This window comes from Primulina huaijiensis, chromosome 13, assembly GCF_012295235.1.
Source record: "Primulina huaijiensis isolate GDHJ02 chromosome 13, ASM1229523v2, whole genome shotgun sequence".
NCBI classification, from domain to species: Eukaryota; Viridiplantae; Streptophyta; class Magnoliopsida; order Lamiales; family Gesneriaceae; genus Primulina; species Primulina huaijiensis.
In genome coordinates, this window is record NC_133318.1 from 12,201,624 (window position 1) to 12,267,075 (window position 65,452).

Genomic DNA, 65,452 nt, shown 5'->3' on the forward strand with positions numbered 1-65,452 from the left:
TTCCCATATGAGGTCAATATGAGTTTGAATAGCATTTGAGGGCCTTGGTTCTTTGATCATCTTGCCCTTTCCTTTCTCATCAGTAAGAATATGTGGAATGTTTAGTCCAGAGTGAGTAGAGTCCACTCTTTCCTGAATAACAATTCCCTTAGATCGAGCAGGAGCAAGAATTGAAGGTCGTTTGATTTGAGTCAAGGGAGCTGAAGCTTTTGCTGGTTTTTTCTCTTTATCAGCAGGAACTGCTGTCAAGGGAACATCCTGAATAGGCTGTTAAGTATCTGATGCCTTTGGTTTCTCAGGAACAGCTGTCAGCGAAGCCACTGGCTTTGTTTTCTGAGTCCTTTGCATCTTGGTGATCAACTGAAAAGGTCAGAATCTGATCCACTGACAATCAGTTTCCTCTTGGTAGATTTCAGTTGGGCCTGAGACCTAGCCTTTTTAACTGATTTGGGAGCAGCCTGCTGCGTCCTAATCTCTTTCTTGATCTTCACGAATTGATCAGAAGACAGTTCCAGTTTGGTTTTTGGTGGCAATATGTTCTTGGCAGAGAATACCTTAAACTTGGATAGCTTTTCAGCATTGTCAGCCAATAAACCTTTTGTTTTCAGTAAATAACTGATTTGAACTGCATAACCTCTGGACTGCTTGGTAGATTGAAGCATATTTCGCAAAATACTGAAAATAATATGCCTCCAGTTCATTTTCTTCTCTGCCATTATCACGGTCATGGCTTGAATTTTTTCAAGAGTAAAGGCTGCAAATGAACCAGCCTTAGCCAGAATGCCCTTGGCAACAATATCAGCCAGCAATTGAATTTCTGGCTTCAGTTCTTTCTTAGGATCGGAGACTTTGATTTTCCGTCCATCAGCAGATAACTGAGATTGCATTTCTTCAATATCAGCAGTTTGTACCTCAGAGAAGCTGATAATTCCTTCAGTTGGTAGAGAGAAGATTTCCCCGAAAGTTTCTTCAGATATGATCATTAGCTGATTATTGATAGTAATAGAGATATTTCCATCAATAGTAACAAAACCCTTTGTATAGAAATCATTGATTTCCTTTGGATAGATGGTTTGTGAAGATTGCCCTAGAAACGTCTTCAGCCCAGCTGATTCTAGTTTCAGAAAAACATTCTTCACCTCAGCCTAAGTTACTGATAAAACTGAATCGAAATCAATGGCCATAGCATTTATAACGTGCGCGGGGATTTGGTTTGCCATTTCAGATAATGAAGAAACCTGTAATTTTCAAGAAATAAGCTTTGAGAAGGTATTTGCTCTGAGAAAATCTTTGTGCGTGTAAAAGAGAGAACTGAATCGAGGCAGTGAGAAATACACATGTGTGTGACTGTTCAAATTTTTGGACACGTGTCAGCCCATTTTTTTTTAAAAGTAAAAACGTGTGTACATGTGCAAGAGTCGTGTATATAAGTTTAATGGCCCAAGTGAGTCCACGTAGTAAAATTCTATTTGTTATAATATCAGTCACATCACTTTGATTTAGGATATAATCATTCTTAATTAGTTAACGTATGTGAGAAGATTTGTAAAATAACCAACTGAACGATCAGTTGTGAAACTGATCCGTTTCAGTTGAGAATTTACAAACAATTGTCTTCTCAGTTAACCTCTTAAAAACTAATATTCCCCCTTAATGGGTGCGTAAAATAATTAAAAATGACGATAAAAATAAATTTAAAGTTTAAGTAATTTATTGTTTGCTGGAACGTGCACGGCCATTCAGCTTCCATAACTCTCGGCTATAAATAGAAGTAACACAGTTAGTTTCAGTCATATTAGTGAAATATTTAAGATAAAAGAAATGGCTGGTGCGAGTAGCTCGAGTGCTTCGCCGTTTTCTCTGGAGGCCAGGAAGGCTGAGATAGAAGATGAAGTCTTCTATGAGAATCTTCAGTATTGGGAGAAGTTACAAGAAGTTGAGTTCTTGTATAACACTGGAGAGGCTACCACTCCTGAATGGGTGGCAGAGCTGAGGAAGGTGCGGGAGCACTTGCACATAACTGAGTGGATTGACGTCTTTAAGGATGGTCATAGTCATCAGCTGATGCTCCGGAAGGAATTGAAGATCCTGAGGCGCATAGCTTATTCACACAGCTTTGCCAAGACGTCCACTCCACCTTTATCCACTTGGTTGAAGATGTGGATAATTGATGTAGAGGAAAAATATTATGCTGTAATGCGAGCTAATGTTTATGCTTGAATAAAATATTTATCTGAGTTAATTTTGTCTTTTTCTTTCCTGCAAATTGGCAGTTTCATTAGTTGTTGTAAATGAATTACTAACTGAACAAATGAACTGTTAAAGAACTAATATTAGTTGACTGTAAACTGAAATCAGTTAAGATTTAAAAACCAGACTGATATCAGTTGAAAAAATGAATCAACTGGTAATTAACAAACTGATATCAAATAAGCAACTGATAGATAAGAAGCCTGGGTAATTGAGAAAAAGCTTTGTTGGCTTGAGACTCTTCAACTTCTTTGACATTAAATGTCACCTGTCTATAAATAAGATAATAGCAGTGAGTTGTGAGATAATATCATTTAAACATGGCAGATTCAGATATTTCCGATGCTTGTAGTAGTACGCATGTTCACGTTACTGAAGAAACAAGTGCTTATTTAGAAGAGTTGAAGAAGAAGATGGAAGAATATGTCTTGAAAAAGGTGATGTCAACATGGTTCAAAATTCATGAGTTGCAGAGAATAAGTAGTAGTGGTGCGACTCCTTCTCGAGTTCAAGCAGCAACAGCCAGAAGATACTTGGAACAATTTGAAGTCAGACATGTTACAGAGCTTGTCGATGACAAGGTTCTATTACAAGCAATGCTGTGGAATGAGTGGTATGTGATTAAGAAGATTTCTATAACTAAATCATTCTCTAGAATCCGAATTTATGAATTGAACAATTTTATTACAGAATGGCAGGATTCAGTTGGTTCTGAATTGTCTACTGTAAGATGAAATCGTTTTTATTCTTAATAACATATCATTTTCAGTTTATTGTTGTGTCCTTATTTTCTGCAGACAATTTCATTAGTAAAGTAGTATTAACAATTTTCTTATGATAAATCAATTAAACCAAGAATATTGCGAAAGTAAGAAAACTTAGTCTCGGGTAATGGTTTGGTGAAGATGTCAGCTGCTTGTTGCTCAGTTGATTTATACTCCAGTCGAATGTCCTTCTTCAAAGCATGATCTCTAATGAAGTGGTGTCTGACATCTATATGCTTTGTCCTTGAGTGAAGAACTGGATTATAGGTAATGGCAATTGTGCTCGTATTGTCACAAAATATGGGCGATTCATTTGTAATTACTCCATAATCTCTCAGTTGTTGCTGGATCCAGATCAGTTGTGCACAGCAACTACCAGCAGCTAGATATTCTGCTTCAGTTGTTGAGGTAGCTATAGATGTCTGCTTCTTGCTGAACCAAGAAATCAGTCGGTCTCCAAGAAACTGACATGATCCACTTGTGCTTTTACGATCTAGCTTTCATCATGCATAATCTGCATCTGAATATCCAACTAAATTGAAAGAAGAGTCTTTAGGATACCATAATCCGACATTTTGTGTGCCCTTAAGATATTTCAAAATTCTTTTGGCAGCTGAGAAATGTAATTGCTTAGGATTTGCTTGAAATCTGGTACACATACAAACTGCAAAAACAATATCAGGACGACTAGCAGTTAGGTATAATAATGAACCTATTAAACCTCGGTACAGCGTCGCCTCAACTGATATTCCCCCTTGATCAGTGTCCATTTTAACTGATGAGCTCATGGGAGTGGTTGCAGCTGAACATGATTCCATTCCAAATTTCTTTAGCAATTCCTTTGTATATTTAGTCTGACTGATGAATATACCAGTCTCCAGTTGCTTCACTTGCAGTCCAAGAAAGAATGTCAGTTCACCCATCATGCTCATTTCAAACTTGTCCTGCATTAACTTAGCAAACTTTTCGCACAATTTGGGTTTAGTTGACCCAAATATAATGTCATCAACATAAATTTGAACAAGTAAGATATGATTATTTTTAGAAAATTTAAACAAAGTCTTATCAACTGATCCTACGGAAAAATCATGATCAGTTAGAAATTTTGAAAGGGTTTCATACCAAGCTCTGGGAGCTTGTTTAAGACCATACAGGGCTTTGTTCAAATGATAAACATAATCTGGTAAAGTATGATTTACAAAACCCGGAGGTTGTTCAACATATATTTCTTCCTGTAGCTGACCATTTAAGAAAGCACTCTTCACATCCATCTGGTATACTTTGAAGTTCTTGTGTGATGCATAAGCAAGAAAGATTCTTATTGCCTCCAGTCTTGCAACTGGTGCATAAGTTTCATCATAGTCAATTCCTTCTTCTTGCCTATATCCTTGTGCCACAAGTCTTGCTTTGTTGCGTACAATTGAGCAGGCTTCATTCAGTTTGTTCCTGTACACCCATTTTGTACCTATAATAGTTTGTGAAATTGGTCTTGGAACTAAGTTTCAGACATTGTTATGAGTGAACTGATTTGGCTCTTCTTGCATTGCATTTACCCAGTTAGGATCAGCAAGAGCTTCATCAATTTTCTTCGGTTCTAGTTGTGAAACAAAAGCTGAATGGATAAATAAATTTAGCATTTGATTTCGAGTTCTTACTGGATCTGATGGATTTCCTATTACCAATTCAGGTGGGTATGATTTTTTCCATCCGTACTCAGTATTTGTTGTATCAGCAATTTCTTCAGTTGGTAACTGAACACAATTTTCAGTCTCAGTTGGTGCTTCGTCAACTGGTATTTGAGTGTTATCATTATGCTCTATCAACTGATCATCAGCAACGACTTATGTACATCTGATTGGTCCAGTACTTCTGGTTCAGGTGTTTGAAATCTGTTTTGATTGCTGTGACTTTCATTTTGCTATCAACTTCCACACTGATATCTGTAAATCGATCAGCTAGCTCAACTTGATCAGTTGGCTTATCAGTTAGTTCAATTTCATCGAAATTAACATGAGCTGATTCTTCAACATTTAGGGTTTTCTTGTTGAAGACTCTATAAGCTATACTAACTGATGAGTATCCAAGAAATATTCCCTCTGCAAATTTAGCATCAAACGCTTTTAAATAATTTTTACCATTATAAAGGATAAAACATCTGCAGCCGAATATTTTGAAATAAGTAATTATACTTTTTCTTCCATGCCAAATCTCATATGGTGTTTTCATATGATTCTTATTAATCATTGATATGTTCTGAGTATAACACACAGTGTTTACTGCCTTTGCCCAAAACCTTTGAGAAATAAAAGAATCAGCAAGCATTGTTCTAGCAGCTTCTTTAAGGGTTCGATTTCTTCTCTCAGCTACACCATTTTGCTGAGGAGTTCTTGCTGCTGAGAGCTCATGCTTAATTCCAGCATTTTCTAGAAAATTTGAAAGAATTTGATTGATGAATTCAGTTCCTCGATCAGATCTGATTCGATCAATTCCAACTGATTTTTCATTTAAAACTCTTTTGAAGAGCTTTATCAGTTGTGAAGCAGTATGTTCCTTAGATTTGAGAAAAATAACCCAAGTAAATCTTGAAAAGTCATATACGACCACCAAGGTGTATTTCATTCCCCCTAAGCTCATGACTGGTATAGGACCAAAAAGATCCATGTGCAACAGTTCTAAGCATCGGGATGAAGATTTACAACCCTTGTTTTTAAAAGAGGATCGTACTTGTTTACCATACTGACATGCTGAGAAAAGTTTTTCTTTTGAAAAATCTATTTTACGCAAACCAGTTACAAGTTCATGTTTACTCAGATAGGAAATGGTTTTAAAGTTTAAATGATTGAGTCTCTTATGCCACAACCAGTTTTTAGATGACTTGGAAGCAATAAAACAAGCTGGTACATAAGTTTGATCATTCCAACTGACTTTATATGTGTTTTCACAACGTTTGCCAGTTAGTATGGTTTCATCAGTTGAAGTTTTGACTGAACATGAATTTTTGTCAAATTGTACTGAGAATCCACTGTCGCATAACTGACTGATACCATGAATAAGCTTACCCTTACCCACAGTTCTACCTTTGGAATTGTCCCCAAAACTGATGTTTGGACCACTGTATTTGGTCAGTTGAGATAGCACATTTGCATCTCCTGTCATGTGTCGCGAACATCCACTGTCCAAATACCATATTGAGTTCTTGTTTGTACCTGTTATCTGCAACCACACACATAATAAAGCTTGGTACCCATACTTATTTGGGTCCTGAGCTGATTAGTCCCTTAGGAACCCACACTTGGATTAATCTAACAGACTTTCCAGTAGTTGTATTCCAAATTGTTTTTCTCGGCTTTTGTGTGCATGGTGTGTAGTGTAAATATGATACGTTATGTATTTTAGGTTTATTCAACTAATTGTTTAGTCTGTATCTCTTCTGAACTGGCTTGCAATTATAGTAATTGAAGTAGCTATTTGAATAGTTTTTGTGAAACCTCTTTGATGACTGACTTTGTAAATCAGTTAAGGATTTTTGACTATAACCAATCCCATATCTTCTAGCCTTATTCATATTTACAGTAGGTTGCTCAATTAGTTTACTAGGCTCAATTTGTTCTTGTACTACTGCTGATTTAACAAAGTGAATATATTTCCCTTTGTCTATTTTTAGCTTTGGTTGACTGTCATTTGGACACATTTCTCCTTGAGTGTTGAACCCTAAATCAGTTTTATCAGAAACTGATTTTTGTGAATTCTGCATTTCATTTAGTGCAGTAGATGACATGTTCCAAGGTTGAATGAGCTCAGTCTATTTTGAGTTTTCAAGAATGAACTTTTGGATTAATAACTGATCTTTGTTTCTTTCTGCTTTTAACTCAGCAATTTCCCTTTTCAGACTCAACCCGTCAACTGATTCATCAGTTTTGGTTTTATTGTCTGTGGGATCAGTTTGCTTTGCTTTGTTTTTTTCGAATAATGATGCAAGCTTTTGATATTCATTTACCATATCATGTAGTGTTAGAATGAGTTCTTCTCGTGTANATTCTGAAGGACTTCTTATCATCTTTGGGGTTTCTTTTGTTCTCATATGATTTCTTTCTCCTATCAATTGAGCCTTGACTGTCTTTCTTGGGTTTAGGACAGTCAGCAATGAAGTGACCTGATTTGCCACAATTGTAACAAGCGTTTGTTCCATCTTTGGAGTTGTTTCTTTGGTATGACTTCTGAAAGTTTCCTTGATTCTTTCTCATGAACCTTCCAAACTTTTTGATGAATAGTGACATAGCATCATTGCTTAACTGATCAGCAGATTTCTCAACTGAACTAGTTGGTTCTGTTCTGACAGCAGCTAGAGCAGTTGTGGTTGCTGGTGTGGATGGTTTTCTTTCTCTGGTTTGCAGTTCGAACTCATAAGCTTTAAAATCATCAAATAGATCATGAAGTTCAATCTGGTTCATGTCTTTGGATTCTCTCATTGCCATAGTTTTGACATCCCATTCTTTGGGAAGACCTCTTATTACCTTCAGTGCAACCTCTTTGTTTGTATACACTTTTCCAAGTGCATTTAACTCATTGATGATACTGCTTACTCTTTCATCATACTCGTGCATTGATTCTCCTGCTTTCATTTTGATATTATCAAACTTCTGAACTGCAACTGAAAGTTTATTTTTCTTGGTTTGATTATTTCCTTCACAAAGCTGGATCAGCTTTTCCCAAATTTCTTTGGCTGTCTTACACATCTTTATTTTGCTGAAAGTTATTTTGTCCAGCGTCTTGTACAGAATGTCTTTAGCCACATTATCAAGATTGGCTTTTCTTTTACCTTCAGTTGTCCATTCTTCTCTGGGCTTTTCTATTCTTTGTGGTGTCCTTTCTGTTATGGCAACTGCTTTATTAGTTTTCAGAATCTTCATGGGTCCATCAGTTATGACATACCACATGTCATCATCTTGTGCAGCTAAATGAGCCTGCATTCTGATTTTCCAATCATCAAATTCTTCTCTGGAAAACATAGGGATTTTGTTGAATGAATTCATGCTAGCAAGTTTATAGATCAAAAGTATTCAAGAACAAGATTCAACGGCTCTGATACCACTTGATAGGATCGATTAACGTATCAAGAGTGTTTAGAAGGGGGGTTGAATAAACACTCACGATTAAAATGAATCTTTTCGAATTTTGAATTCAGTTTGGTGACAAACTGATTCTCGGAATCTTGTTGGTCAATGACAATCAGTTAAACTAAGAGTAGTTGCGGAAAATAACTGACTGAAAGATAGAATACAAAACTGAAATAAAGTATGCAAGGATTGTTTCTGGATGTTCGGAGATTTCAATCACTCCTATGTCACCCCTTCTATCTCAAGGATAGGATTTCCACTAAAAGACTTTGATCGAATACAAGACTTGTACAGACCCACTTCAGTTTGGACTTAACACTGCCAAAACTGAAACTCTTAGCATACAACAGCTTTTATCAGTTCGTGACTGATCTTAGCACAACTGATATATTCTTGAATGAATTACAAAGTGCTAACACGCTCAAAGTGTAGCTTTAGATGCTACTGATATGTCTGATATACGTGAGATGTGAATTGTGATTTTAGCAGCGTAACAGCAAGCTTCAATAATGCGTTGATGGTTGTTCTTCTCAGCTGCTTTGTTCACTTATTTATATGCTTCCTTTCCAACGGTAACTTGAGATGAATTTGAATCTTTGTATCCGTTGATTTTTTACTTGATTATTCCTTGGATATTGTTTCCTTCATTTATTGTGATGCGGCGTCTTAACTGCTTTCGCCGAAATGCGTTGTTCTAAGCTGTATTGATTTAAGTGCGGCGTTGCAATCTTCTATGTCTCTTTGTCGATTGATCGTTCTTTCCCGAGACATGTTCAGTAGAAGGGTGCTTTAGCATAAATCAGTTTCCAACTGATCAGTTAGCTGATTTCAGTTATTAAGTCCAGTTGTTGAATGTACTTGTGCGTATCAGTTGGTTGATCAGTTTGTCAAACTCCAGAATCGAGAATTTGGTTTTCAACAATATTAAAGGTATGATTGTATGATTAAATGATTATATGACATGATTTCATGAAATTGAGGGATTTTACTAGAATATTTGATAATATGCTGGGAAAGGAGACCGTGGACGACGAAGACAAGAATAAATATTTTTCATTAAATATTTTCAAGACTTCTTAATATGATTAAAAATGGTTAAATTTTTCAAAAATTGATAGAGTTCGAATTATTTTACGAGACGAGCTTGATTTTACCCGGAAGCCAGTTTTGGACAAACGAGAAGTTTTTAAAAGACCAAAAATATTATTTTTGGAAATTAATTTTTATAAACTTTTATTTTGTAATTAAATAAGAGCTATTGAGCCTAAGTTAACTAAATTGAGTAGGCCCAATTGCTCCTATACTTGGAAGCCCAAAACCTAAACCCATTATCATGCAAAATTAAATATATAAAAATGCAATCCTAGGTCTTTTGAGACTTTGTATTAGCCGAAATTTCACACACTTGCACACACAAAGTTCGAAAATCTTCAAGGAAGAAAAGCTAGGGTTCTTCGTCGCCCGTTCGTCCTTAACTTCCTCGCCAACGATCACGTATTCTAGTGTTCTAAAACGCAAAGGCACATTTTCAAAATCTTTTTGACGCATCATTCAAACCATAGTATGCTTGTTTCAATTATTTTTGCATGAGAAATATTTTCATTCAATTATCTTTACGATAAAACAAATATCTTATACGTTTGACGATTTTACGCTTTTTTTATTTGGCGTTACAATTTCTAAGGGACATGCTGCCAATTTAGGATGTTAAAAGACTAAGAAAGCGTCGTTCAAGGGACAACATGGAGGCCATAGTGGAGCTAGGAGGGGCTGTGTGTGGCTGTGGGAAGAAAACATGGGTTTGCTTGCTTGCCATGGGGGTTGCGAGCGACTGAAGGCTCGGCTGGGCATGTAGCTCGACCAGGGCTTGGTTAGGGTCATGATTTGGTCACGGTCTAGGGCTAGGAAGATCCTAGCATGGCTAGGACTCAAGCAAAATGGCTAGGGAAGAGTCCATGGGAGTTAGGAATCTTCCCATGCAACCTTCGGCCTACTGTTGTGTAAAGCAGCGTGGCTCTGTTATGGCTGGACTAGGTGGTCTAGTCGGTGTCTCAGGGTGGTCCAGTGAGGGTCAGGAAGGCTTGGAATCGGTGGTAGCTCGGGCATAGAGTCACACGCGAGAAGGAGATGCGTGCGGCTCTTGTTTCCCGAAGCATGGCTCGCGGCGCTGGTTCAAGGGCTTGGGCAGGGTGAGGTTGAGTCTGAGCATGGTCCAGGGTTGTTGAAGGTCAGGTGTGCTCGGTGGTGGCTCGAGTATGAGAGTCTTATTTGGGTAGGATTCCTAGGCGTGTAGAAGCAACCTCGCGCAGCTTTGGGTCTATTTTCAGGTGATTTGTATGAGTTAGGGGCTGGGTCCTTGGGCCAGGGCTGATCAAGATGGTCCCTAGGTGGGTTGGTCAGGGTTTGGCTTGAGGTGGCTCGAGCGTGGTTTGATAAAATTGAGAGATGGCTCGGTGGGTTCATGCAAGAGTCAAAAATCGAGTTTAATAGAAAATGGTTGGAACCGTTGGTCCACGGAGGTGGCTTACGACTCACAAGGGTAGCTTATGTAATAAAAGTTCTATGTTTAAAATTTGGAAAGAAAATATTAAAGTTTGAATTAATTCGAGAATTAAATGCTTTTCGAATTAGTAATTATGAAATAAAATAAGTCTCGAATATAAGCTAAATAAAAATATCTAAAATTAGATTTAAGTTTAAATAATTATTTGGAATAATCCCATGTCAATAAAAGTAAGAAAAAGTCAAAAATCGAGAAATTTTACGTCTAGGGGCAAAACAGTCACTTTATACTTGGGTAATACGTTAAAGGTTGACAGCGTCCCGAAGGGTCATAACTCATGTTAAATGATTTATTTTGATGATTTTGAAGAAAATATGATATTTTATGATTTATGGTAAAGCTGTGCAATTTTTACTGTAAAAATGCAATTTTTGAAAGTAATGATATTTTATGCTTTTAAAAGAAAAAGAAAAATATTTTGAGGAATGTGAATTGATGGTGACAAAGAATAGAAGATATGTGGGAGATCTGTTTTAAGAAGTAACGGTGAACTTACAATTTTATGGGAATGTCGTGAAGGAGAAGGCCCCAGAGGGAGACCGTTTACGGGAAAAAGCCCTAGAGGGAGCCCGACGATCGTATTTCCACGGCGGTGCCTAGTGCCCGTCCCCATGGGCCATGTGAAGCTGAAGACTGATTAGTCGATCAGAGGATAAAAGCTGAAGGATCGTGTGCTAGCACCTTCGAAGATGTTTCAAACACAATATTCTCTAATGAGCTGCAATAGCTCATGTTCTAAGAATGTTAACATCGATGAATCAAATCGAGTTTTGTTTTAAGAATGTTAACACCGATGAATTAAATCGAGTTTGGTTTTAAGACCAAGCAGAAGAAACTCGAAGTAATCCTTCGTGAAGAAAATTGTTATATTAGAGAACGTTTAAACTTGTGTAATCTGAATAACTGAAAAGTAGGAGATCAGTTGTCGCATATATCAATTCAGTTATGGTAAGAATTGAACTGAAAGATTCTCTAACTAATCAAGTCAGTTTGAAAAAACAGTTAATCAGTTAAGTACACAAGATATGTTTATGGATGTTCGGAGACTTCAACTGCTCCTACGTCACCCATTCTACCACCTCGGGTAGGATCCACTAGAAGACTTTGATTTATACAACTACTTGTATAAATCCACCCAACTTAGGACTTACCCACTGCCTAACTGAACTCCTAGTCTAGACTAAATACATCACCTTCCAGCCAACACATCTTTAACGTCTATGTGTCAAAGACTGCATACACAATTTTAACGTCTTTGTGCAACACTGTATTTGAGTGGTGGTGTGTGTTCGTGCGCGACAACTGAACAATGAATACACCAGAAAGGTGTTCTCACAAACTGAGGGAAGTGAGCTTCTAAACTAAGCTGATTATACGTTGAAGTATCCCTCTAGGCTGAGTGCTTCTTGAAAGCTGATAAGCAAATAAGCGTGCCCTTTCATTTTACCACACTCTCTCTTGTTGTTGTTCTTCTTATATTTTCGTCTCCTCTGATCTTCTATATATATAGTCGGAAAGCTGATCGTACAGTGAGACTCAATTATTGTATCCGTTGCATCTTGAATTTGTTCCTTGGACTTTGTGTCTCGACTTTTCGACTGCCTTTCTGGAACATTTATCTTTACTGCTCTGATTCTACGTTCATTATTGTCCTTTGACTGGACAAATGTTTTGTACCTTTGTGTATAGCTGGAATCCACTTGAATGAGCTTGTCTTGATCTACAACTGAAAGATTCTAATTGATGCTCCGGACTAGTCAGCTGAACTGATCTTCAGTTAGACTTGCGAAATCAGTTGACTCATCAGTTGAACGGATTTCGCTCTTGTTAAGTTGAACTGGTCAGCTGGGCTCTTCATCAGTCGAACACTCCTTCGGCTGGCCAGGCTTCTGAGGTTCTCCTGCTGAATCACCTATCAGCTGAACAATCAGCTGAACCGCTCGTTTGACATATCAGTTCGTCTGATTCAGTTTGTGCGATCAGTTGGGTCTTCAGTTTGTGATTTAGACAACTCGTAACTGATCCTAACTTCTGCACACTAAGGTAAATCATTAGTAACAAAATAACAAGTTTTGTTAACATTAAAATCAAGATTGCGAACTTGAAAAGTTCTAACAATCTTCTCCTTTTTTATGATCACAAAACTTGAGCAATTAAAGCGGCAATAACAAATTAAAACACTTTAAAAACTTTTAAAGTTCGAGGGTTAGTAAATTTAAACTACGTTAAAAGCTCCCCCTCAAGAACTGAATTAAATAAGAGTTAAAGAAACAACTTTTCAGTTTGATGGTAAATGAAAACTCTCCCTCAAAAACTGAATTTAAAAACTCGTATTTGAAATGTAATTATCTAAACATCCATTCGAAACTTATAATCATTCAAGCAATGTAAACAAGAAATCTTGAAATATCCATTCAGTCACAACGAAACACAACTGGATAAATATGATGTTTATTTAATCAAATAAACTTCCTTATATTTTACATTTGAGTATATACATCAGTTGTAAGGAAAATTGCTACTACAATAGCATATTTTAGATAACATCAGATATCAGTCGGTTTGTGTATGACAGAACTGGATATACAGACAACTGGTTGCCTTGACTGCTTGAAATGTTGCACCGGTCGTGAGTTCAATTTGCTAGAGAAACGAGCTAATTTGCCTTGAACTTGATCTCTTTGCTGGCTAACTGGTCCAGCAGACTCAAATTAACTCAACTGATGCTGAACCGCACTGATCTGATATATCAATGAAGCGGTGGTATACTGATGGTGATTAATCTCCACTTTAATCATCCAACATCCCAGCATGGCTAAGCTTCGTTTGTTTGTCAGCTGAACTGGTAGGCTTGCAACTGAAATTTTGTTCACTGAACAATTTAGCTGTGCATCTTGACTGATGAAGCTCAGAACCCTGCAGGCTGATTAAAACCCCAAAGCTTAGAGTCTAGAGAAGTGGCGACAACTTTAGTTGTAGAAACAATCCTCTCAACCCTTCGCAATGAACGATAGATAAACATTTTAAAATAATTTTGAAAATAATATGAAATACTTTTAAACTTTTCTTAACACTATTTTAAAGTAACAAATTTTAAAATACAGTTTTTTTCAAATGTTTTTCTTAGAACCACTACCTCTGATACCAATTGAAAGATCGTGTGCTAGCACCTTCAAAGATGCTTCAAACACAATATTCTCCAATGAGCTGCAATAGCTCGTGTTCTAAGAATGTTAACACCGATGAATTAAATCAAGTTTGGTTTTAAGACCAAGCGGAAGAAACTCGAAGTAGTCCTTCGTGAAGAAAACTGTTATAATAGAAAATATTTTAACTTATGTAAACTGAATAACTGAAAATCAGGAGATCAGTTTTCGCACATATTAGTTCAGTTATGGTAAGAATTGAACTGAAAGATTCTCTAACTGATCAAGTCAGTTTGAAATCAACATTTAATCAGTTAAGTACCCAAGATATGTTTAAGGATGTTCAGAGACTTCCACTGCTCCTACGTCGCCCCTTCTACCACCTCGGGTAGGATCCACTAGAAGACTTTGATTTATACAACTATTTGTAGAAACCCACCCAACTTAGGACTTACCCACTGCCTAACTGAACTCCTAGTGTAGACTGAAGGCAGCACCTTCCAGCCAACACTTCTTTAACGTCTATGTGTCAAAGTCTGCATACACAATTTTAACGTCTTTGTGCAAGACTATATTTGAGTGGTGGTGTGTGTTTGTGCGCGAGAACTGAACAATGAATACACTAGAAAGGTGTTCTCACAAACTGAGGGAAGTGAGCTTCTAAACTAAGCTGATAATACGTTGAAGTATCCCTCTAGGCTAAATGCTTCTTGAAAGTTGATAAGCAAATAAGCGTGCCCTTTAATTTTACCACACTCTCTCTTGTTGTTGTTCTTCTTATATTTTCGTCTCCACTGATCTTCTATATATATAGGCGGAAACTGATCGTACAGTGAGACTCAATTATTGTATCCGTTGCATCTTGAATTCGTTCCTTGGACTTTGTGTCTTGACTTTTCGACTGCCCTTCTGGAACATTTATCTTTAATGTTCTGATGCTACGTTCATTATTTTCCTTTGACTGGAAAAATGTTTTGTACCTTTGTGTATATGTGTAATCCACTTGAATGAGCTTGTCTTTATCTACAACTGAAAGATTCTAATTGATGCTCCGAACTAGTCAGCTGAACTGATATTCAGTTGGACTGGCGAAATCAATTGACTCGTCAGTTGAACAGATTTCGCTCTTGTTCAGTTGAACTGGTCAGCTGGGATTTTCATCAGTTGAACACTCCTTCGGCTTGCCAGGCTTTTGAGGTTCTCCTGCTGAACCACCTATCAGCTGGACAATCAGCTAAACTGCTCGTTTGACATATCAGTTCGTCTGATTCAGTTTGTGCGATCAGTTGGGTCTTCAGTTTGCGATATAGACAACTCGTAACTAATCCTATCTTCCGCACACTAAGGTAAATCATTAGTAACAAAATAACAAGTTTTGTTAACATTAAAATCAAGATTTCGAACTTGAAAAGTTCCAACAAAAAGCTAGTCACTTTCAAGGATCAAACTTCACCCAAAATGATAAAGGATTAAAAGCTTTACGATTAAATGATTTTACGATTTACACTTTATTTATGCTTATTTTAAATAAAAGTATGATTTTAATTCTTGTGTTTGTATATGTATTATTTGCTACTCATATTTAAAACGTGATGAGCCATTAGATTCATTAGGTTTTAATGTTGCATGATTTGATGATATGAAGAGGCGCTGACGCTTGAGTGGATCGAATACGGCATTTCACTCCCCAGGGACATTTATTTTTCGTACTAGCTTGATAGATAAAAGATTTAAAAGATTATTGTTAATGAAATTATTAGAGCTTTTTATGCTTTATTTTGTTGTTAGTTGATCTTTTTAAAGGACGACATAGGATTTTTGCTTAGCTGAGGATTTATGGATTAATTTTATGCACTTCATATTGCAAATGTTAACTTATTATAACTTATGGGAATTTTAAGTTATTTTTAATTAGCGATTTTCGAGTTTATGAAGAAAAAAAGTAGAGGACCTTTCAACAGAAGATGATATCTGATCCATCATTAAACTGTCAACATTTTTCTAAGCGAGAAACATAGTGCCGAACAGGGTCTCTGTCCGAACACTAATTAATTAAAAAAAATCTAAGTGAGAAACATAGTGCAAAAAAAAGGTCTCTGCCCGAACACTGATTTAAGTGAGAAACATAGTGTCGAATAAGATCTCTTCCCGAAAACTGATTTAATAAAAAAAAAATTCTGAGTGAGAGATATAGTGCCGAACAAGTCTCTACCCGAACAATAATTAATCTAAAAAATTTCTAAGTGAGAGACATAATACCGAATAGGGTCTTTTCCCGAACACTAATTGACCAAAATTTTGTTAAGTGGCTCTGCCCGAACACACATGGGGTGAGCATTTATAATGTTAGCTTAATCACTATTCATTGGTTATCATGGAATATGTTTGTAACAATAAGTGTTGAATTTGAGGTCGGTATTTTATATGTGCCGAGCGCGAGGTTAGTCTTTTGAATGTTTCGAGAGCAAGATCGATCTTTTATTGTTTATTATCAAGCATAACACATCATTCAACAGTGGAGAATAATTCTTCGTAACAATCATGAAAAATAATTATTATTCAACCAATATTTTGAAATACAATCAGAACAAAAAATTATTAGGGGGTCGGTACATACCACCTTGCCGTGTCAACCCGTCCTCATCCTTGGGTCCCATTGGATGATTCGCTCTATTTAATGATCCAAGTGGTGACATTTACTTGTGGTGTGGTCATAATCCTTGTGAAAATCACAATATCTATCTGACCTGAGATTTTGACGTCCTTTATCACTTCCATAGGACATCTATTCAATTTGTCGTTCATTACAAATTTCTATGGCTCGAAATTTGCTATCCTTTAAGGTATGTGTAAGTAGCAAATTGTCAGAGCAGTTGGTGGTGAGGGGGTTTGGACTACTCAAACCTGGAGCTGGGCTGATGAGTCGGGCCTCCCGAGCAGCTCTAGGCGGAATTTTCTATTCTTTTATCCGAGCCATTTGTACTTCTTCCACATTTACGTATTTTTCTACCCAAGCCAATAATCCATCGAAACTAATCGGCTCTTTTTTCACCAAGGTGTTGAGGAAATCTCCCCCTCTCAAACCCTAGGTAAAGTCGTTGATAAGAAGTTTAGTTGTGGCAGTAGGGACTTCAATAACCATTTTGTTGAACTCTTGTCGTATTTGTGCAGACTCTCCTGAACTTCTTCCACATTTACGTATTTTTTTACCCAAGCCAATAACCCATCAAAACTATTCGGCTCTTTTTTCACCAAGGTGTTGAGGAAATCTCCCCCTCTCAAACCCTAGGTAAAGTCGTTGATAAGAAGTTTAGTTGTGGCAGTAGGGACTTCAATAACCATTTTGTTGAACCTCTTGTCGTATTTGTGCAGACTCTCCTGATCTCGCTGCTTAACACATAAAAGACTCATAGTTGTCAGCGCATGCTTCTTACTCCTCGGTAACTGGTGGAGGAAGTCTTTGTTGAAATCTTGGAATATTTTAATGTCACCAAGTCGGAGCAGGTTGAACCACTGTAGTGCCGACCTGACCAAAGTGGTGAGGAAGACTCGACAAAGTGCTCTTCAGGGTCTCCAATTCCATCATAGTTTCCCATGATTTGAAATATGAAATTCTAAGGCAGTTTTGTCGCCAATATTTCAGTAAATAAATGGTTGGTTTGGGAAGAACCACGTTCTGTGCCTCCCTCAGACGCACCATCTCTTCTCTAAATCTTCTCATTTTCTTTACTTGTGTTTCTTGATTTCCCCAGGAGGAGGGGGAGGATGGTTAACTTTCCTTTGGGTGAGGCCCTGCTCTATAGTAAAAGTGGTCGATTGGGTAATCTCCGCATTGTTAAAGCCCAGATTACGTACTCGCTCATTATTCTCTTCATAATTTTTGTTTTCAATTTCGTGATTCTCCTATTCATGATTATCCCCATGGATTTTTCTTGTAGTCATCTTATCTCTTATTCTTCAATTTCTCACAAATGACGCCAATTAATGTAACAAAGAATTACCTCGGGTTCGGTATGATGAGCAAAACCTTCGATAACTCTAGGCTTGGTGATCTCCAGGGCTCATGTTTGCAAAGAGGTGAACCTGCACAGACAAACATGGTTAGGTGGCATGGGAGATGTCCCTCCGATGCTTAATTCATTACTCTGAAAAAACTTAAGATTGCAATAGATTAGTGCTAAGTAATTGTTGGAATGAGAAAATAGTTTAGACGGGGTGAATAATCTTATTAAAATATTTTGCAAACTTGAGCTACAACAGCTTATTTTTTAATGTTAAAAAATGAATCGAGAAATTATATTGAATTCGGTTCAAAATCGAGATGAAGAAACTCAACATAACCCACTAAAAACAGATTAAACATTTTAAAAAGTATTAAAAAATATGCAGATTAAATGTATAAAATCAGTTTGATTAAAGAATTTTATCAAACACTTTTTTTGGCAATATTTTTGCATTTTAAATAACAGATAAAATAATTTAACAATGCCTATCAAAATAACAACAATAATTAAATGCGATAAATAAAAACGCACAAATTTGTCTACGGATATTTGAAAATTAACAACTCTTATGTCACATCTTTTTTCACTTAGGAAGGTATCCACTAGATGAATTATATTTGAAAGATTATTCTTCTTTCTGTTCCTCACATCTACTTTCTTGGGCTTGCTATCATTCTATTTTTTATTTCTCGTATAATATGTTCATGCTTTTGATCCTCATCAAAATGTTTTTTATCTTCAAAGTGGTCTATTTATAGTCTCCAAGAATGATATGAACATTTGAAACAAGAATATGACTATTTGAAAAGGTTTTGCATGGTTTGTGACATTAAAACTGTCATATTCAAGTTCATGGAAGCTTTTTAATATTGGGTTGGTTTCTAGCTGGTGCGGCTGGAGTGTCTGGCTAGTCCAGCTAGAGATGTTTAGATGGTCATGCTAGATGGATGTCTTGCTGGATCAAGTCTAGCTGTACCAAGTTGAGTTTATCTATTATCTTAATTATAACTCTTGATTCGTCAATTTTGTAGCAAATTGATAACATAAAAGTTGTAGCTCTTTCTCTTCTCTATACATAGAATCAAGAATCACTAATTCTGAATTTTTATGTGAGATATATACTCAAAATACTAGAAATATACAAGTTTTAACTTGTTTTTCATTCAATGTGGAATCAATGCAGAACCAACACATTCATCACGGTTTATCAGTTTCATAAAATCCAATCTGGACGTTGACTTTGGAAGATGATTTTTAGATTTTGTGTTATCTTTGTAACACATATTGAATAATTCTATTTTGATAATTGAGCTGAGAGATATGATCAAAATACCAAAAATGCTCAAAATATGTGAGATATAAACAATTAATAATCTACGCCTGATTTCTAACTCTAAATTTGAGTTCTAGCTTCTCAAATCTTGTGACATGACATCTATCAACTACACACTTCATTAAATATATTAGAAGCTTGATAAGATCGCTTGCATTTTCGAAATCCAACGGTGATAGTAATGAGTTAATGGATCAACTATCAGAACATACCTCAACATTTATAGAGGTTGGGATGGGCTAATTACCTTGTTGGAATAGGATTCCGGGTGAGGAAGATTTCATTAGAGTGAAGTTTTGTTATCCAATTCATACTGATCCATATCAGATTATGGTAGATTTGAGTGTATCCCGAGACCTTCGGAATTTTTCCCTGATTTTTAGAAGATTCATAGACGTATTCCTTGTTTACAATTATTAGATTATTTTAATTTTTAATTTTTTAAAATCTGTTATTATTGCTCAGGTAGAGACTGAGTAATGGGGTCAAGAGAGTAATTTTTCTGCTTATGCCTACCAAAAGATATTTCCTGACTACTGGGCCTACTTTTTCCTGGCCGAACACCAAACACATCTGAGCACTGTACTTGGATGGGTAGGGCTTGGGTATGGCACAAAAACTCCTATGAACATGTTTTACAGTAAATTTTGTGAGACAGATCTCCTACCAACTACACCAATAAAAAATATTATTTTTTATGTCAAAAGTAATATTGATACCCCATGGATTGGCCCATTACCCCTGGCACATCCCTAGCCCAAATGGAAGACAGACCTATCAAGGGCTCATGTATTATCCTATAAATATCAGGTTTGAGTGTTTAATTCATTCATTCACTATACCGTTTTCAGCAGCACCCTTAGCTGCTCTTCCCTCATATCCTCAGTCTATGACTTGAGCGTCGGAGGGACTACGCTGGGACACCCTACCGACCCCCTTATGACGGTCTTCTTTGTGATTTCAGGCTCAGATCAAATTTGAAGCCTGCGTTTGGACTAGTGACACGTGCTGAAACCGGACCCTAAATTTTCTGTGAGTATCACTTGATGCCGTCTGTGGGAACTGGAGTTGAGATGTAGAGATGGTAGGCAGGAGAGGGAGTTGAAGAACTAACTCAGCATCATCGCGTCCTCATATGGGACCCGAACAACCTCGTCTTGAGACGAGACAGGAACCACCTTGTCATGAGGTAGGAGCTGAACAATCCCTTCACGAGACAAAGGCCGAGCAACCCTGTCCCAGTGAGAATGTGGTGAACTTGACCCTGGAACAGTTGCGCTAATTTATCACCCGGACAGTGGATGAGGCCATGAAGAGGAACCAAGAGTCTATGTTTGCTCAGGAACAGGCCACTCACCAGGAGCGAGAGGAAAATGCTGAGGGACAACAGAGCAGGGTTGAAGCGACACAGCGCCTCCCAAATGAGGGGAATATGGAGATGGGAGAGATGTGGAAGGAAATACGGATGTTGAGGTAGCAGTTGGGAAGCAGAGTGTCGTCACCCAAGAGAGGAAGTCATTTTTCACTTGCCATTTTGGAAGGACTTCCTCCAAATTTCCGACAAACAAATGTGAGAGAGCACGATGGATGTATTGACCCAGAAAAACATTTGGGAAGGTTTGAGAACGCAGCTCTGTTGCATCAGTATTCAGATGGAGTTAATTGTAAGGTGTTTCTGAGCACATTGGTGAGGTCAGCCCAGCAATGGTTTAACACCTTGCAGCCCAACTCTCTACGATCTTTCGAGGATTTTTCTGCTGCTTTTTTGCACAGATTCGCTAGCAGCAAGAGGCACCAAAGAAATTATTTGAGCTTGTTTGTGATGAAGCAGCAAGAAATTGAAACTCTGCGAGAATTTATCCGACGTTTCAATGATGCAGTACTGGATATACCAGATGCTTCCCCTGACATCATGATAAGTGTCTTTACCCAAGGACTGAGGGGAGGAGAGTTCTTTAAATCATTGGTCAAGAAACCTCCATCAAGTTATGATGATCTGTTATCTCAGACGAGAAAATATGTAAATCTAGAAGATGCCCAACGGCATAAGAGGATGGAGCAGCGGTCTGGAGAAGTAGGGTTGAGGGAGCGGAAAGAGGAGGTAGGAAGAGAGGTGCGGGCGAGAGGGAGGGGGATAAAGCTAGGGGCAGAGGACAATTATCATCCCATGTTCCTCTGGATAGGAGTCGTGACAAGGTGATGGAGGTGAGGGAGCCCGATGGGAGGTGGGAGAAGTCGCAAAGGGTTGAGAGCAGTACTAGATTGCCTTCGCGGGATAGACGAGAAGGATCCTCATCCGAGAGTCGACAGAGGTCTCGCCCATCCCCTAGGTGTGGTCAAGGCCCTTCGTGGATAAATCAGAGGGTCGGGAATCAGAGAGGGGAAGGTCGAGGTCAAGATATCCCTCAGGAGCCCGTCGAACCGAGGATGAGAATGAATGAGGATAACCACCCTACGAGAGGAATGATTCATATGATCTCGGGAGGTGCTACGGATGGAGACTCTGGGCGAGCTCGGAAGGCACATGGGAGAAGGTTGGAGAACTTTGAGATATCTAGGGGTGCAGACTCACCACGAGACCCCGTCATCAGCTTTGGGCCGGAAGACCTCCAAGGCCTTGTGACTCCACATAACGATGCCTTGGTGGTCACGGCCACCATTGTCAATTATGATGTGACGAGGATATTTATTGATAATGGAAGCTCCGTAAACGTCTTGTTCAAGAGCACGTTGGATCAAATGAAGGTGAAAGGATTTGAATTTTAGCCGATCTCAACCCTGCTGTTTGGGTTTGCAGGACACGCCACCCACATTAGGGTCAGATTGTTTTTCCCCTATCCTTTGGGACTGATCCTCGGTTGGTAACAAAAATGATAGTCTTCACTGTGGTTGATACCCCGTCAACATATATTTGAATTCTAGGACGGCCAGCCCTGAAAGATTTTAGAGCTGTAGCTTCCACTTATCATCAGAAGCTTAAGTTTCCTGTGGGAAAATGAGTTGGAGTCTTGTGCGGGGACCAAAAAGTTGCGCGTCGGTGTTATGAAGGGTTAGTGAGGGAGGGGGGAAAAAGAGCGCGTGTGGAGGTTAACATGATTAGGAAAGGAAAAAGAGCTGGTCCTGTTAAAGATACAAGAATAGTAGAGGGGAAAGTTGGATCCAGAGTAGGAGGTACTTTTCAGAGTGACTGAGAAATTTAATTCTGGAGCTTATTACTTGGAGAATGCTCGAGGTAAGGCTTTAAAGAAGCTCGGGTATTCTTACCACTTTATAAATATCATTCTGGATTTTATCGTTGATGTATTTCATCTTTGAATCATCCCACGTAAACAGTTGGAATTCAATAAAATTAAGTTCTTCTTTTCAGTTCATAAATATTGTTGTATTATGAAAGTGAGAAAACTTTATTTTTCCTACTAAGGTATCGTCTAGTGGAGGAGAAGACTTGGGAAGGAGAAATTAAAATTTTCCTACTAAGACATTACTTAGTAGAGGAGCAGAGTGGAGTAGAGACATCTTAAAATTTTCCTACTAAGGCATCGCCTAGTAGAGGAGCAGAATTTGGAAGGAGAAAAATAAAATTTTCCTACTAAGGCATCGTCTAGTAGAGAAGCAGAGTTGGGAAGGAGAAAAATAAAATTTTACTACTAAGACATCACCTAGTAGAGGAACAGAGTTGGGAAGGAGAAAATTAAAATTTTCCTACTAAGGCATCGCCTAATAGAGGAGTAGAGTAGTGGAGAAAAATAAAATTTTTCAACTAAGACATCGTCTAGTAGAGGAGCAGAGTTGGGAAGGACAAAATTAAAATTTTCCTACTAAGGCATCGCCTATTAGAGGAGAATAGTAGAGGAGAAAAATTAAATTTTCCTACTAAGGCATCGCCTAGTAGAGGAGCAGAGTAGAGACGAAAAATTAAATTTACCTACTTGGACTGTGCCTAGTAGAGGAGAAGAGTTGATGACGAGAAATTAAATTTTACCTACTTAAGCTGAGCCTAGTAGAAGAGTCAGGGGTGAGGAGGTGAACCTTTATTTTCCGTCTAAGACATCGCCTAGCAGAAGAGATTGGGGTGAGGAGGTTAAACTTTTATTTTCCTACTAAGGAATCGCCTAGTAGAGGAGAAGAGTTAGAGAAAAGAAAAAATTAAATTTTTCCTGCTGAGCCATCGCCTAGCAGAGGTTGAGGAGGTGGAAGTTTTTATTTTTCCTGCTCAGACATCGCCTAGCAGAGGAGTCAAAGGGTGAGGAGGTTGAATTTTGATTCTTCCTGCTAAGGCCCGGCTTAGCAGAGGAGTTACGAGATGATGAGGTAAAAGTTTTATTTTCCTAATAAGGCCCGGCTTAGCAGAGAAGTTACGAGATGATGATGTGAGAGTTTTATTTTCCTGCTAAGGCATCACTAATAAGAGGAGTTAGAGGGTGAAGAGGTTGAAGTTTGATTCTTCCTGCTAAGGCTCAGCTTAGTAGAGGAGTTACGAGATGATGAGGTAAAGGTTTTATTTTCCTACTATGACCCGGCCTAGTAGAGAAATTACAAGATGATGACGTGAGTTTTATTTTCCTGCTAAGGCATAGCCTAGAAGAAGAGTTAGGTGGTAAGAAGGTTGAAGTTTTATTTTTCCTGTTAAGGAATATTTTAGCAAAGGAGTCAAGGGCACGGGGAAGTGGAAATTATTTTCCTTCAAAAGCTTAGTAGAGGACCTTGAAAATGGGGTCGACGAGGGCATACCGTGTTAGAAAAATTTATTTGGTTTGTCGATAACGAACGATGTTTGCCGCTTCAGAAACCACACAATCATTCGTAAGGGACGGAGGGTGAGGCTTTGCAGGGCGAGCGCTCGACGTGCTGGGCGAGGGTGTAGTGGGTTAAAGCTTGGCGCGCTAAGGCGAGGCGAGATGCGAGTAGGCGAGAGCTCGACAGGGGCGAGGGCGAGTACAGCAGGGTGAGTGGGCGAGAACTCGGCAGGGGCGAGGGCGAGCGCTCAGGCGAAGGGCCTTGCGGGCATTGTGCAGGCGAGGCGCGCGAGGTAGGCGAGGGCAAGGGCGCCGGTGGGCGAGGCTGCTATTGGCGCGAAGAGGGCAGGAGTGTAGGGCGAGGCAGGGGCGGGGCGCTCTGGCGCTGGGCGCGGGCGCGCAAGGCGAAGAGAGAGCGTGCAGGTGGCTTGGGCGAGGCGAGCGTACAGGGCTTTAGGCGAGGCGATGGCGGGCGAAGGGCGAGCAGAAGAGGGCGAGCGGGCGAGCGTGCTGGTAAGGGCAAGCAGACGAAGGCAGTGTTCAGGTGACAGGGCGGGGTGCGTTCGGGCTAGCAGGTGAGGGTTCACGTGGTGCCAGGCGTGCGTAAGGGTGTATTCGAGCGAGTGGGCAAGGGCTCGCGCAGGGCGGTGACTCGGGCGAGGCTGGGGCGGTGGCTTCGGCAGGGTGAGGGCTTGCGCGAGGGTGTGGCTATGGCTTGCGCGGGTTACGGCGTGGTGATGATGAAGCGGCTCTAGGGTTAACTCGCAAGTGAGGCGTGGGCGGGGGAGAGCTGGTGAATGAATTAAAGAGGAAATTATGTATGGTTGAAGTGAGAGAGAACCTATATTTATAGGAAATGTCCAGACCAAATCTTTCCTTTCAAAGCAGGATTACGATGTGATTTGTTTCCAAATTTTTGGAGAATGACGAGCGGCAGGGAGAAAATACACAACTCGCGCCCGATGAACTGAGGACAACACAATTAATCGAACTTCAAACCTACGATTCAGTTTGACTCGGAAGGGGATACTGGTGATACTTCATGGATGGGCCCATTACCCCTGGTCTATCTCTAGCCAAAATGGAAGACAGACCCATCAAGAGCCCATGTATTCTCATATAAATATCAGGTTTGAGTGTTTAATTCATTCATTCACTATACTGTTTTCAGCAGCACCCTTAGCTGCTCTCCCCTCATATCCTCAGTCTCTGACTTGAGTGTCGGAGGGGCTACGCCGGGACACCCTACCGACCCCCTTCTAACGGTCTTCTTCGTGATTTCAGGCTCAGAGCAAATTTGAAGCATGCGTCTGGACTAATGACACTTGCTGGAATCGGACCCTAAATTTTCCGTGAGTGTCAAATATTCTTCACTTTAAATATGGATCGAGTTGACATACTTTATGGATATATATCAGTAATATTATCTCACAAAAAATATACTACATATATGACAAAGAGAGCAAGGGACGACAAGGCATATTTTTGGGGCATCAAATATGTCTATACAAAAAAAAGATTCTGAAAATGATTATTTTAATAATTTTATCTAAATTGTTTTTGAAAAGAGAAGATATTGGAATTGACATAAATAGTTATAATGATTGAGTCAAATAAATAATGTTTTGCATGGATTAATTGCATCCAGCTAAGATTCTTTGGTGGGCTCCTATAATGTTTTTCTTTTTAATTAAATCATTTTTCAATATTTTTATTTTTTTATGAATTAAATCTATTATTTATGAGTTAATGAGTGGTAATGGTACGATATCATATATAAAAGTTAGTAAGAGTGAAATGCATATATTATTATTTATTTTAGTTTATTTTTTACATTGATGGCGAGTGAATTCATAAAATAATCTAAAATTGACGTCTTATTATAGTAGAAATATTTTTTAAAATTAAAAAATCTATGTTTCGTATTATAATATATACAATATAATATTTTTTAGAAGTAAAAAATTGATTGGAAAATATTATATCAGAAGATTTTAAAACATTTTTTGTTTCTCGTTAAATTTCAGAGAAGAAATAAGTTTTATTAATAAAACAAGATATTATGTAATACTAAAATAGAATTGTCACTTATCTGTAGATTATCTGATACCAATGTCCAAATTTTGAAATAAAAATTGGAATTTGAAACTCAATTGTAAAAATATCATACATAAAAAAAATAATAATAATTTGAGAGTAAGAGAATGGGCAAGTCATCGTCTTAAAGATTATTGCCACCACGGACGATTGAAGAACAATATTTTATTTGGTCATGACAAATTAGGGTTCCATGACATATACGTAAACATCAACAAATTTAATTCCAAGAATTGGAGATTAAAAAAAACCGAAAAATTGAAACTAAGTGGTGGACTAATATAAACATCTCTCAATAAAAACAGACATAAATTCAATATCCACTTCAAAGAGAAAATCTCCAACCCCATCATAATATATAAAAGAAAAAAAAGTTGAAATTTTGTCTCCATTTTCTACAGTAGTTTTAATTTACGCTCCTCGTTTTTACTACAGTCTGTGTGTATATTTGTTTGTTTGTTTGTTTGTTTGTTTTTTAGAGTTTTATCTAGAGGTGTTCATTAAACGGTTTACACCGAAAAAACCGACTGGACCATAAATTTCGGTCTTTTTGGTTCGGTTTAAACGGTTTTTCGGTCGGTTATGGTTTTGATTTTTTGTACTTTCGGTTTTTCGGTTTGGTTATCGGTTTTTGAAATTTTAAAACTGAAAAAACCGAACCGACCATTTAAAATATAATAAATAATAAAATAATTAATATAAGTAATTTCATTATGTTTACTATTTTGATGCCTTATTGATATATAGTTGTGACTTGCAATCAGGTTTGTTAAGTTGATCTAATTTATATGAACTTATTCTTTTTCATAATAGGTTGACATTTTCATTTCTCAACATATGAGGATTTTTGTTGTAGGAGTTGATGGATCCAATGCTGAAATTATTCACTATCAACAAATCCAAATTCCAAATTGCTTACAATTGTCATAGCTATATTTTTACTATTTTATTTTGATGTTAGTGAGATACTTAACAAATTGGTTAAAAGAATTATAGCTATGTCTGTTTTTTATTACTTTATTTTGATTTTTGTAAGATAATCAAAACCAATTTGATTATGATTTTTATTATATTTTTTTAAAATTTATAACGTACAACTTCATTTATAACTAAATTTATTAAACAAATCGTAATAACCGACCGTAATAACCAAACCGTAATACAAAAAAACCAAACCAGACCGAATTAAAATGGTTTGGTTTAGGATTATGCAATCGAAAAACCGTAAACCGAATAACCAAACCGAATTTTGTTAAAAACCGAACCAAATCGATCGTTGCACACCCCTAGTTTTATCATTGGCATGTGAAAAGAGATTTGGGTAAGATTGGAGAAACATGAGATTGAAAAGAAATTTTATACTTTTAGAAAATATATGTTAACTAAGTTTCTATATTATTATTATTTTTTTTTTTGAAACTCAAACTGCAATTTTATTGAACTTCGTTTGGAAACTTACACTCATCCATAATGATAGAGCTAATAGAGATAGGGACTACATAAGAAATACTGAAACAAGCTTGTTGAATGGCCGTTTTAACTAGTGTATGAGCGGCTCTATTTGCTTGTCTCCTGATGTATTCGATTTTAATCGAACTCTGGTTTCTGCTAAGTGCTCTACAAGCTGTGATACTGAGACCGAATTCGGTAAGGTCTAGTGCATCGGAATGGATAGCATCTACTGATGTCTTGGAGTTCGATTCCACTATTACTTTATCATAGCCCATTCCTTTAATCCAAGACAGAGCCTCGTGGATTGCAAGAGCTTCTGCTTCCTTTACCAGTGCTGTTCCATGGTGCAGGCTAGTTTTGCATATTATAAAGGAGCCATTGGAATCCCTGATTACCATACCCACCGCAAAGGATCTTTTATCGGTGTCAAATCCCGCATCCACATTGCACTTGAGGAAGTTCTCCAAAGGCTTCCTCCAGATAACATTTGAGCCCAAGTTCTATTGCTTGTTTAGTTGGGATTCGACCATTATTTCAGCTAACCATTCTTTAAGCGTGTCGGTGGCGTGAGTTATTGTCCAATTTGCGGAAGGAGAAGTGTTGTTCCACACCCTTTCATTGTGTGAGTGCCATATGCCCCAAAGAATCATGACGAAAATATGTCTCCTCTCCACATCCAGTTTTCCCAATATATGGAAGAACCAATCCGCAAAGTTCTCAATCTCGGAGGGACTTTGGTTGACCTCATTTTTCACAACCGATATCTCCCAGCATGCTTGAGCAAATTGGCATGTATAGAACAAGTGCCATGGTTGTTCTAACATGGAATCACAGTTTGCGCATGTGGACAGGACCATCACTCGCTTGCTCTGAAGTTTATTCTGGTAGGAAGCCAGTTCCGCACTGTTCGGCACCTCACTTTAGAATGTTAATGTGACACCAAAGTTTCTTTACTGTTTTACTATTCATAATATTTTTAGCTAACTCCGACGATATGAGTTTATTTGTAATTTTTGTACATCTCTATATTTTTTTCTGATTTTTGCTCATATTTATCTTTAATTTATATAAAAGTTCAAAATATCTCAATAAATTTTATATAATATATGTTAGGATCGGTGATGATGCTTTAAATGGGGGTGAATAGAACACTACAAATTTTGAACTTTCTTTTCTTCATGTGACATTTATTGGTATTAACAACAGAAAACTGATTTTAATATTCAAATGTCAGTAGGCAACTGATGAGTAATGTAGAATGAGAATACTGAAATCTATGAACAATAACAGAAATAATGGACAATAATAGAAGTGATGAAAAGACACAATGATTCTTTCTGAAAGTTAGAAGGATAAAAGCTTTACATGCCTCCCTTTCTTCTGTTTCCAGAAGATATTTACTAAAAGACTTTGATATTTAGAGTTTCTGTAAACATACACTTCAATAAGACTTAACACTATCTATTGAAATTCTAGTATCAACTTCTTTGCAACTTACGCACTGACTTTTGATCAGAAAAATTTTTCTTATCAGTTACAAAGATCTACTCATAATGCTAATTTAATAATGAGATTACAAAGACTAGAAGATGACACAAGATGATATCTTAGAAGATCTGATAAGGCTTGTATGAGTATGCTTCTGATTTATTTTCAACAGTGCTTCCAGAAGGTATTTACTAAAAGACTTTTATATTTAGAGTTTCTGTAAACACACATTTCAATAGGACTTAACACTGCCTACTGAAAGTCCTAGTATCAACTTCCTTGCAACTTACGCACTTAATTTTGACAAGGAAAATTTTTTTTGTCAGTTACAAGTAGAAGATGACACGAGATGATCTCTTAGAAGATCTGATAAGGCTTGTACGATTATACTTCTGATTTATTTTCAACAGTGCTTCTAAATAATATGATATGATCTCATTGATAGTGTTATATCTTGCTGAAATATGATCTGAGTTTATATAGATGATCTTCAAACGGTCGGATCTGAAAAACTATAAAATTGATCATATCAAGATTATTAATGAATTTGTTCAATATGTCAAAAAAACCTGCTCCAAAAGTATAAAGCGACATTAAATGTTTGATGTTGTCTGTCAAATCAATCAGAATGTCCTCTATAACTATAATGTTGAACATTTTCTGAATTATCTTTCTGTTGATTTTAAACTTCAATAAATACGATGATATATTCCATGCTCATAAATGACTGTTGTCAATATTCAGCAGTTTGTTGATTTTTATTAATTTATTGTCCATTAGATTCCGTATAATCTGATTATATAGCAGATTATCGGCTACATACTACTGAATTTTTTCAGAGTACTTAATTTAAAAATCTTGACCTAATTCTTTTCAACTAGCTCAGCTTCAAAACTTAAATATTCTAACAATATCTTAATAAAATAATATATATTTTTTACACAAAAATTATCAAACATAAAACAAATTTAATATGACACAAGCCACATAACACTAGTTTTAAATTGAAGGAGACGAACGATCACCTGCTTGGATCTGCATTTAAGATAGGAAGGGCTCAAGATTTTGGACGTTAAAATAAATAAATAATTATAATTATAATTATAATTAACAAGTGCTTGGCATCCAAATTAAATAGTACTATTACATTGACATTTTCTTTCAAGAAATGTTATATATGCGATAAAAGTTGCATGTTACTTTTAAATTATAAAATTACTCCAAATACATTTTGATCGAAACAATTGTGTTATGGAAGATGATTTTTGTTTTTTTTACTTGAACACCTAAATCAATACATATTATTCAAAAAACAAAAAAAAAATTATGTTCACTAACAATTCCCTCGACATGCATATAATTTTTTTTTCTCAGTTTAACTAATTAGATATTTATTTAATTGACAAAGTTCTTTTGAACAACTTATAATTGAATATTATATGATATTATAATGGTTAATTATGAATTAAAATATTTTTACAAACAAATTTTAAACTAAACAAAATAGTAGAAATTAGCAGCTGATGTAATTCTTTTGTTTATTTAAACTAATTAAAATGAACTAAAAGTGAGTATAGATACAGACGTTGTAGCATAAAAAATACTCTTTTATTAAAAAAACATAAATGATTTTAGCATTTGGATAAATGTTAAAGAAGTATTTTTTTTAAAAAAAATTAAATATAATTAGAAGGAAAAGCCAAAAAGTATACTTTCTAAAAAAACACTTATAAAAGTGTGTTAAGGAAATTATCTAAGAGTTTTGGTGATCGAAAAAATCAAAACAACACTTAATTATTTTAGGAAACAGCTGCAATCTTTTATGTATAACAGGAACCAGCTCAACCGTATTATCTTTCAACCGCCTAGTCTTCAACCGCTTGAAGTTCAGAGCGCTTATCATTCAACCGCTTGAAGTAGAAGAAGTTCAATCTTCCCAACCAGCAGTTTGAAGACTTTATGTCGAGTCATTAATTAGATATTTATTGCTCACTTAATGAAAGATATTCCCTGACCGGTTCAGAACATTCAAATGGTTTTGCACAGCTACAAGTCAACCGTGTTTTACACTAGTTCCGATATTGATATGCATTTATGTCACTATCCCAGAAAAGAAAAATTACTTATATCCTACAAGTTCTGATTATATAAAACAGTTGTCATAAAAGGGTACTCAGCAATAACTCTTCAAGGAACGAGATTCAAAGCTTTGTTAGCAAAGAGAACATTAAATGCTTTGCTGAATAACATTTAATGTATTTGCAGCTGACAGTGACATAATCATTCCAAGATTTCAAGTTAACGTTATTCATCTATTTCCGACCGTTTGAATGACAGTTTATATAAGAAGAGCTGGAAGTATGCAAGAACAATACACAAGAACGAGATACTTAATCATCAAGCTTTCAAACGTGTGATTGTTTTCAAGCTTGCATACTTAAAGAATTTGAGCGCAATCAAAGATCATATACCTCATCGTTCATCAAGCACGCACTCAACAGAAAGTTAGCTGATCATGCAAGGATCATATTTGTGCTACTAAAACAGATTGTTTACTTACATCAGTAACATTTTGGTTATTTGATTAATAGTGGTGTCCTGATTGGAGTGGGCTGTTGCAATCAGTTTCGTAAAGCCAAAGTCTTTTAGTAAAATCCTTCCTACAGAGGAAGAAGAGGTGACGTAGGAGTGTTTTCTCCGAACATCCATAAAATTCTCGTGTCTTTACTTTTCGCAAGCCTTTACATTTCAAAACATATCTTGTTGATTAGATTGCCAACTAGTTGAAACTGTAGAGCCCAAAATCAGTACACGTAAAACCCATGCATTATTTAATTGTCAAATCATTTGTTTAATTTAAAAGGAGTTTTAGCGATGCATGATTTATCCAAATGCATTATTTTAAATTTATTATTTTTATGTGATGCACATTAAACGTTTTCTTGAGTTTCATGTTCAGACGATTATTCGATGCGGGATCGAGGAGAAGAGACCGGTGACGATTTTGGCAATTTTTAAATGTGGTATTTTATTTTTAAGTTAAGGTTGGGGCATATTAATTAATTTAATAAGTTTCAGCATTTTAAAGCCTAAATTATGTATTTAGTGAGTTTAGAATTTTAAAACTTTTGAAGTTGGCTTGTTGCATATTATTTTGTTAAAGAGGAGAATTTTATAAAATCAGTGTGTATTTATTTTAATCGAGGAGTTTGATTAAATTAGTATGGGTTAACCTTTTAATTAGTATTTTAATTAGTTAATTTAGCAATAATTTCTCCTAATTAAAACACACACACACGTTTACACACACTCACACACACTTACACGTTTTTACACACATCAAAACACACAACACATCTTATTTTCAGCATTTTAGAGCAAAACCTAGGGTTCTTAGTCTAGAACAGCAGCCGCCCCTTCCTCTATCTTTTCCAGCAAGTTTTCGGTGATTTTATTACAAGAAAATTGTTCCACGATCGTCCCGGATCAAGCCTCGCGCTGTCTCCGCTTCGGTTTCGCCGCATCGTGAGTTTTTCAAATCAAAAAGCACGTATATTCTATTTTTTTCCTGCGTCGATCATGTCATAGTATGTGTTGCATTGTTTTATGCGTAAAAATCCATGTATGACGTGCAAGATTTGGGCAGAAACATGTTGGATCGATTTTGAAATGTTTTTAGATCTAAAATATCAAAATTTACTGTTCTTTTAAAAACTGCAATTTTTTGGTCGTTATTTTGAGAAAACTTTTCACATGAAATTGTAGAACTTTTTGATACCTTTGATTTGATATAACATTTGAAATATTTGGATGAAAATTGAGTGAGTTATGATCGTTTTCGTGGGACTGCTCAAACTGCGTTTTTTTTCCTGAAATTATGTTATGGATGTGTTCTCGAGGTTTTATTGTTGCAGGCTTCGTTGGGGATCGAGGGTTGATCATTGCTGCATTTAGGTATGCCTAGTATGATGTTGGGCTGGTATTTGGTATGCCGGTTAGTGTCGATAGACACTTGAATTCATTAGAAGTCGTAGGAAACGATTTTGTGTCAATTTTCGTGTTTTCGAGTTGTATTGTGGCGTAGGTTGGATGTCGTTGCTTCGAGGTGTTTGTACCGGTGGTGTCAATGTAGTAGCATCCTAGGATGGGTCTCAGGGTGCCGGTTCATAGTCCGTACAATCGAGTTTAGAATGTTAAGCAGCACATGTACAGAAATTTTGTTGGTTTTATCCATCCCGCAGTTACACGGACCCCTACACGGACCTTGGCACGGGGTCCGTGCCCTTGTTTCCTTCGTAGTGTCAGCCAACCGAGCCTACACGGACCCTGACACGGGGTTTGTGCCCCTCCTTCTTTTTGAGCATGTCCTTAAAGTATGTAAACGGGCCCTTACACGGACCCAAGCACGGGGTCAGTGTATTGTGTTTTTGGGCGTATCTTAGGCTTCACTCCTAGGTTTGATTGCTTTGGAGTTTTATGTCATGGTTTAGTGCGATGATTAAACGAGGTCAAGTCCCGAGCAAACTAGAATATCATAAGCTATTTATTTACTTCAGTGGTGAGCTCGAGTACCTACGTCTAAGTTATGCAATTTAAGTACTTAAACTCATGCTAGTATATTGCAGTAGTGGCCCCAAACGAGATCTAACTAATCCCTCAACGCCCAGTAAGTATGTTGACGTGCAAAAAGAAAGTATTTTTAAATTTTTGAGGTATGCTAAATGTCTTGTGACCAAACTATGAACGGGTTTGGAAGCCGGATAACGTGTCCGAGGACCTCTCCAACTATGAACGGGTTTGGAAGCCGGTGAACGTGGCCGAGGACCTCTCCACCCAGGTAAAGCATGACCGAGTTTAGATCAGGATTGGAAAGCGGTAAAGCATGACTATAGACCAATCCACCCGTTAAATTATGAACGGGGATCTCATGTATGTGGCAGTGGATCTTCCCTGTCAGCCCAGTACTGTGGTTTAGCCTAATCAGACAATTTTATGTATGGGTCACACGCTTTGAAACATGCCTCTACGCAAAAATTATGTTATGTATGCTCAAGTATGTAAGATGCAAGTATGTTTACGAAAGTTTTATGATCATGGCACGTCTATGTTACAGTATTATGTTCAAGTTCCAAGTACGCTCATGTTGTCAAGTTCAAGTTCATGTTTCTAGTATGTACGTCCTATTTTGAAGATGCCTGTGGTTTTATTACGTAGTACTTGCTACCTTCCAGTTTATACGTGTTGAGTCGTTAGACTCACTAGACTTGATCGATGTAGGTGAGGATGATTGCGAGGAGACTAAGGGTGGGGACCAAGGAGCAGGCTTGGACTGAGCAGGAGGCTAGACCCGAGGACCGCCCAAGTTTTTAAGTTTTTATGAAATGTCAAATACTCTGATTTCAGCTACTGGTTACGAGATTTTAAGCAAATACTTTTGTCAAAGTTTATTTCTAGAACTTTTGTTGCAACTACTTTAGTAACGTACGGTTCATTTTATTCGGATTTTGAAAGTTCATGACTTACTTAAAAATTTTTTTAATTTTTCCGTAAATTTTAAGTAGATTAAAAGTACAGTACGTTACAGAAACTATCATTAGAAATATTGAACTGTCTTCCGCACTTTTCAAGTGGTTCATATTCCTAACCGTTTGAGAAAATCTTTCAACCGCCTAAAAACGGTTGAAAACAAAATTTAAAAGAAAATATTTTTAAATAGTTTATTCACCGCCTCCCTCTAAAATCTTTCCCGATCCCAACAGACGGTATTAGAGCAGGGTTCTCTCAAACATCGATATCTACAATTTATACATGTCATCTTTCAACAAAATTCCTACGTTTTCTAAAGAAGATTATGATGACTGAAAAATTCGTATGCAGACACATTTAGCAGACCAGGACAATGAAATGTGGTATGTCATCACTGACGAGCTTATGAAGATCTTGAAAGTCAATACAGCTGTGGTTACAACTGAAGGTGCTCCCCAAATGGTGGAAAAGCATCGATCCGAATGGACAGCTGAGGATAAAAAAAGGCGAATCTTGACAACGTAGCAAAAGACATTCTCTATAAAACTTTAGATAAGAACATGTTTGCCAAGATTAAAGCTTGCTCAACAGCAAAGGAGATATGGGAGAAACTCACACAACTGTGTGAGGGCAACGACCAGACCAAAGAAAACAAACTGACAGTCGCTATCCAGAAATTTGACGATGCAAAAATGAAGCCAAGAGAAACCCTCGCAGAATTTGATGAACGGTTTAGTGCTATTATTATTATTGAACTTATTTCACTTGGAAAAGAATACTATAACCGTGAAATTGCCTTGAAGATAATGAGAACTCTTCCCAGAGAATGAGACGTAAAGACAATAGCGATGCGAGAATCTAAAGATCTGAACAAGCTGGAGCTCCACGATCTACTTTTCGATCTTAAAGCGTAAGAGTTCGAGCTTGGAATACGAACTAAAGAAGAACCATCCACTTCTCAAACAAAGGCCCTGACAGCTACTGCAGGGACTCTTCTGGTCGAAGAGCCCACAAGTAAGAAATCGGTTGAGCAATTGAGCAATGAAGCCATGTCCCTATTTGTAAGAAAGTTCAATAAATTTATGCGTAAAAATCAATCTCAGATGACTAAACCATATTTCAAAAATGACCATACAGATGATGGTCAAACTTGCTTTAACTATGGAAAGAAAGGACATTTTATTGCAGAGTGCAATAGAGCGAAGAAAGATGAAAAAAGACCGGTTGATAGGGGTCCAAAGATGACAAAAAGTTCACCAAAAAGAAAAACCAAGGCTTTTCCTCCCACTTCATCCCAATACAGTGGCGATCGACATTTCCACCCATACACGGCTTCGTATGGTGCCATTCCAATGCTGCTATGATAGCTGTTGCTGTAAGCAAACTCAATTAAGGGTAAATGAGTGCTCCGGTTGCTACTGAATTCAAGGGCGCATGCTCGCAGCATGTCTTCTAAGATTTGTATGGTTCTCTCAGTTTGTCCATCGATTTGAGGATGATATGCCGTACTTAGGGTCACTTTCGTTCCCTGGTCTCTTGAAAGCTCTTCCAAAAGCGCGAGACGAACCTCGGATCTCTATCAGATAGGATCCTCACTGGCACTCCATGCAGTCTCACAATGTTGTCCATGTATAGTGAAGCCAACTTTTCAAGATTGTAATTCATGCGGATGGGTAGGAAGTGTGCAGTTTTCGTGAGTCTGCCTACGATTACCCATATACCGTTGTGGCTTTGCCTAGACTTTTGCAATCCTACCACAAATTCCATGGAAATAAGCTCCCATTTCCATTCGGGAATTTCCAAGGGTTGCAGTAATCCTCCAGGCCGCTGGTGTTCTGCTTTAACCTGCTGGCATACCTGACATCTGGAGACGAATTCAGCTACATCTCTTTTCATGCCATTCAACTAGAAATTATTCTTGAGGTCTCTGTACATTTTCGTACTGCCTGGATGGACTGAGAATTTTGACTTGTGCGCCTCTGCCATTATCTCTTGGCGAAGGTTATCACTGTCGGGCACACACAGTCTTCCTTTCATCCATAAGATTCTCTTGCCATCAATCTGATGATCCTGAGACTTCCCTTATCTAACTTGCTCCTTAAGTTTGGTCAGTACCGGGTCTCGATCTTGGTTTAACTTGATGGTCTCCTGCAGACATGGCTGGGCTGAGAGAGAAGCTAGAGTCACTTTGCCTGGGCCCTTCTGACTTAGCGCATCAGCCACTTTGTTTTCTTTACCCGAATGGTAGCTTATGGTCCAGTCATAGTCTTTCAGAAGTTAGATCCATCGCCTTTGCCTCATATTCAGCTCCTTTTGGGTGAACAAGTACTTGAGGCTATGATGTTTTGTGAAGATTTCACATTTAGCACCATAGAGGTAGTGCCTCCAAATCTTTAAGGCGAAGACAATCGCTGCCAACTCCAGATCATGAGTAGGGTTGTTCTGCTCGTGCAGTTTCAACTGCCTTGATGCGTAGGCGATCACTCTTTCTTCTTGCATGAGTACGCATCCTAGACCTTCCTTAGAGGAGTCACTGTAGATAGTGAAATCTTTATTCTCTGTGGGCAGGATCAACACTGGCGTGGATGCGAGTTTCTCTTTCAATGTCTGGAAACTCTTTTCACAAATTTCACCACAGATGAACTTAGAATTCTTCTGTGTGAGTTTCGTCAGCGGTACGGCAATCAAAGAGAACCTTTCGACAAACTTCCGGTAGTAACCTGCCAATCCAAGAAAGCTTCTGATGTCGGTGGCGTTCTTAGGTATCGGCCACTGTGTAATTGCCTCCACTTTCTTTGGATCCACTGACACTCCTGCTTTCGAAATCACGTGTCCTAGAAAGGACACCCTCCTTAGCCAGAATTCACACTTGCTAAACTTATCATAGAGCTTATTCTCTCTTAAGGTTTGCAGGGCAAGGTGAAAGTGTTCTTCGTGGCTCGTCTCGTCAGGGGAATAGACGAGGATATAGTCGATGGATACCACTATGAACTGATCCAAGAATGGCTTGAATACTCTGTTAATCAGATCCATGTATGTTGGTGGTGCTTTTTTCAGGCCAAAAGGCATTACTGTGAATTCATAATGCCCATACCTGGTTCGAAAGATTGTCTTGGGGATATCTTTAGCCCTGATCTTCAACTGGTGGTAACATGTCCTCAGATCCAGTTTAGAAAAGACGGCGACTCCTTTGAGCTGATCAAACAGATCGTGTATCCGAGGTAGAGGGTACCTGTTCTTGATTGTGATCTTGTTCAGTTCTCTGTAGTCGATGCACAATCTCATACTCCCGTCTTTCTTCTTCACGAAGAGTACTGGAGCTCCCCACGAGGACACACTCAGTCGAATTTGCCTTTTATCTAGCAATTCTTGGAGTTTTTCTTTTAGCTCCTTGAGTTCGGCTGGTGCCATTCTGTAAGGTGCCCTAGAGATTGGTGCAGGACCGGGAACCAGATTGATCTCGAGCTCCACTTCACGGTCCGGGACTGTCCCAGAGAGTTCTTATGGAAAAACTTCTGGGAACTCTATCACTATTGGGATGTCCTCCAGTTTCAGTTCGACTTCTTTTATTTCACTGATCATTGCTAGGTAGATGTCTTTTTCGGATTTCATGACTCTCCAAGCTTGCGATGCGGAAAAAAGTGAATTCTGTTCCTTGGATTTACCATGATACACGACCTCCTCCTGATATGTGGTTCAGAGTTTGACTCTCTTCCCCTTACAATCTACTATTGCATTGTTTCTTGCTAACCAATCCATCCCTAAGATGAAGTCGAAATCGACCATGATCAACTGTATCAAGTCGGCGCTAAAAGTTTGGTTACCGACACTGATTTTACAATCTCTGTAAATTTTGTGAGTTTCAATGGCTCTATTTGTAGGTGTGGCTATTCGAAAGGGCTCAGTTAGTTTATCGGGCTTACATCTTAACTTCTTAGCCAATCTCTTAGTTATAAAGGAATGTATAGCACCACAGTCAAATAATGCATAAGCAGTCACTTTTTGAATTAGGACGGTACCTGACACGAATTCATTTGCGTAATCTGCCTCTTCCTGAGTCATGGAAAAGACCCTGGCGTTAGGTTTGTCCTCCTTTGGTTTACTAGGGCCTGCTTCCGCATTTGGCCCAGTTCCTTTGTTCGGCCCTGCTGGTTGGTTGGTGGCGGTAAGACACTCTGCAATTCTGTGCCCCGATTTCCCACATCCAAAGCATACACCGCTGGCCCTTCGGCATTCTCCGGCATGTTTGAAGCCGCATATTGGACATGACTTGAGTCCTTGATAGTTAGTGGCGGGGGATTGCCTTGAGGGAGGTCCACCTAACTAATTGGGCCTCTTGAACATTGGTCTTCCCTGAGAAGGCTGGCTGCTAGGGGGTCGCTTGTTCCTGTTTTCCCCTTCTCTTTGACGAATGTCAGCTTCGGCTTGGATAGCTGCACCCATCAGGTCTGAAAAGTTGACAGGTTGGTGGACTGCTAGAGCTGATTGGATCCTGCTGTTCAACCCCTTCTTAAAGAGGTGCAATTTTAGAACTTCATCCGCCATGATTGCTGGAGCATATGATCCAAGGGCATTGAACTTGGAGGTGTATTTCACAACTGACATATCTGGAGCTTGAATGAAATTTTCAAAATCACTCATTTTCTGCAGTCTGACCTCGGATGGATAATACTGTTTCAAGAAAGCTTCTCTAAAATGCTGCCACGTGATTGGTCCCGCAGCTCTCATGGTTGGCGAGATTGTTTCCTACCACTTGCTTGCTTTATCCTCCAGGAAATGCACTATCAAGTCCACTTTCAGTGCCTCAGGAACTTCCAATAGTCGCAGCTGAGTCTCCACACTTTTCAGTCAGCTCTGGCTAACTTCAGGGTCGACAGCTCTAGTGAAGTTTGGACACATGTTCTTGCGAAGGGATTCATAGTGGAACTTGATCCCGTGTTGTGGTGGAGGTGGTGGTGGCTAATTTGAGTTCGGGTTTACTAACCCTTGCAGTGTCATTGCCATGATCATGGCTATAGCCATCAGGTCTGCTTGGTTAAGACTGAACCCAGGTGGAGGTCCATTATCCTCTTCGTTGGCATTGTTGATGTTAGCATAGCGAGAGTTGCGGTTTTGTCTCGGAGGTCTACTGGCCATTTCCTGCAATTAAACGTTTCTAAAAATTTGTTTTGCATAACGACAGAATTAAAGAAATAAGTTATGCTGGAACAACTGAAATTAATACATAAACATTACTTTATTAATTTTTGAATATAGAAGAACAATTGAATGCAAACAAATAGTACTGAACGAAAACAAATTGTACTGAATGAAATAACATTGCAACAATGATAAAATAAACTCATAGTAATAACGAAATAGTTACTCAGATACTCTAGTCCTCTATCTCCCCATCCCCAACGGCTGCTATAGGCTCATCTATCTCTATAGGCTCTTTCTCTTCCGGCTCCTCTTCTGGCTCGTCCTCATGAAGTAGCTCTATCATCTGTGTGAGCTGGGCATTCTCTCCCGTGAGCTGTGTCACCTACGCCTTCAGCTTTTGTATCTCTACATCTGCCGCGTCAAACAAATCACTGGCATGCTGTTGGTACTGCTCCCGCTCAGACTTCTTCTGCTTGACGTGGTTCTTCAGAGTTTCAGCAAGGCTGTTCATAGCCTCACATGAATTCTCCAGTCTCTTCCTACCCTTGGCATTTTGCTGCCTCTCTTCTTCCAATTCCTTACGGTACCGCTCGATATCTTCTTGCAGCTTTCTCTCTCGATACAGGCTATGCTCTATGCCATCACTTAAATCCATGTTGTCTCCTCTCACCAGCTCTCCTTAATAGATTGCGGTCTTAAGCTGGGCCCGTATTTTCTCTTTTTCTGTGGCTAAGGTTTCAACCTATCGTCTCCTCTCGCCTAGTCTGGCTCTAAATCGCTTCATCTAGCGCGACTGATAATCAAGGGCAAGCTGCTTCATGTGGATAGCAGCCTGGGCACGAGTACGGAATCACATGGGAGTTGATGGAGCCATTTCCTAAATCAAAATGGAAACGCTCAGAATTGGAAAGAGACAATATGCAATATATATGTAATTTTCGAGAATTATATATAAAATATTTTTTTCCCAAAAATAGAAAGTTTGGAAATAGACACCTGAGTTCGAAGCATATGTCGAGAGGATTCCAGAACAATCGACGGAATCGAATTCAGAATTTCCTATGAGAAGTTATAGGGTCTACGAATATTTCCTAAAACATAAAAAACGACGTTTCGGAGGCCTAAACGAATAAATTTTGCGATTTGGACCCCTACCACACGAAAAAGTCGTGATTTTCGCTCGTTGGACCGTTTCGGAGAGGATAGCATCGGCTTTCTCAAAAATTCCACCGAAATTTTCTCATTTTTCCCCAACCGGATTATGAACCTGGCGGCTCTGACACCACTTAAATGTGACGCCGTGAAACTCAGGGTTGACACCGACGTTGTTTAACAATCACACAATAAAAAACAAATAGTCTCGTAGCACAGTATAAACCGAAACCAATTTATATATCATAATTCAAATGAAATAACAATTGTCTTTACAGTCCCAAAATCAAAACGACAGAGTTTAATGTGGAAACGTAAAACTGAATAATCATAGTAAACTTTAACTTAATCTGAATTCTTGAACATTCACCATCCCCATAATTGTTCACACTCTTCCTTCTCGAGTTCTTCCTCAGGCTTATCTGGGAAAGGGTTGTAAGGGGGGTGAGTATTTTGGGAAATACTCAGCAAGTGGGAGCGTATCGAGCACACTATAGCAACATGCATAAATTTCGAAACACATGACTTTCATATATAATTCATAACACATGCATAACATTTACCAGCACTGAGATTCATCTACTTTCTATAGTTTACTGATATCAGTCCCTAATTTTTACTCCTCTAAGGGGGCGAGGCCTTATAGCGGTTATATCCCCCACCGCGTAAGGGTACGTCATGGTTGGGATTCCTACCCATATACAGTCGACTCCTCACAGTGCTTAAAATCATATGACAAATACAAGAAAAGAGTAGAAGAAGAATTGTACCCGACCAATTTTTGGATACCGAACACATGCATAATTCGAAAATTTAAACATTTAACACAAGCCCATTTACAATATTATGGATGCTAAAACGTGGATGCTAGGCTTCGGGAATCGGGTCGCTTCTCGTTCTTGCTCGGACAGCGCTTCGGCTTCGATTTCTAGCCTATCCTTGGGATGATTTTGGAGCAGAATTTCAGCTAGGAAAAGCTGCTGGAATTCGAAATTTTGTAGCATAAAATTTCGAATTTGGTTTGAGGAATGGCTAGGGATGATGTGGTATTTATAAGTGAGGAGAAGGGAGTTAATTATGGCACTCAAATCATGCCCAAAATTTGCCTAAATCTCACATTTTTGGCTCCAAAAATCCTTCCGTGGCTGCTGATTTTTCTACCAAATCGAGCTCCCCAAAATCCTAATCTAATGGCTCGAAAATGAGGTGCAAAAGAGGGAAGGATTTACTTCCTTTCTTGTAGCATAAGTTTGCCTATAATCCAATATTTAGGCACTACAATATTTAGGCAAAATATTTGGTGGATGATTTTCGAAATTTGCTTGAAATGTTCATGCCTTAATCCCTCTAACTTGTATGATATTCCAATCTCGTAAATCTTCTTTCCAATTTTCGAAAATTAGCATACCTTAGTGTAGGTATTGTTGTCTTGGCCATAAAGATTTCTCAACAATTATTTTCCCATATGCATATCTTATTTAATACAATAATAAAAAAATCTTATGCTAAAATTTCCTTACAAATTATTAATTACATTATTGAAAAAATTTCGGTTCTCACATAAGTTGGAATAATCAATTTCTAAAAGTCCAATAATTTCAATTGATATTTATCAAAAACATATAAAATAAGCCAACATTACCAATCGTAAGTTTGCCTAGTGCATAGAAACAAGTAAATGGACAATCATTAAAACGACCAAAGTTGCCAAAGCCTGCAATCTTTCAAAGATCATTTGGGATATAAGAGTAGCAAATAATGTTTCTTCGAAATTATAATAATATCTTTAGAAATTATTTTACATTCTGGTATGGATACCTCGGATGCCTTCACAAAAAAAAAAAAAAAAAAAGGAGGAATCCGTTGCCAAAAAGGGACAAAAAAAAAAAAAGAAAGCTACAAAATAAAAGAAAAGTAAAACGCATACAAAAGTTGGGAGTAGGGTCCAACAATCATCCGTTGAATTCGCAAAAGATTATTAGAAACAGATGGCTATTTTTTTAAAAAAATTCCCAAATATTGGATGTAATTTTTTGAAAAATTAAATTTAATATTCCTGATTTTCTTAATTTTATGCCTTAGAATTCCTATTTAATTATTAATCTGTACATCCCGAATACTAGCAATGTTTCCAGTTTTTCGACATACTTATTCAGATCCTGAATATTGAAAAGACTGATTTTGTTATATGGATTTATAACCTTTTAACAAATTTGATATTTTAAAATTACGATTTAATTTTGTTGGCATTAGAATAACAACAAATGAGATAAATTAGATTGATAGAAGAGTATGTTTCTTGTGAGACGATCTTGTGAATATATTATACGTGTCGATCTGATCCGCAATTCTTGTCTTGAAACTAATGTTCACCACCAAGTTTGTGACCTCTCTCATTTGTTGGGTTGGGCCAATATTAAGACAAACTAACAAAGGCCCAATTTATATGTTCATACCCAATTACTGATCAAATACAATCTTGAATTTTAGGTCCTATTCTGGATGTTGTAACGACACAATAGACCCGACCCGGGTATAGTCCGGTCTGATATTAAGTCGGTAACAGGCCAGATGGTTCAGTTTGGGATGCACCTTGTTATTGTCGTTCAAATATGTAAGTCTAGATTTTTCATGATCAGACGAAAAATATTTTAGGGGGTTTGAAAAAGATGTTGGATAAATGGTGAGTAGTGAATGAAAGAGAGTGATAGATGTCTCATATTGAAAATCGTGCCAAGAATATACTACTTTATTAGCTTTAAGTTTGAGCTAGTGGTTTGGGCTCCGAATGACACCAGAAGTTTTTGGAAAAAAGGAAGAAGTTGATAGGTTGAGTCTCGTTGAAACATACATACTGATAGGGAGTTTGAAAAAGATTATATATTTAGATAGATGCTTAAATTTATAGATTATGAATTAGTGGGTAAAAAAATTAGAAGTGAGTCGTTTATGAAAATAAAAAGTACAAAAAGTGAAAAATTGAAATAAAAAAAATCAAACTTTTAACTAAACACGTGTCCACGTGCCAGCTGGGTGTTAGTTGCGGAACGACCCGCCGAAATCAAAATTGGGGGAGAAACCGTTCCCTTAGTTACACAATGGTACGTCGTCTCCAAATTCTGCTTCTCTTTCTCTTTCGCGGTATTGTTGAAGTAAGTTTCTCCTAATTCTTTCCTTTTCATGATCTTCGTGTTAAATGCGTATGATGAGATTTTGTTTGTTCTTCCTGTTAAGATGATGTTTTACTTGATCGAAATTAGTTTTCACTTTTGTGGAAGGTGTTGAGTATTAGTGCTTTTTTGGTGGATCATTCTTTGAATCAAATTGGATTGTATGAAGCTGTAAGATTAATTATTATTTATATTTATGCTAGAGTACACGATCTATTTGTTTCAAACTTGGAGAGCGAAAGAGATTCTTCTTCATACAAGTTGTTGGCTTGTGTTTCTTGCTCTATTGCGCTATGAATTTTTTTTCCTTATACTTGCTTGGTTTAGCATCTGATACACCAAAATAGATCGAGAACCTTAGAATATGTAGCATATTCTTTAAAGACAGGCTAATAGTTGAATCAGGAGGGGTTCCCTGAAACAAGAAAATGGATGTTGAGACTTGAGATATTCTACTGTTTTTCTAGTTCTTTATTGGATTCATGCGCTCTATATCCATAGCATACAGATACTCGTTTGGCAGGTCTCTTTCAGTTTCCAAAGCACTGGTTGTAGGTAAATTTTTTTAACCTTCTAAATTGTTTGGATAGTAGTTGTTTGTGCATCCAAATTTTCCTATCAGACCTTGAACAGGTTATGTCGCATCGGGAACATTCCCAACCAATGGAAGTTCATGAAATAATTAGGCCTCGAATTTTGCTTGCTGCCTGTGGAACTGAAGCTGCAGTAGATTTTACCTATCTTTGCCACTGCTTTTCTCAGTGGGCCGACGTACAGGCAGTAGCCACTGAGAATGCCACACGTTTTATAAACGTCGAGTTACTTCCCCCTCATGTCCATTTGTACGAGTCTGATTGGGGTACTTGGACGAAACTGGGTGACCAAGTGACTCATATTGAGCTTCGTAAATGGGCTGATATTCTGGTCATTGCTCCTCTGTCAGCAAACACTCTTGCCAAGGTAAATCTATTTCCTAACTGTTAACTCTGCAGATTAAAATGATTAATTAAGAGCTTGCATGTATTTTAGCACATTTTGAACAAGTACTATACTAAATTTCCTGAACCTAATGTTACAAATTACACATGCATTATTTGAAAGTACAGTATTTTTTTCAAGCTTTGAACGTTTACTTGGAATGTTTTGACATGGCTAAAACTTGGTAGCTGCAGATATCTTGTGGTTTGTGCGACAACTTGCTGACTTCCATTGTGCGTGCATGGGACTGGGACAACAGTAAACCGCTAGTGGTGGCACCAGATATGGATCCCCTGGTGTGGAAAAGCTCCTTGACCGAAAACCAAATGATTGGAATAGAGGACCTTGGAGTTTACCTTATTCGACCAGTGAGAAAAATCGTGGAGGGAGTGGATCGCGGACTGGGTACAATGGAAGGGCCATCCATAATTGTGTCGACTGTAAAAAGTATACTGAATTCTAATATCAAAAGATCACGAGGCAGTAGGGTACCGCGATGAGGCTACTTCAACCTTCTTTTAAACACAAGGCGAATGCCTAAAGCCTATACCGGCAAAAGCTTCTTCCGAACACAAAGATAGGTAAAATTGTATTTGACATTTACAAAGCTTCTTCTTAACACCCACTGAAGCTTTTACCGTCAACAAAAGAAGCTTTGTTGTTAATGGTAAAAGTATTTCACATTTACAAATCAAAATACAAGATTGTGCATATCAAGCTCGTTAAATGCCTAGTTGATCAGATCACACTGTGAAAGCTCATTGGTTTGTCAAAATATATTACTAAATTACTTAAATCCATACTTTATTTAGTAAAGTAATGTGTTAAATTGCAAAATCAAACATATAATAATTTAATTAACGTTTTTTTTAAAAATATGCAGATCGCCATTTCTAAAGCTTAAAAATTGACTACCAGTAGCATAATGGATTTGGAAATCGGGTACTTTTAAGTTACTGCATATCTTAAAATTTTCAATGATGGGCGCGTGTGCCACTTACCTGGATAACTCATACTCTTGTATCTTGAATGACGATTTGTGTATATATATATTGGACCCGAAAATATTTATAATTACTAATAAACATATGGGATTTTTAAATTTTATGTGCATACATATATAGTTAAACATATTGACTCAACATGACATGTAAAAAAATACGTATCATCAGTATTGTCTGAACACATTTCAACTTGCAGATGAAGACTCAATTAACTTCAATAATAAAAAAATGATGAAATCTATAAATCAACATCAAGAGAGGGTTTCTCAATCTAATTGAGGAGTTAATTCTGATTAATAAGCTTTTCTCATTCGAGATTGAAGGTAAATATTATTTCGTAATTTAATTTCTTAAAATGATTTCCCTAATATTATCTTTTCCTTATTGATTTGATTGAGTATAATATTTAATGAGATTTTGCTTTTTTTAATAATGAGATAATTATGCTAATATTTAATGGTGATATGATATCCATGTTTAAATAGAGTTTGTGACTAACAAAACTCTAAGTTTCCATATTTTGTAGGATTCCTTATTGATAAACCCTAGGCTTATAAATAAGAGTTTTGCTGAAAAAGATATCAGAGTTTTTGGCGCAGCACAAGGTTAAGAGAAAAAGACGTACAAAGCTGTTGCTGATAAGAGGAGTGGTGATCAACGTGTTGCCGTGATTGTTGAAAACATCTTCAGACAACATCGGTGACGAAGTTGGCTGAAGATCGTGTTTCATTGATCTTGCTTTTAGGATCACGTTTTTTGCTTTCTTATTTGTGTTTAAGAATTCTTAGTTATTCTAGAAAGCTTTTATTTTCTCTAAGTGTTGAGGAAATTGATTTTTGTGAAGATTACTAGTGATAGTTTTTTGTGAACGGTTTTTTGTTTTTCTAGTGATTAATTTTTTCCCTGAGGCACTGCACAAATATTTATTTAACTAAAGTCAATTTGTGTTACAAAATCTATTTTGTGAACGTCCATCGTATTTAATTAAAGTCAATTTGTGTTACAAACTCTAATATTCCGCTGCATGTTGTCCCAAATGTTGTAACATTTGACACAAAACTTAATTCTGATAAAACAAAAATTTACAATCTTACACTGCTACTGACATATTTACTCTCATCTGTCAAGCATCATTCCTAACTCTATTTTGTCGAACAAAATAACCTTACAAGTTATATCAGAGCCTTCTCTTGATATACTAAGTGTTGATTCTGGTTTTGTTTTGTTTTTTGTTTTTACAGAAATAATTAAATGGATTCATCACTTACAAACGTAGCACTTCGACCACCAGTCCTAGATGGAACCAACTACAGTGTAGAGGCCTCTAAATACGTACTTGAAAATTTGCGGAAAATAAAAAAATTTTCTTCTTAATAGATTAAAATGCCTCATTCATAAATGAATAACTGATAAAAATTTAATCATTCAAAGTAACAGCGGAAGTAATTGTTTGATTGCTGAATAATGATTAAAAATTAATTCAACAGCGGTGCAAATGTTTGAGCCAAAATAGTAAATGCTAAAAATGAGGTCCTCGGGTTCCACTACTGCCGACCCAAGCTAGCTCACTGGTCTCCGCCCTCGGCCCGACATCATCGGTACCTACAACAATCAAGTCTAGTGAGTCTAAAGACTCATCATGCATATATCGTAAATAACAAGTAATAGATCATAATAAAATTTCATGCGAAGTGAAAATATCATGTCATGAGGAATATAGTATTTGCATAACCGAACTGTAAATATCTTATCATGGATAATTATAAATACGTGCATAACTGAACTGAAAATCATAAGTGAACTGTTTGCTCAATAGAGCTCTGTAATAAAATAGCCTGTCATAATTTTGTTGAGATTATGTTCTACGCAAGTGGCCCCATGAATTGCACTGAACTGAACTGACCGGTAACTGACGACCGGGACCGGTAACTGACGATCGGGTGAAATACTCATCATCTGATTAGACTAATGCCACAGTATACTGGGTGGTACAAAACTGAACTAACCGATAACTGGCGACCGGGTAATGTAATAATCCCACAATAGTACAATGGCCACAAGCAATATAACATAAATCTCAAAAATGAATAATTTCTATTTTTATGCACGTAATATAATTAAATAACGTAATTAAATGTCCTGTATTAATTTTACCAAATGGGTGGGATCATTCCCAGGCTCGCTGCGACTTAAATCTAACATGAAAATTATGCAATTGATTTTTCTTGACCAACTTTGTAATTGAATCCAAAAACGAGACAATTACGCCCACTGACTTAGTATTTAATCATGACTCCGAGCCAATCCGAGCCAACACCGAACCAACGTTTAGTCATAAATAAAATACTCTTAAAAATGATGAAATAATGCTCCTAAATTTACAGTACTCGAAATTTAGTGAATGGAGGCCAAAAACTTGAAGCGCTCTTTCGAGAGTCACTTTGGCACATTGCACCATAAATTCTCTTACGACCTCTAAAATGATACGAATCACAAACGGTCAAAAACATGACCTTCCTAACTCGGTGAGTCACTGTCCAGTCCAAGGCCATAGGCTAAAAGCCAACCAAGAACTGAAACACACCTCTGAACCGCAGCACAACTTGCTGTCACAAAAATACAGCAGCTGTGTTAGCGTTTCCTTGCATCGTTGGCGAGGCTAATGGCCATTGGGGCTTGAACCACCAACTAGAGCCTCTTCCCAACATCCAAAAGTGTGGTTTGGACCATGGCTAAGGGCCCTAGGCCAGCCACAATCCAAGCAACACCATAAACGTTACCCTGCTGCCACCCGAGGACCGAGCTGCACGCGTGGGGGCACCTCGCTTGTTTGCTATCAATCGCCGGATCCAATGGCTATGAGGTTAACCACGGTCCGTGCTAGACATGCTAAGGTGTTGTATGAGTCATTTCTAAGGGCTAGAAGCCAACCACAACCCATCCAAACCCTCAAAACCGAAACTCAACTCATGCAGAAAATAAAGGGATCGAGGGGCTGTTCTTGTGTTTGTTTTAAAAACTGATGCAACCATGGACCAAGCCTTGAAAGGCCGACTTGGTCACGACTTAGACATGATAGGGATGTGTTCTAACCATGGCTATAGGCTCCTAGGGCAGCCAAGATCAAGAACTCTCCCTTGACAGCAAGTAACAAAATTTCGATGCACCATATGGCATCATGAGTGAGTTGCTGTCCAACTGAATTACCAGCGTGCGTGGGGCTAGAACCAACGTTCTTTCATGACCCTAACATGTCCTAGTACATGTCTATATGCAGCCTCAAGCCCCTGGAACGAACCAACCTCCTGAAACCACAAAAGCAATACCAACTGTGAAGCATGAAGGAAGTAGAAAAATCTGTGCAGAATTTTGTTGTGTAGTTGCTGCAATATTTCGGTTTTGCTCTTAAAAATCATGAACAAATATGGTTTAAAAACATGTATATGACTTGATTGAAGAGCAAGGAAAGATATAAACATGCCTTGGATCTTTTTGTTTTGAAAGAAAACAAACGATTATGACGACGCGGCGCGGAGGAGGCGGAGTGTTTTGCTTCTTGTTTTCTCTCAAGCCTGACACAATTTTCTTGTCTGAAAATGCTCTGAAATTTCGAGAATGGTGAGGGAGAAAGTGTCTAGGAAATGAATGAGAAGTTTACTAATTAAATGGGGTGGTAGAATGGCAATGCAATTCATTCCATCCTAGGCGCTAGTGAGATATGGAATGGGGTATGATATTATTGGATTGAGGGGTGATTTAGGGGGAGTGATGGCCGAGATTTTCAATCAAAACAAGGCAAGGATATTGCTTATTTATTTATTTATTTATTTGGTGATTAAAAGAAGAGATTATCATATCAAGAAAAAGATTAGGGAATTGAATCAAGGAGGTGAGTTGTCAATCCATATCAAATCTTCAATGAGGTGGCCGATTTTCTTGTTATTAGATGGAGGGAAAATTGCTTAAATCTTGTATTTTAAATATTTTAAAGTTTTATCTACCCATTAAGTATTTTAGTGAATTAATTAATTGGTTTAGTTTAGTAATTATTTTGAATGCATGGCTAAATATTTAAATCTTAAAGGTAAATTTACTATCATGTTAAATTATAATTTCTTAATTAAAATAAGTCTAGATTAACTTATCTCAATTGGTCACATATTTTATTTTAGGTTTTTAATTAAATTATTGAACCTAAAAGAATTTATTTACTACTTATCTCTAATTAATTAATTAATTCCCTAAACTTTCTTTTACAATAAATTAACTTATTATTTATCTTAAATAAATTCTAGGAATATTTTCTTAATATTAAAATTTATCTCTTTACTCCAACTCCGGTCCGGCCTCACTTATTTAACTGGAAAAAAGGTAGCAACTAAACTGCTGCATAAAATAATTAAATTTAAAGAAAAGAATTTAAATACTCATAAAATCATTTTAATTTAAATACTAGAATTATGCATTGCTTATATGTACTCTAATTTACGGGTTCTACATACAGTCTATGAAAAGTAAAAATCAGGTTCTATATAAAATCCATAGATGAGAAAGCATGACAACGAGTGATAAGCGGTTGGACTCCACCAAGGAGGGTAGACGAAGATGGTGACAACCTGATAAAGTCAGAAAGTGAGTGGATTGCCGATGAAGTACAGATCTCTAATTACAACTCAATGGCATTGAATGCGATTTTTTCTTCGGTTGATATAAACATATTCAGTCTAATTACAAACTGTGTATCTGCCAAGGATGCTTGGGAAATACTTCAAAAGAATTGTGAAGGTTCATAGAGTGTGAGGAGGACAAAGTTGAGAATGCTCACCTCAAAGTTCGAGAATCTGCGAATGGAAGAAACCGAAACTATAACAGACTATGATCGACGTCTCAGAGAGATTTCGAATGAAGCATTCAGTCTAGGTGATCCCATATCGAATGAAAGTGTTGGAACTTTTCAAGTTCGCAATCTTGATTTTTATGTTAACAAAACTTGTTAATGTGTGTTATTAATAATCTACCTTAGTGTGCAGAAGCTAAGATCAGTCACGAGCTGTTTACATCGAAAACTGAAGACTCAACTGATCGCACAAACTGAATCAGTCTAACTGTTACGTCAATTGAGCATTCCAGCTGATTGTCCAGTTGATAGGTGGTTCAGCAGGAGAACCTCAGACTCCTGGCCAGCCGAAGGAGTGTTCAACTGATGAAGAAACACAGCTGATCAATTCAACTGAACGAGAGTGAAATCAGTTCAACTGACGAGTCAACTGATTTCACCAGTCCAACTGAAGATTAGTTCAGCTGACCAGTTCGAATCCTCAGTCAGAATCTTTCAGTTGTAGATGAAGACAAACTCTTTCAGTAGATTCCATTTGTGCGTGAAGGTACAAAGCCATTGTACAGTCAAAGGACAATAATAGACGTTGCATCAGAACATTAAAGACAAAACGTTTTAGAAGGGCAGTCGAAAAGTCGAGACACAAAGTCCAAGAAATGAATTCAAGATGCAACGGATACAATAAATTAGTCTCACTGTATGATCAGTTTTTCCCGCCTATATAAAGAGAAGATCATTAAAGACTCAACACAACAACAACACAGAGAGTGATAACAAGCTTAAACGCAAATACGAGAGAAAAGAAAGGACATGCACATTGCAAATCAGTTTTCAGAAGCAATCAGCCCAGAGAGCACTTCAACGTGTTATCAGCTTAGTGCAGAAGCTTATCTCCCTCAGTGTGTGAGAACATCCTTGTTCAGTTCTCACACATAAACACTCTCACCACCACTCAAATACAGTCTTGCACAAAGACGTTAAACTTGTGTATGTAGTCTTTGACACATAGACGTTAAAGAAGTGTTGGCTGGAAGGTGCTGCTTTCAGTTGTAGCTAGGAGTTTAGTTTAGGCGGTAGTGTAAGTCCTAGCTTAGTGGGTTTGTACAAAGAGTTGTATAAATCAAAACCTTCTAGTGGATCCTACCCGTGGAGGTAGAAGGGGTGACGTATGAGCAGTTGAAGTCTCCGAACATCCATAAACATATCTTGTGTATTTAACTGACTAACTGTTGTTTTTCAAATTGTTTGGATCAGTTAGAGTATCTTTTAGTTCAGTTGTCACCATAACTGAACTGATGAATGCAAAAACTAATCTACTCTTTTTCAGTTATTCAGTTTACATAAATTAAAATTTTTTCTAATAACAGTCTTCTTCGCGAATGATTACTTCGAGTTTCTTCCGCTTGGTTTTAAACCAAACTTGATTTAATTCATCGGTGTTAACATTCTTAGAACACGAGCTATTGCAGCTCATTAGAGAATATAGTGTTCGAAATTCCTTCAAAGGCACTAGCATACTCGATCCTTAGAAAGGTTGGTCAGCAAAGTTCTCCGATCCCTACCCGAGAGATTTAACATAAAAATCAGTGCAATTGATGAAGCAGAGGATACAACTCTAATGGCACTGGAAGATTTGATAAGTTCACTTCGCACCTTTGAATTAAACATGGACATGCAGAAAAAAGACAAGGGAAAGACTATTGCATTCCAAGTCTCGAATGACTCCTACAATGAACTCCTTCAAATATCCCAAGAAGTTAATGATTCAGACCTTTGTGAGGACTCCATCGCCTATATCACAAAGAAATTCAGGGATTACTTGAAGAGAATCAGAGATGAGAAGAAGGATGCACAACCGTCTAAATTTCCCAATCTACCAGCACTTGAAAGACCACATAAGTTTCCTGTTCAAAGCAAGTTTCGACCAAGGAACGAAGGCAATGGTCAATTTAATTCGAAAAGGTATAACTCGGTGCAGTGTAGAGAGTACAATAAATTTAGTCACTATGCCAACGAATGTGCTAACATGTTACGAAAGAACAAGGGTTATAATGTCTCCCTAAGCGATGAAGAATCTGATGAGGAGGAGAAATCCAATGAATAAGATGATCACACCTCTTTGACTGCTCTGTTAACAGAAAAACATTGGCTGCAGGTAAATCCTTTACGTGTTGCCTTAGGTGTTGCGATACCTATACGAAACACGTGCGCAAAATCAGTTTGTTTAAAATCTACATCCTCTGAAAATCTGAGTATAGATGATGATTCGGAAGTTAATGAAGAAGAAATCACTCTTGAGAGTGTGCAAAAGCTTTATTCATCAACTAAAGTAGAGAACAATGAGTCACCAACATCTCTGATAATAACATTAATCGTTTTAGTGGCACAAGCACTCACTATGTCTTTCTGAATATCATGTGATCTCAACTTGCAATTTTTAGGAGCATTTTTCAATATCACATCGTGACCTCGAAATGAATGCCTTTGTCGCAACAAAACTCTAAAACAATCCATTGAAGCATTGAGACAGATACGATAATCAATTCGCATTTGCTTTGACTGTTTGTGCAAAACTGATTGAATGTGCTCATCTTGATTCATCAAAGTTGCACAATTCGTTCGAGCTTTACGATGTTCGCTGTCACGCTGACTACATGAATATTTAACCTATCTTCACACTTTCAATTTGTGAATCCTTCACTAACAAAAGCCTTCCTTCCCGCTTGTTTTCCCTTAGTTGTCTTGAAGAGATAACAATACAAACAATACGCGGCATCTTTCTATACACTATACTCCAACCAATCTAACCAAATTTATTAAACAATGAAGGATTGAACCGTCTACATTGGCTTACTCAAAATTTTCTTTTTGGGAATTCATAGCCTGAAGGTTGACATGGATCTTTTTGCAAATATGCCCTTCGAACTTGATCCCTAATATTAACATAATATTCACAAATTGGAGTCCTAACTCCAGGATCTGCCGATAATTGAGAAATAAAATTCTTCAACCCTAACATCTCCAATACTTTGTATTTCTAGTTCTGAATCTTTTCTTTTAAAAAATCAATGCATTGTAAATATTGATTTCTTGATTAAAAAAAATTATAATATGTTTAGCTTTGTATATATTTATAAAACAACTCGCATTGATTTCTTTCTTAAAGTCGTTATATTTTTTTATGTATTGTTTTTCTAGTATAATACTTCACAAAATGTGCCAAGATGACGGCAAAATACAAGGTTGAAACAATTACAAAGCTATCAACATATAAATCATAATCATTATCTATCACCACTGTATTAAATAACAACTAATAGATCACATAAAAGTATTAGAGGCACAAATTAGGAACAAATGAAACACACTAAATAGGGGAAAAACAACATCGAACAAATATTAAGATAACAAACACCTGAAATTATAAAGAAAATAAAATGAAAATTAAAGCATAAAATTGAAAGTTCTGAATTTATACCTAACTCCAGGTAATTAAAGCTAATTAATTGAAGCGATCTTCGCCCTTGGTGTGGTGCCTCCCGCCAACTGCTTTGACCCAAATCCAAGACCTTTTCTCGAAGAGTGTAATTCTAGCGGAACGAACTGTATGTTCTGAGTTGATTTGACATGCCGGAAGCTAAGGTACTCGTGGATAATAACAAGAAGAAAAAGAATTTAATGGAGGTGGAAGAGGAATGGGCTACAATAAGAGCGGTGGTGGTATGATTGTGTAGAGGGCTTTTAAAAAAAAAAAATTGGCCCACTTATATTTATAAATACTCCTATTAATTTTTTTTAGCCCACCTTAATAAGCTTCGCCACTGGATTTGTGAAAGTTCCAAGCCCCACAATCGATAGAAACCCCCCTCAGAGACGAAATATTAGTTTTCATCATCGTACCTCACCCAACAATCACAATACTTCCTGCCAGCTCAAATTTCAAGCGGAATCTTCCATCGGAAAATTCAAGGACAGCCCTAGAGCTAACGGCCGAAAAGGCGACGAAACATTGGGGAGGAAAGGAGCGCTTTTTCTATTGGCTTGCCTTTCCAAAAACGGTAGATATTAATTATTACTGGTTTTAATATTTGAAAGAAACATAAAGCCAAAATGTATAATAGAAACTTTCGTGAATTATGGAAAATTCTATATGACCATATAAGTCACTTGTTAAAAAATATCTATAAAGTCAGTATTTGTTGAAAAACTGGATTTAATGCTTATTAACATTCGAAAAATTAATCCTTCGATGGTATTCATCGCGGATAAAATTCAAAGTAGACTTGAAAATTCTAATATATATTTCAAATAGATATTTTTAGAATTTTAGTTTACTCAACCAATTTCAGTTAAATAAGAATTAAATTATTAAAGTTAGATACTAAATCTCATTTAGTATGTCAAATGAAATTGTAGGAAATTGTCACATTGCACAAATAAGCCAGAGAAATTTTACTTATATATCATTTGTGTGTTGAGTTATGGTTTGTTCAAATCAAGCTATGTCATGCCAAGTCAATTTTGAGTTAGTTCGAGAAAGAGAAAGATCATTGAGAAAGAGTAGCTTGGATGGTAGGGTATGTTGAACTTTTATCAAGAGGTCAGGAGTGCAATCCCTTCCCGCTTTTGCGATCCTAGCTTTGAATCATGTGTAGTTTACCTGATCAACATGATTTATAGCTTTGAGTCATGTGTAGTTTACCTGGTCAACATGATTTATAGGTTACTACTTTGATATTTTGGGTTTACTCGGAGTGCACCAAATGTCATGGTTGCGAGTTCTCAAAGTTAAAAAAAAAAAAAGAGAAGTATCAGCTAACGTGAGGGACATCAATGGGACAAAAAACTAAGGTTTTATTCAATTCGGAAATTTAACGACTTTTTTAAAATGATATACTTTGTAGGATTTGATGGATTTTCGTAAACTTTCGTAGAATTTCATAATGTTGTAAAAAGAATTCAATTGACTCTTGTATAGACTTTTTATAGAATCTCATGAAGTTGTAAAAAGAATTCAATTGACTCTCGTACATAGACATGTCAAAACGGGCCAGCCCACCACCCGCCATTAGGTGGGGCAGGGCGGGCCATCCCGTCATTTTGGCAGACCTCTAAATGGCCAACCCAGCCCAACCCACCTTGGGCCGCGGGTTAGGCGGGTCTCGACCACTTATTTTTTTTAATAAAAAAAATGCTAATAAATTTAGTGTATCATTGCATTTAAAATATATAAAAGAAGTATATTTTATGAGAAGAAACACACAAGTTTTGTTGAAATATCCAGGATATCTTAATAAATTATTTTTTAAATCAAAATTAATAATAATAATTATTATTATAACAATTAAATTATATTTCATGAAACAACTAATTTATGTTTTAGAAAATTAATGTGCAATCGCAAATTGCAAAAAATTACTTGAAAAATATATCATATTGATTTAGTTATTATTATTTTATTTTTATTATAGAAAAATAAATCGTGTGCAAAGATGCACAAATACACATGAAACTAATAAATTAAGCAATATGATTGATTATAAACATATTTAAATAACTTAATTCTTAAAAAAAATCTGGAATAAAGTACCAATGCATGTGTATATAAAAGGTACATGACTGGTACTTAACTAGCATATAAATAATTTCTAGACTAATTTAAATTGATATAAAAAAACATAAAAACAAACTAACATATAAATAGTAGAATTTTAATATTAAAACTTAAAACTTAAAACTTAAAAATATAAAATTCTACCCTAATTTGGCGGGCCCGACCCGTCTTGGCCCGCAACCCAAACGGGCTCAGCTCATTTGGCCCACCTCCAAACGGACTGCTATTTTATCAACCCAACCCGCTCAATTTTTATAGTGGGACGGGCCGGCCCGACGGGCCTGACCCAAATTGACAAGTCTACTTGTACACCTTTTCGAAGATTTTTTTAGACATTTATAAATTAGATTTTGTAATTTTAATTATAACTTTCTTTTATTAATTTTTTTAAGCAATAATTAGATATAAACAACCACTTAAATTTAAAATAATTTTTTTATCTGTTTAATATAAACAAATTTTATTTATTTAAAGTTGAATTGGTTTACTTCGGGTAAAACGACAAATGAATCATTATTCAATGTGTATAAATCAAAATTTAGATTTTACTCGGTTATGGCGTGAGGAAGATCCAGTCATGAGCCTGTGGTGTCCACCATTTCTCTTATTAGCACACCTTTCGGTCATGCCTATGGAAGAATTGTTGGGCGGACAACTATGGTGAGAGGCGCTGGAATCCCTGTCAGTTTCAGAGTCTCCCTAGATTCATTTGTGATCCTTTGAGGATTGTCATCCTTTTTGGATTGGAGCTCTGTTACTGATTGGAATGATTGAATAGGCAATGTGGAGATTGGTGCATAAGCTTTAGTTGGAAGTAATATGAGCTCAGGTAGAGCTACTAGAACTACAAATAGCTTGGTCTTCTGTGACCTAGGCTTCTTACTTAGTTGAGGGGAGGGAATATTCTCTGAGTCACTGGCTGATAGGACCAGTTTTCTCTTAGCATTGTAGATTTTATATTTCATGATTGTCGAGGCTGATTCCAGAGATAGCACGGAGTCCTTGATTAGTCTACTCAGCTGAAGTGCAAATCCCATCGACTGAATTGATGGATCGGTTCGGGCACCCTTGAAGGTACTTCAAACACAATATTCCCCATGAGCTTCAATAGCTCGTATTCTAAGAATGTATACACCGATGAATTAGATCGAGTTTGTTACAAACCAAGCGGAAAATACTCGAAATAATCATTCGTTAAGAAAGCTGAATAATTTGAAAGCCTTTTAACTTGTGTAAACTGAATAACTGAAATAAAGAGAATCAATGCTTGGATATATCAGTTTAGTTATGGTGAGAACTGAGCTGATAACTGCTCGAACTGATCAAATCAGTTTTAAAACAAATGTTAACCAGTTAAGTACACAAGGTATGTTTATGGATGTTCGCAGACTTCAACTGCTCCTACGTCACCCCTTCTACCACCTCAGGTAGGATCTACTAAAAGACTTTGATTTATACAACACCTTGTACTAACCTTCTTAGCTTAGGACTTACTCTGCTGCCTAACTAAAATCCTAGTCTAGACTGAAGGCAAAACTTTATAGCCAACACTTGTTTTACGTCTATGTGTCAGAGACTACATACACAAGTCTAATGTCTTTGTGCAAGACTCACTCAGCTAATCTATAAGCTCAATTCTCTTATATATGTGAGTGATATTGTGCGTGTGTGAGAACTGAACAATGAATACAACGGGAAGATATTCTCACACACTGAGAGGAATAAGCTTCTAAACTAAGTTGATATAACTTTGGTGTATTCCCTCGACTGGGCTGATTGCTTCCTTGTAAGCTGATATGCAATATGCGTGTTTTTTTTTCTCTCTTTTTTTCCCACTTGCTTCTCACTGAACTTCATCTTCTAATTATAGGCGGGAAGCTTGATCGTACAGTGAGACTCAATAATTGAATCCGTTGCAGCTTGAATGCGTTCTTTGAAATTTGTGTCTCAACTTTTCCGACAGCTATCCTGGAACTATTTGGCTTTAAGATTTTCTGCAACGTCCATTATTGTACTATTGATAGTACAAATGCTTTTGTATCGTTGTGCGTAGCTGGATTCCATTAGATAAGTTTGTCGTGTTCTGCAAACTGATTGATTCCAAACTGATGCTTTGAACTGGTCTTGAACTGGTAAGGTGAAATTAGCTGACTCGTCACCTGAACTGATTTCATTGATTCAGTTGAACTGGTCAGTTTGGCCCTTCATCAGTTGAGCTTTTCATCAGATGGCCGAGCTTCTGAAGGTCTTTTGCTGAACCACCTATCAAATGAACAATCAGTGGAAATGTTATTGATGCTTCAGTTGGACTGGTTCAGTTTGGGCAATCAGTTGGCACTTTCAGTTTGCTTTTCGAAAACTTCAGTTTTGGCTCGGTTAACAGATCAGTTCGAAGCCTGATCAGTTTCAGCTTCTTGCGCACTTTGATAAATCATTAGAAACAAAATAACAAGTTTTGTTAACATCAAAATCAAGATTGCGAACATGAAATGTTCCAACAGACAGCTTCATCGATTGCACCATATTCTTCAAAATTGTGAAAAAATTAATGACCAGTTCATCTTGATTGCTTTCATGACAGCTATCATCAATTGAAACTTTTCAAGAGTTAAGGCTGCAAAAGAACTAGCCGTGGCCAGGATTCTCTTGGCAGCAATATCCGCTAGCAGCTGAAACTCTGGCATCAGTTCCCTTTTGGCCTCAAATACCTTGATCATATTCCCGCTATCTGAGAGCAAGGTCTGCATTTTTTTGATGTCTGCAGCAGCCACTTCGGAAAGGCTTGAAAGGCCTTCAGTCGGCAGATCAAAAAAATTTCTGAAAAATTATTCATCAACAATCATAGAGTGATTGTTGACATTTATCTGTATCTTCCTATGAACAGTGACATTGCTGGACTCATAAATGGATAGGAGTTCTAGAGAATAAATTTCCTGAGTTTCTAGCCCCAGAAATTGACGAAGTCCAGTATATTCAATCTTTTGGAGAAAACTTCAAACTTATTCATCTTTGACGGATAAAATCGATTCGAACTCGATAGCCACAATGTTCAACAAGAATGTGGGAGTGCGGGTTGCCATTGAATTTAATTTGATATAAGAAGGAAGAAATTTGCAAATTATTTGTTCTAAAAATTTGAGAGTTAGAAAATTTTTAGAAACCGTAAAGTGAAATATGAGTAGGTGGTTACTCAAATATGTTTCGTGACTTTTCAAATTTTTGACACGTGTCAGTTCGTAAATAGTTTGACCATAAATTAATTCTTTCAACCGATTTATTTATTTTGGAAACTGAAATTAAGTAGTTAATCGATAAAGTGATTCAGTTGATATTAAACAATTGTGAAATAACAAATTTTTTAATCAGTCACAAATCTTATTATAGAACTTAACTGATAAAATCAGTTAACTTATTTGATAAGATCAGTTTGTTCGAGTACCAAGTAATCAGTTTGAAACAGAATCCGTTCAGTTTTGGAACAACTGACAACTGTTTTATCAGTTAACCAACTAAAATTCAACCTTCCCCCTGAATTAAGCATTAAGATATGTCAACAAGTTCTAAAATATTTCTAAAATAAGAAAACTTAGTCTCGGGTAGAGGCTTGATGAAGATGTCCGCCGCTTGCTGTTTAGTTGAAATGTAATCCAGTCTGATGTCCTTCTTTAGAGCATGAAATCTGATGAATTGATTTCTGACATCAATAAGCTTGGTTCTGGAATGTGAAACTGGATTGTATGTAATCCCAATTGAACTGGTGTTTTCACAAAAAATTGGCGATTCTTCAGCAATAACTCCTTAATCTTTCAGTTGTTGCTGAATCCAGAGTAGTTGGGCACAATAACTTCAAGTAGCTAACTATTCAACTTAAGTTGTGGAAGTCGCGATGGATTTTTGCTACTTGCTAAACCATGAGATTAGTATGTCTCCTGGAAACTGACATGATTCACTTGCATTTTTGCGATCTAGCTTACATTCTGCATAATCTGCATCTGAATATCCAACTAAATTGAAAGAAGAATCTTTAGCATACCATAAGCCCACATTTTTTGTGCCTTTAAGATATTTCAATATACGTTTGGTAGCTAAGAAATGCAATTGTTTAGGATCAGTTTGAAATCTAGCACATAGACATACATCAAACATAATATTAGGACGACTAGCAGTTAGGTACAATAATGAACCTATTAAACATTTGTAGAGTGTTATCTCAACTGATATTCTCCCTTAATCTTTGTCTAGTTTAATTGATGAACTCATGAGAGTAGATGCGGATTAACATATTTCCATGCAAAATTTATTGAGCAGTTCCTTCGTTTATTTTGCCTGATTGATATAAATACCAGTTTCCAGTTGCTTCACTTGCAGACCGAGAAAGAACATCAGTTCACCCATCATATTCATATCAAATTTGTCATTTATCAGTTTAGCAAACTTTTCGCATAGTTTGGGGTTAGATGACCCAAAAATAATATGTCAACGTAAATTTAAACAAGTAGGGTGTGATATTTCTTCGTGAATTTGAACAATTTCCTGTCACTGTTCCTACAATGAAATAATGATCAATTAGAAATCTTTTTAAGGTCTCATACCAAGATTTGGGAGCTTGTTTAAGACCATATGAAGCTTCGTTAAGGTGATAAACATGATCAGGAAATAAATGATTTACGAAACCTGGTAGTTGTTATATGTAAATTTCTTCTTGTAACTGCCCATTAAGGAATACACTCTTCATATCCATTTGATAGACTTTGAAATTCTTGAAGGATGCGTAGGCAAAGAATTTACTGATTTCTTTTAGTCGAGCAACTGGAGCAAATATTTAATCGTAATCAATTCTTTCTTCTTGCCTATAGCCTTGTGCAATTAGCCTCGCTTTGTTGCACATAACTGAACCATCTTCGTTCAGTTTGTTCCAGTACACCTATTTTGTACATATAATAGTTTTTTAAAGTGGTCTTGGAACTAAAGTCCAGACATTGTTATGAGCAAACTGATTTAACTCTTCTTGCATAGCATTTATCAAATTAGGATCAGCTAGAGCTTCATCAGTTTCTTAGGTTCTAAATTGAGATATAAAAGCAGAGTGTACAAATAAATCAAACATCTATTTTCTAGTCTTTACCGGATTAGATGAGTTACCTATTACCGAATCATGTGGATGATTTTTGCCCATCTGAAGTTTTGATTTGCCAAATTGTTCTCCGTAACTGGTTCAGTTTGCAACTGACCAGTTTCTTCTGCTTCAGTTGTAATGACTTCAGTTTGGGTTTGGATATCATCTTGATGTTCCATAAACTAATAATCAAGAACCGCATCCTTTTCAATTGGTTGATATACCACCTTGGGTTCTGGTGTTTGAAGGTGGTTTCTGACAGCGTGAACTTCATCTTCATTCTCATCCTCCAAATTGATATCAGTTATGAGATTTTTTAGCTCAATTGGATCAGTTGGCTTATCAGTTAGTATTGTTTCATCAAAAACATGTATTGATTCTTCAACATTAAATGTGCGCTTATTAAATACTTTATAAGATTTACTAACTGAAAAATAACCTAGAAATATTCTTTCATCTGATTTAACATCACAGGAAGTTAAGTGATTTTTACCATTATTGTAAATGAAGCATTTACACTCGAATATTTTAAAGTATGAAACCACACTTTTTTTCCATGCCAAACCTCATTAGGTGTTTTATAAAAATTCTTATTAATCATCGATTTATTCTGAGTGTAACACGCTGTGTTAACTGCTTCTGCCCAAAAACTTTTAGAAATCCCAGAATCAGTAAGCATGGTTCTAGCTGCCTCCTTAAGAGTCCGATTTCGGCCTTCACCTACACCATTCTGCTGGGGTGTTCTTGTAGCTGAGAACTCATGTTTGATTCTCAAAATTTCAAGAAACTGAGAAAGAGTTTGATTGACAAATTCAGTTCCGAGATCGGATCTTATTTTGTCAATCCCAACTGATCTTTCATTTAAAATTTCAGTTGAAAACAAATGACTTTTGAGGGTTCGGGTTCTGGGGACTAATATATACACGAAAATGGACATATAAGGCCAAAGATCAGTTGACGGGTAAAATTGTCGTTGATGTCCCCGCCGCCAGGTACCGCGGTTATACGTATATGGATCCATCGGCTTAGAGCTGATACGAAAGTGTTGCGTATTTTCACTACCACAAGTGTACGGTTTCAAGTTTTATTACTGGTATAAGTACAAATATCGTTCTCACGAGGAGTAATTATTTAAAACTATATATTAAGTACCATAATTGATATTGTTCAACTTTATTTAGAGAAATCAATGAGATAGCTTATAATCAATTCAAAGAAAATAATGAATCATGTAAATCTTCACACGCAGTTGAAATTCAGTGAATAAATCAATCTAGAGATACGATTTCGTCTTGTCTCTCCTATGCTAAATTAAAATTGAGTAACATATCATTAACTTTAATCACGTTTATTAACCAAGAACTCGCAATTTTTCTATTCCCTTTTTCAAGTGATAAATATAATTGTATTATCTATTACTTATTTTAATATGTCTATTCAAAATCATGTAACAAATAATAAGAGCAAACAATATTCTTTTTATGGATTCACCAGAGTTATACGTCTTTTGCACGTTATAAAATCTGACGATGTGATTTCCCCAATCTAATTTCAATCCCCTCTCTCGAGTGCTAGATCTTAATTATTTAATCAATCGAATTATGGCCAGTAATACAAAAGCATTAAAGACAAGAAATCACAAATAAACACGATGAATTAATTCAATGAAAATTCAAAACTCCAATAACATAGGTTCGACCAAAACTCGTCGATCTCTAGGAAATAGAATTAGTTCATACTCGAATCTAGATCACAACAAAACCTGTTTGTAATCATTAAAAGCGTAAAAGTAAAAAACCGAATTAAAAACGTGCTGAAGAGAGATGAAAGTGCGTCCCCGTGTCTGGATTAAGCGTTCTTCGTGTTCTGTTCTCCTTTGGCTCTTACTTTCTGCGTCCTCGATTCTGATGTCGGCTGTGCAAAAAAAAAAAATCTCCCCCTTTTATAAAGCCCACGATGAAACCTAATTATCATGGCATCTGCGCCTCGCGCATATGCGCGCCCAATCCTCGCGCATATGCGTGGAAGTCATTGTCTGTGTGTTGGGCAGTTTTTTCTCGCAAGAACGTGCGCGCATATGCGCGGAGTCCTTTGTTTCGTGCATCTGGAAATCCTTCGTGCGCACATATGCGCACCTCGTCTCGCGCAATTTTCATTCCTTTTCACGCCCTTGTAATACGCCTTACCTAGATTCCTGAAATCACACCAAAAACAACAAAAGACGCATAATTCTGCCCAAGAAAACTAACAATCTATACGAATTATAAGGATAATTTAACTGCACAAATTGCACTTATCAAATCCCCCCAAACTTGAAATTTTGCTAGTCCCAAGCAAAATAAAATAAGGAAAACATAAGCTCGACTAGACTCAACATATCCTAAAGAATGTAACTGAACGAACAAGAGTTATGGAATAAAAGGATAACCACTAGCCTCAGATATTAAAGTCCCATCATATTGAATCAAACATATGTCACATTACTCACAGTTCACGTGCGTGTGTGTTTTGCTATTCTCGTTTACCCACTCCAAATGCCAAAAGAAGTTCATATCTTTTTATCTCATAAAATTCTGGACTTTTTGACACACATTTACCTTCACAAATCAATAGGACTTATAGGGTATCATCTTACTAAACAAAATGGCAATCGGAAGGAAATAATTAGCCAAACATAATCCAATATCATGAGATGTGCACGTGTACACAATCAAATTCCATGTCTATCGACGACATTTTTCAAGTGTCCATAGGCTTAACTTTGGCAACTCTTCTCTACTAGTATATTGGGTACATGTGACTCGTTTAATAGGTCTTTTAAGCTTATAACGTTAGACTACGGTTAATGGCTACAAATAAAGATAGGGAATCAAAAGTGATAGAAACAAACTAATTTATTTTTCAACACACTTCTCCCGCTTTCTCATATTTCACTTCCAATTGCATAGCCACACCATATTTGCCATTGTTTCCTCCTTTTCTTCATAACAACATATCACACTCCTTTATTCTTTATTCAACTTTTTTTTTCCACAAATCAATTCATTTCTTTCTTTTCATCTTTTTCCTCTTTTTCCATGATATTCTCACGCGCACAAGGGAGAAAAAAATTTTTTGGTGATAAAAAGATTCACTTTCTCTCAGTTTTTGGTAGGTACGAGTGTATATGCTCGAAATTCGGTAGTTGACGTGGGGATTTAGGATTGATACGAATGGGGGCTCTTGTGTTCCTTGGCACACTCCATTCGATTTTTATTAAGCTCAAACATGGGACACTAGGGTCTAATACGATGTTATGGGTAGGCTTGAAAGGCTCAAACGTTCTAAAAATTGCCTAAATCATCCCTAAGTCACACAATACCTGTATCTCGCCTCGAAGAGTGCCAACTAAGTTCTAGACTACCATCAATCTACCAATCAACAACCACAGATAAATCATGTTTTCGGGTATACTCAAACAGAACAAATCACACATCTCATTCTCATTTAGGCTCAAACGGCTAACAATTGAAAAATTATTCAAGGAAAACAGGCCCAATACAATTCAAAGACTGCCTAGATCATCTTTGTGTTAGTGAACACGTAACTCAACAACAAGTAATCAACATGCAGGTTTTGGAGTCCACTCATAAATTCCAAATCAAAAATCACATGAACACTCTTTTGACATCGCATGTATCAACAATCATAGCAATCGTGAATTAGGATATAAACGTTTAAGTAATGATAGCATGTATTTAGACTCGTAATCATGGAGTAGCATCTATTTCGGGTCAAATCTCATCATTGGTTGGCTATTACCTTAATTCAGCAACTATGACAATTTAAACACTAAAAATAAACAAATAAATGATTTTTTTTACACTACCAACTCAGTAAATAAAAAGAGCTCAACTCACACTAAAGCATCAAAATGTCAATCACCCCCCCAAACTTAAAGTATGCATTGTCCTCAATGTATAA

General features: G+C 37.0%; 2 protein-coding genes across 7 annotated transcripts; one reads left to right on the top strand and one right to left on the bottom strand.

The window, feature by feature from the left end:
- Positions 1-27,443: 27,443 nt before the first annotated feature.
- On the bottom strand, positions 27,444-28,319 carry LOC140991220 (uncharacterized). Its single transcript, XM_073461162.1, has 2 exons — positions 28,006-28,319; positions 27,444-27,936 (listed from the first exon to the last, which is right to left on the bottom strand). The coding sequence occupies exons 1-2, from the start codon at positions 28,317-28,319 to the stop codon at positions 27,444-27,446; spliced, it is 807 nt and encodes a 268-aa protein (XP_073317263.1).
- A 15,474-nt stretch (positions 28,320-43,793) lies between these two features.
- LOC140991782 (probable phosphopantothenoylcysteine decarboxylase) lies at positions 43,794-45,734 on the top strand. 6 transcript variants are annotated; one of them, XM_073461949.1, is made up of 3 exons: positions 43,794-43,922; positions 44,329-44,900; positions 45,107-45,734. In XM_073461949.1, exons 2-3 carry the CDS (start codon positions 44,577-44,579, stop codon positions 45,416-45,418), a joined length of 636 nt encoding a protein of 211 aa, XP_073318050.1. In that variant the 5' UTR covers positions 43,794-43,922; positions 44,329-44,576; the 3' UTR covers positions 45,419-45,734. The 6 variants fall into 6 exon arrangements, with proteins under 6 accessions (XP_073318050.1, XP_073318052.1, XP_073318049.1 ...); XM_073461951.1 differs by having other exon boundaries at positions 43,795-43,922; positions 44,563-44,900; XM_073461948.1 differs by having other exon boundaries at positions 43,799-43,922; positions 44,325-44,900.
- Positions 45,735-65,452: the final 19,718 nt, after the last annotated feature.

Excerpts from the sequence above, each read along its gene's own strand:
- LOC140991220 (XM_073461162.1), bottom strand. The coding sequence starts at position 28,319 with ATGGTCCTGTCCACATGCGCAAACTGTGATTCCATGTTAGAACAACCA. Across the intron at positions 27,937-28,005 it reads ACCGACACGCTTAAAGAATG|GAAGCCTTTGGAGAACTTCC; the intron begins GTTAGCTGAAAT and ends TGTTATCTGGAG.
- LOC140991782 (XM_073461946.1), top strand. The coding sequence starts at position 43,869 with ATGGTACGTCGTCTCCAAATTCTGCTTCTCTTTCTCTTTCGCGGTATT. Across the intron at positions 43,923-44,573 it reads TCTTTCGCGGTATTGTTGAA|GTTATGTCGCATCGGGAACA; the intron begins GTAAGTTTCTCC and ends GACCTTGAACAG. Across the intron at positions 44,901-45,106 it reads CAGCAAACACTCTTGCCAAG|CTGCAGATATCTTGTGGTTT; the intron begins GTAAATCTATTT and ends AAAACTTGGTAG.